The sequence below is a fragment of the Larimichthys crocea genome, chromosome VIII (assembly GCF_000972845.2).
Source record: "Larimichthys crocea isolate SSNF chromosome VIII, L_crocea_2.0, whole genome shotgun sequence".
In the NCBI taxonomy this organism is placed as follows: Eukaryota; Metazoa; Chordata; class Actinopteri; family Sciaenidae; genus Larimichthys; species Larimichthys crocea.
In genome coordinates, this window is record NC_040018.1 from 29529632 (window position 1) to 29601187 (window position 71556).

General features: G+C 41.2%; 5 protein-coding genes across 5 annotated transcripts in view; 3 read left to right on the top strand and 2 right to left on the bottom strand.

Annotated features, from left to right (window-relative positions):
* The first annotated feature begins 14600 nt into the window (after positions 1–14600).
* Positions 14601–21731, top strand: ctsd (cathepsin D). Its single transcript, XM_027281724.1, has 9 exons — positions 14601–14781; positions 16770–16926; positions 18935–19058; positions 19149–19267; positions 19339–19538; positions 20284–20406; positions 20500–20644; positions 20725–20823; positions 21100–21731. The coding sequence occupies exons 1-9, from the start codon at positions 14720–14722 to the stop codon at positions 21259–21261; spliced, it is 1191 nt and encodes a 396-aa protein (XP_027137525.1). The 5' UTR covers positions 14601–14719; the 3' UTR covers positions 21262–21731.
* A 317-nt stretch (positions 21732–22048) lies between these two features.
* On the bottom strand, positions 22049–32208 carry cdhr5a (cadherin-related family member 5a). The gene is made up of 14 exons (XM_019257082.2): positions 31974–32208; positions 30440–30612; positions 29705–29764; positions 29473–29562; positions 29297–29383; positions 29072–29176; positions 28799–28984; positions 28588–28678; positions 27970–28067; positions 27681–27887; positions 27168–27281; positions 27025–27091; positions 26764–26924; positions 22049–25815 (listed from the first exon to the last, which is right to left on the bottom strand). The coding sequence occupies exons 1-14, from the start codon at positions 32062–32064 to the stop codon at positions 25234–25236; spliced, it is 2112 nt and encodes a 703-aa protein (XP_019112627.2). The 5' UTR covers positions 32065–32208; the 3' UTR covers positions 22049–25233.
* A 13405-nt stretch (positions 32209–45613) lies between these two features.
* drd4b (dopamine receptor D4b) lies at positions 45614–62196 on the top strand. Its single transcript, XM_027281021.1, has 4 exons — positions 45614–46232; positions 48701–48813; positions 51300–51895; positions 58501–62196. The coding sequence occupies exons 1-4, from the start codon at positions 45984–45986 to the stop codon at positions 58701–58703; spliced, it is 1161 nt and encodes a 386-aa protein (XP_027136822.1). The 5' UTR covers positions 45614–45983; the 3' UTR covers positions 58704–62196.
* A 2897-nt stretch (positions 62197–65093) lies between these two features.
* Positions 65094–68791, bottom strand: sirt3 (sirtuin 3). The gene is made up of 8 exons (XM_019268040.2): positions 68469–68791; positions 68342–68393; positions 67227–67412; positions 66925–67157; positions 66739–66839; positions 66177–66338; positions 65875–66087; positions 65094–65768 (listed from the first exon to the last, which is right to left on the bottom strand). Exons 1-8 carry the CDS (start codon positions 68545–68547, stop codon positions 65745–65747), a joined length of 1050 nt encoding a protein of 349 aa, XP_019123585.1. The 5' UTR covers positions 68548–68791; the 3' UTR covers positions 65094–65744.
* Positions 68792–69690: 899 nt separating this feature from the next.
* The window catches only part of psmd13 (proteasome 26S subunit, non-ATPase 13), a 6318-nt gene continuing 4452 nt past the window's right edge, over positions 69691–71556 (top strand). Inside the window, exons 1-2 of the mRNA XM_027281812.1 lie at positions 69691–69897; positions 71429–71507. Coding sequence (XP_027137613.1) covers positions 69797–69897; positions 71429–71507 — 180 coding nt within the window. The 5' untranslated portion in view covers positions 69691–69796. The remainder of the gene's footprint in view (positions 69898–71428; positions 71508–71556) is intronic.

A 71556-nucleotide genomic window follows, 5' to 3' on the forward strand; every position in this document is an offset into this window, starting at 1 on the left:
CATCGTTATCACTAAGGAGACTGAAGAACCTGGCACAGGCTGAAAGGTTCAGCTGGTCTTTTATTCAGCAGGGGCTGTTTGGATGATGATGGCAGGTGGCGAGGTGATAATCAGGTGAGAGGCCACGTCCAGCAACACAACACAACAGAGAGAGACAGACAGACACACATGGAAGAGAGGGGGAACAGATGGAGGCAAGAAGCCTCCATCATAACACACCAGGTGATCGACCCGCCACTCCGCTATCGACACATGTACAAACAAACCCTGTATAATCACCATGCTCTCAAAAACTGGACATCCTGCACTAAAACCACAGCAACTCAAAAATGGATGCATTCATATAGTAACTAGAAGCAAGCCCCTGGGCTGCAATCCTACAGGGGCACCTAAAGATGGAGGCGCAGTGCAATTCATTGGCTGCGCATTTATTGTTTGAGAAGCTGCACCAGTAAAGTACAAAATCAACTAATGTGGATCCTTACCACCGCGGATGCACTGCGTCACGGTTCGGTTCAAGAGCATTCCTGAAGCGGGCCTCCACTCTCCTCTGCGTTGAATAGAGCACAGCAAAGAGAATCCGGTGGATTTTCAAAATAAAATACCCCGTGCGAACTGCCGGTCGTAAAAACAAAAGCGAAAAGCAAAAGTGTCCTGTGGGATTTCGGGGTAAGGTGATACTGAGGTTCTGTCTTTTATAGTTTTGATATAAAGGTCACATAAAACCAGAGCAGGTAGAGTCAGTATTTCATTTAGTTATTTTGTTATAGGAAGCAAAGTAAACATAAAAGTTGGCGTTTAATTTCAGGATTTGATGTTCGATGAAAACTCCAAACTTCACTTGACTTCACAGTAAAAGTCATATAAATTATTTCTTGTTCTTTTGCGACATTCTCCTGACTTTTTCTTTGTGGTTACCTGAGGTGACGTGAAGTCCAATAAAATGCTTCTTCATTCTCTGGTGAATTCGAGAAGCTTTAAACAGCTGCTGCAACTTTAACACCAGAGGATGTAAGTACAAGAAGGACACAGTCTGTCAGTCGATTTCAAAAGAACTGAATCTGAAAACCTAACAGACAAAACATGCTTTAAAAACAATATTTTGTTTTTGCTTAGATATTAGCAAATTAGAGACCTGTGACATCCCACCCAATGCATGCTGGGAGAGGCTGCAGCAACCCCAGGTTGCAGGTACTGACAATAGGTGGGTGGAGATTTAATTTGATTTTGAATCATCAGTAATATTATTCACACCACGGTCTGCAAACACACACTGCAGCCTCCGAATTAATATTACGAACACAGACCACAACAATCAGAAGGTCACAGGTAATAAATATCTGAATAAATATCATAATAAAAAATAAATATAGTCCGGCGTCATAACGCTGCAGTGTCACCGCTTCATATTTCAACATACACTGAGCCAGCTGGCCCAGATTTAATGGACTTTCCCATTTAAGGCTATTTTTCAGGGCAGTAATGGACGCCGTCAGAGAAATCACAACCTTGTCAGTAAGACGCATTACGCAGCTGAGAGCCAAAGTGAGCCGAAGAGGCTTACCTATGCATTACCCGCGAGCTCAGGGACTGAAGTGACGGATGACAAATTAAAGGAAAAGTCTGAATGAACGAGCGGAGAAACAAAGTCAGTGCAGACTCCGTCCACAGGGAACGAGAGGTCACTGGAGGGTTTGATGAGTATGAAAGTTTCGTGGACTCCACAGTCACCAGGCCTCAACCTATGGGAGGTTTTGGACCGACCATTAAAACACCAAATGAGGTTGTAGAGAGTGATGTTCATCCTTCTAGCAGAGTTCAGAGACCTAAAGAATCAATTCCAAGGTGCATTAAAGCCGTTCTCGCAGCTTGTGATGGTGCAACACTTTATAAAAACACCTTATGTTGGTTTTCTCTGTCAATTTGTCGCCTGTCTGTGCATCCACCTGAAACCTGCCAAAATGAGCCTCTGCTGTTAATACTTTATTCACACCTTACTGACTACGTTGCACCTTTGGTTAACTCTGTACATACGACAGTTGAAGCTTTTCAGCTGTGAAATCCTTCTGTGCAGATTAAATATGAGGAGGGATATTATGAGCAGCAGATGCCATCAGAAAGACAGAGTCCCAGTGTTTTATACAGATTTATACTTCAGGCAAACATTGTACTGACTGCAGATACAAGTGGCTGAAATGAATTTCCTAGAGGAGCTCAGACATCCGGAGGGAGTTTGGGGTAGAGCTGCTGCTCCTTCATGTCGAAACGAGCAAGCTGAGGTGGTTCGAGCATCTGGTTATAGGATGTCCTCTGGGCGCCTCACTTTGGAGGTGTTTGGGATACATCCAACTGGCAGGAGAACCCGGGGCAGACCCAGAACCCGCTGGAGGGACTACATAGCCCATCTAGCTGGGAAAGCCTCAGGATTCCCCAGGAGGAGCTGGAATGTGTTGCTGGGGAGAAGAACATGCTGCCACCACAACCCAACCCTGGATAACTGGAAGAAAATGGATGGATGATAACTTTGAAGATTCAGATTAATGATAAACAATATAAATAAATGATGACATAGTAGGCTAAGATAAGACTACCTAGTTGGCCTCTGCCATGCTTCGTTCTTGGCTAATAGAAAGCAGTCGTCAGTTCCACCTTTGCTTCTTACCGGTAGTTAGTTTTGTTCTGGTCTCCACCAAATCCTGAGAAAAAAAGTTAGGCATATAAGACTTTGTAAGACTTGATGAGAGCAGTGAGACCAAAACAAAGAGCTGAAAGATGCTAAAATGCACAACAGAGTTAGTCATTTAATTAATTAAATCAAAACAAGACTTAACACATATTTGTGTGTGTGCGTGCACCTCATTCAGCTACAAACTTATGTTGGGAACTGTGATAGAAAAGTACTCAGATTTACATATAAAGTGCCGAGTCACCGTTCAATCATCTGCTCAATAACTCGAAAGGGGAAACTTTGACGTCAGAGATGGTTCAGACTGTAAAGATTAGAAGACCTTGGGGTGGAAACGCTGCGATGAAAACTGGCTCTGACTGGATTTTGTTGTTTAGGGAAGAAGCAATAAGACAAGAGATCTACACCCTCCTTCATGACCTTGTTCTGTGGGTACATCTAGACGAGTGGAATAAATACATTCATTTAAGTTCAACAGAGACTGAGCGGAGTGAGGGAGGCTTTATTCATCAAGACCAGACAAAAAGAGATTCACTCACAATGACATATTCAACTAAATTAACCTTTTTTTTAGATATATAAAAGGCCTATATGTCAGCGTTTTAATCATTTCTGTGAAGAAAATTAAATGAAATTGTTAATTTTGAAAGGTTAGATTATTATTTCAGATATAAGCTTCAGAACATCTGACAGGATAACTTCATGGTGAAGATCTGAGAGCCTTCACTCTCTGCCAGAGAGCCTCATCCTGCATTAGAAATGTTAAAACACTCGATTCAGTGTCAGTTCAGTGAAGTCTTTGATTGTTTGACATTTTAATTAAATATTTCTGTATAAAAAGTTCCTAAAACATCAGGAAAACTCATCTCTGGTGCAAAATTAGAGAAATTATCTGCTCATAATTCGTCCACATCTCTCATTTTACACCTGAACTTATTGTGTTCAATGTTGTTTATTTATAGTTATATCAGTTGTTCTGTTCTGTTTTTGTTATTTATTGAATAATATATGAAATATTTATAAAAAGATGTGATTTACTCTAACGTCATCAGTCTACTTAATGAAATACAAAGGGATCCCTAAAGAAAAAAGGTGTGGAACCATTGTGATAGATAAATGGTGATGACTACATTTATTTAAATTCATCCATCCCTCATGCTTATCCAGGGTCCAGTCACAGTGGCAGCAGGTTGAGCATTGCAGACGTCCTTCTCTGCAGCAGAGCCTCAGGAAAGCCCAGGAGGAGCTGGAATAATGCATTATTCCAGCTCCTCCTGGGGGGATCCCGACCTGTTCCCAGGCCAGATGGACTGTGCAGTCCCTCCAGCAAGTCAACTAGAAATATAACTACAAAATATTTATGAGTGATAAATACATTTATGTAATATTACAATAAAACATTATGACGTTGTATTTCAGGAGAGTTTGCAGGTTTGACGTCAGCTTCGGTCTCATTGAGGTCGGCGAAGTGTTAAAGGTTCAGCGTTAAGGTCAAAGACAAACTCAGTCATCCCAGCGGCACCATGAATATTTATGTCAAATTTCATACCCGTCTCTCCAGTGACGCGGCGTCATCATCCTGACATCAACCCCACCTGAGTGAGAAACTCATAAATTAAAAAACTTTTTCAGGTCTAGTTTTGACAGTTTTCATCAAAGTGAATTTCAAAATTTCAAAGCTTTACACACACACACACACACACACACACACACACACACACACAGTAGTCCAGTCCATTTCAGAAGAGGCGACTGGTTTGGACTGGGGAGAAAAAAACTGATCTGAACAACTGATTCCTGTTCACTCGGTCACCATGGAAACAAGATGTGGATTTCTATCTATCTATGTTTCTGTCTGTCTGCGTGTATATATGGTGTGTGTGTGTGTGTGTGTGTGTGTGTGTGTGTGTGTGTGATACTCTCTTTCTCTGTATCTGTCAATCACTTTCTGCCGGCACTTCATCTTTAAATTTTTACATTTTGATGAATCTGCCCGTCTGTCTGTGACGTCACACACCTGCTGCTTGCTCGCCCTTTACACACTTTATCCAACACCTCTCGTGGAGGTGAGCTGGCTCGAGGAGAAGCAGGTGGAAATGTAAAAACTCCTAGTTTAGCTTTATTTATCTACTCGTTCTTCCCCCTGTTGACACTCGCTGAGCCCTGGAGTACAAGATGTAATGCGTGGAAAGTCTGATATGTTGTAATATGCAGAATCAGACATATGAAAACGAGTTATATTTACATAACAATAAGTAATTCTGTAACCTGCTCCGCATGTGTGTGAGTGTGCAATCTGCCAACATTATGAAGTCAATTATCGTGGCCAAAGACTCGGGGTGTTGGCATGGAGACCAATTAGCTCTAATTTTTCACACTCAGCTGTCATATCTGTGCAGGAAAATACCACTTACTCACGCTGTGCCTGTGGGTCCCGAGCTGTCGTGTTGAGTTAGTGGAGAAAAAATATCTTTATCTCAAAGACAAGTCAGAGAACGAAGCCTCATCCACGATGCCGTCGACGACAGGCTACAACATCTGACTTCTGGATGAAAGAGGAAACTGACTTTGTTGATTTAGCCCCTTTCTTCAAGATGACATCGAGAGGGGGAGGACAATGTGTTGGGTCACGCCGCGTGTCCTTCTGCCTGACTGTCACGTAGCATAATCTCAACAACACTGATTGGATTTTTAATGGAATTTCTTGAAATTCATGAATTTTGGATTCAGTGTCCGGGCAGCTGGAGCCTATTGCAGCATGTATCATATGAGGAGCATGACGCACATCAGTCCAGCTCAGAGTTATGACGCATAATACTAATGCACACAGGTTCATGTCTATAGAATATGTTATCAGCTGACCTGTACATGTTTGGACTGCAGGAGAAACGTGAAAAATCTCTCACGCTGCAGCAGAAATATCACGGAACCAATCGATGGTCAGCTGCCGAAGGCAGAACTGAAAATACATGACAGTCTAACTCAAATAAGACATTGATGCAGGAATCAAAATAACACAACCCCAGATCTATAAGAGTCAGCGGGGCACAGTGCCACTGGCTGCAACGAAATAGTCCAATATGTGGAAATGACCATACTTATGACCTCAGTAAACAGTTTGTTTATGATTTTATGCTCTCATACTCTTGTTTCAAGTCTTCTCCCACACCATGTGATGTTCATTTTGTAAATTATGGTCCCATTTAGAGGAAATGAAGAGACCTTGTGTCATTCTCAGTGAGTTTGTCTAGGCAGAGCTGATCAAATATGAATCCAGATTCTGTGCACGCATTGAATATTTCTCTCCACAAATGTTTTCGCAATGCTTTCAGTTACCGTTCAGCTGTAATACGAGAAAGTGTGTGAACAGACGTCCACTTTGTTTTGCACAAACACAGCCTGACTGGCAGTACATTAACAACCAGCTTCACAGTCGACACTTTTGGCTCCACAAAACCAAAAAGAGCCACGATCATAATCCCAAACCTGACGCTACCAAACGGATGTCCACAAACCAGTGGGTGACGTCACAGTTTATTCACACTTCGTACAGATACAATACTTAATATATATGCAGAAATCACAAAATTGACACCTCTCATGCAGTTTTAATCCTTTATTACCATTAATATACATTAATATTCAAAATACCACCAACAAATATATTTTCTGTTTTATGAGGATTGATGAATTTGATTGCACTGATTGTTCCGTTGTTTGGGGAATGATCATCTCACCACCACGCAGACTTATTCAGTGTGTTCTGCATTATATTCCTAAAGCCTCGTCTCCTGACGAGGTTACATATTATGTGACTGCACTGATTATCGTGACATTTGTTTCTAGGAATCTGATCTGAAACAGAGAAAACAGTCATAATATATCAATTCTGCCTGTGTACTTTCAGTCTCCACCACTTCAGACAGTCTTGAGATGAATACATGAATACATTGAGAGTGTCTCCTCCTCCTCCTTCTGTCTTTTCATAGGTTGTTTACTCACACTGAGAGTCTGCAGAGGTGTGCGGTTTTCTTCTCTCTCTCATACACAAACATTAACACATCGATGGCAGTGAGCTACTTTGCAAGGTGCTGGTCTTCAGATTAGAATATGCTGACAATAACACCTCCATGGGTAAAGACATTCTCTTTGAATGATTCTGGGCGTGTAGTATTTGTGGTGTTATCTTTGGGTTTAAAGTCGATCCACCAGGATGAGTTGGGCAGAATGTGAGACCGACTCAGGCACTTCTGATGAACTTTGAGAGTGTCTCTAATTCTCCTTGACCAAGAATCAATAAATACACTTTCTTCCCTCCTGCCCTCACCATTGACCATTGACTTCAGCTATTTCTCCACAACAAAGTGCACTTTAGCATGTCAGCAGTGGACGACCCACTACACCTCCTGAGCAACAAGCAAGCAATGAAGGCATTGTACTTCATGACTCGGAACACGGTTGTGTTTATTTCATGATTTGACCCTTTTTCTGTAAAAGCACTTTTTAAAACTCATTATTTCAGGATTATTCTAATGTGTTCCACAGTGTGTTGTTTTTTTTTTTAGTCATGAAGGAATGAAAATGTCACCACTTTAGTCTATACTGAATAACTTTAACCTTTGCATCTCTTCATCTCTTTGCTCTAATTTATGATTAAATACCTGCAAACTAATTCGTTTCCCATCAGCCTCAGCTGTACTTTGTGTTTAGTACTACTGCCAGGACTAGCCTAAAGAAAAAGCTAAATATTTAACAGTCCATGTATTATCTTCGGCTTATCTGGGATTTGGTTGCAGTGACAGCAGATTAAGCAAGATATTCCAGATGTCCCCCTCCTCAGCAATGTTTTCCAGCCTCCTCCTGGGGAATGCTGAGGCCAGGTGGGGTATGTAATCCCTCCCAGCGAGTACTGGGTCTCCTCTCTGTTGGACGTGCCCAGAAAACCTCTGAAGGAAGGTGCCCAGGAGACACCCTAATCAGATGCTCGAACCACCTCAGCTGGCTACTTTAGACTCAAAGGAGCAGTGGCTCTACTCCCTCTGAATGCCTAAGCTCCTCACTACACCCTACACAGGAACGCCATTCCACTTGTTTGTATCCACAGCTCTTGGCCATAGGTGAGGGTTGGGACACAGATTGACTGGTAAATCAAGAGCTTTGCCTTCTAACTCAGCTCCCTCTTCATCACAATGGTCCAGAACAATGTGTGCCGAGATACTTAAACTCCTTCATTTGGGGCGACAATTCACACCCAATCCAGAGGGAACACCTTGGAGGTACTGACTCTTATCCTGGCCGCTTCAGACTCGGCTGCAATCCTGACCAGGCTAACAGAACGACATCATCTGCAAAAAGCAGAGACACAACTCCCATGACCATCTCCCTGCGACAACCCTGCAAGGGCAAATATTTGGTCCACTGTTCCACAGCCAGGACAGAATCTGTGTGGCTCTTCCTGAATCTGCAATTTGGTTTGACACCCTGGGAATAAACTTTCTCAGGGAGGCTGAGTAGTAGAATACCCTGGTAAGTGAAGCACACCCTCCAGTCCTCCTTATTGAAAATAGGAGCCACTCCACCTCCACAAGGCTGAGGCTTTTAAAACTATGCTTTCTCCTTAGAGGACGTGTTGGTCGGGTTCAGGAGCTGCTCAAAGTGTTCCAATATCCAATATCCCCAATTTCGTGTCAGCAGTTCTCCCCCAAATGAACATAGCCTGCTTTCCCTTCCTGAGTTGTCGAATAGTTTGTCAGAATTACATTTTTTAGTTATATTTTTGACTTGTCTGATAACTTTTGATTACATAATGTCAGTTTTGGGCTCCACAGACATCTTCAAACGACTTATTTTGTCTGACCAACAGTGTTAAGTTAGTTAAGTGAGAGCCGCTAACATGCTGTAGTTTTGTTCTTACCAGAACTTGACTGTGTTTCCTGCTCTTTTCGTGATATATAACAACATAATGACACTTAGTTATGTTTGAAACACACACCGCTTTTAATGTTGAAGAGTAAATCAGGAAGTCAAGGAGCTCACTTTCAGAAGGAGGTCTAAATTACGGACTCAATTTGGGGCATTTTGCTAAAGTGTTTCTTTGCGTGCAGGTTTCTTGATTAAAAAAAAGACACAGCATGCTGCCGCAGATCGGTTTCATTACAAGAAACAAGGAAGTAAATTAACTTTTCAACTGTGAATAACATTTGAATAGAAGCTCCCGGGCAGGTCGCCTCAAAGACGCTGATTTTTGAAGGAGCCCTCTTACATGCATCGAGGTGGTGGTGGCAAATTTCGATGAAAGGAAATGAGCCACGCAGTGTCACCTCATGTTTGAGTCACCGCTGGGGCTACATTCAAACAGGAAGTGAAAGAAGTGAACAGATCGTATCTTTCCATCAGATATCAGACGGAAAAAGTTCAAGTTTACTTGCAGATTCGAGCGACGTGGCCTCGTGTCATCGGCTCATATTTCATCCGAGCTCAAGCTGTTTGTTGTGGGGTTTTGTGAGAGCAACCGAAGTGTACCAGGAGACACACAATAACAATATAAGTAGAGGCAAGAGAGAGGCGAGAAAATGAAGAGCTGCACCCCAAATGAGAGAAAATAGAAGAGCACTTTTCATATAACAGATCCAACCCCTTCACAAACCAATGAATTTAAAATGAACGAGGACACACTCAGGGGACTGAATGTTTCGCCTAAGTGTGGGTCAGAATCCAGAATGGGTGTCTCTCATTCTGCTGCTCAGTCGCCTCCGCAATGAAGCAAGAATGTAATTCACCCCACAGCAAGACAACAAGCTGTATTTGTCCCGTGCATTGGAACAGACAGGTACTATTCAACGAGCTATTCATAGAGAAAGAGCTAAGGCAAGTGCAGAGTGACGATTTCTGACCTTATATAATGGATTTTTAATTAGATGCTGTTAGGCAAGGTAATTATCCCCCCGGCCTCAGCTCTGTTTCCTTAAATAGCACTCACGGTGTTGGGTGGCGGCTTATATGTAAGACTCGTTTTTCCCTAACGGGCTCTTTCGCTAAAGAGCTGACAAGCAGTAGTGGAGAGGTTTTTTCGACATTTTCCCGAGCAAGAGAAGGAGGGGCACGGCGAGAAGCGGAGAAGCTGCAAATTACGACGATAATTATCATCAGCGCGTTGGGAGGAAAAATGTTGTGCTAATTAAAAGTTTCAGCGCTCAGGTTCAACCGGTGTAAATACACATGGCACACGAGAGCGTCTGTCACGTGATGTGGCCAGATCGTGTGCACGAAAAGGGGGGAAGTTGCGAGCGCTCGATTTATGATCCATCAGATTTGACAGGATAATACAATTTGACTACAAAGCATTTGGCAATTTTAGGCTTGAATGCACAAGTGAGAGCGTCTTACTTTGAACTATTTCTGCTGCAGGTGGTCTTTTTATAGCCGTCTAAACACACACGAATCACACACACACACAAAGTCTGTTTTGTTGTCTATAAAAAGATCAATACCCAGAAAGGCTACAATCCAATTTCACTACGTAAATGATCTTTCGCTCTCATGTTTGTGCTCGAAAACCTCGATCAATGGCTCCACGCGTCTGTCGTCTGTTATCGTTCCCCTTCATTCCGCACGCGATGCTTCAGCAGCAACTGCTTCCAGGCGGATCACAGCACCAGGGAGAGGGTTTGGCTGTAATGCTGATTGTATTGTGTGCATTCAGCAGTGAAGCTACAAAGCTCTGCAGGAGTTTTTAATTTTTTCTTTTTTTTTAAGTTTGCCTTCCAGTGTTGCAGCTCATCATGAATAATTTATGAGTTGAGTTCTTCTTCATCTGAGGAGTTAACGTCAACGTTCAGACAGATTGGTGCAATTATTCCCGTACGTGTTGTTAAAGGAGAGAGAAGAGCAAAGAAAGACACACAAAATATGAAATACAAAATACAGTTTTCCAGTATTTTCACACAAAATATGAAATACAAAATACAGTTTTCCAGTATTTTTGTTGAGAAGTGTTGGAAAAGATCCCATATACATATTATTGGAAAGTAGTGGGTGTTTATCTTATCAACTGTAACACCCTACACTCTTGCTGTTTCAGGTTTTCCAAGCATTAAGGAATCATTATGCTTCAAAGTGCAAAGTACAAAGTGCCTGCTGAGAGTTAGTTTAGTTTGAATTTACTAGGGGTCCAACAATTTCAATCATTGAAATCAAAAGCAGGATTGGCGATCCTCCTCATGTTCAAATTTAAGCAATAAACTTAAAAGATAAAACATATTGCCAGCAGTATTGTTGTTTGAGTTGTTGGTGTTCTCCTGACATTGACATCTCATCAGTCAGTTTAATGTCTGCCTCTTTTGCTACACATGCGCACAGGTGTCGTATCCGGGACGTCACCCGCAGGTCTTTTGAGGAGCTGTTGTGATGGTTCTGGATCCACTATCATGGCAGATCTCCCTCTGCTACTTTCTGGATAAAAATGGACAAAGACCTGGAGCACAGGTGGAGCTGAGGAGGCTGAATGAAGCCTGGTTGGTCAAACAAGCCACCTGTAACAAAAAGCGTCCACGCTCTTAACCCTGCATAACTTTAAGCCTTAATATAATGTGAACAGGTGAGTTGTATATAAATTCACCCTCAGTACAGTTGTCATGAACGGGGAAATTAGCTACAGAGACCAAAACTGTTTTTTGTACCAGGCTGTAAACATGTTTATTTCTGCTGTGAAGTTGGACATTTGGACATGGGGACTTATGGAGACTGACTCAAGTGGACGTTAGAGGAACTGCAGTTTTTGGTACTACTTTGCAATTAAGACCATGAAAACCTTGAAAAACAGCCTCCAGTTTAGGCCTCTCCTGGTTGACAACGTTTGACAATATTTTTTTTCCCAGTATCTGCTTGAATATTCTCCAAAACAGTCTGAAAGTCTAAATGTTTTGTTAATTAAGTTGTTGAATCTGTTTCTGTTTTGTTTCTATCATATATCATTAGGAGATATCATGATTAGACAAAATAATTCGCTGTTTCACTGTTTCATTGCTGTAAATATGAGTCACATTCCTGTCGGATCAGGTCTGAACTTGTGATCCATGTTCCTCTTTCTTTTTGCATTCTGTCCTCTGACCTTTCCCGTCAGCACAAAGATTTTTTTTTCCTGGCTGCTGCTCTTGCAGTTTGAGCTCATCATGCGATTGCAGCCGTCCTGTTATCTCATGCTGATTCCAACATCGACTTCAAAATGCTGATTTGTCCAAACTGATTATTTGCTGTTTCATTGTCAGTCAGCTTTATTGAAACTTTGTAATGATGAATTATACATAACTTTGTCTGCCTCCTGCAGACAAATCCAATACAGCTCAGAGGAAAATGTTACTAGTTACAGATCACACATTCTCAGTTTGTCCACAGAAATTCATTTTTTATTTGAATTTAAGCTCAAAATCAAACTAAAAGACAAAGTGTTCCTTCATGGGTTGTGGAAATTTTCCTACTTCTGAGCTTAGTAAGCTGCTTAAAACCCGTCTTGGATTAGCTGGAAAAGTCACCGTCACAAAGCAACAAGCTGTTTTTCTTATGAGTTTTCATTCTACAGTTGTACTTTATACAAATATACAATCCTGACTTGTCTGTCATCATCACTGGCTGATGCACACACAGCTGAATGGAAATGGAAACATTTTAGAAATGTCTGTTTATGGTGCCAAATTAACCAAAACACAGGATCTGATACGATTCGTCACTGCACGATGCCGCAGATGTGGCTGTGATCAGCTGTGTTTAGTGTCATCTGTTGCTCCTAAACATGACTCAGTCGTTTCTGAGCAGTATTAAGTCCTACAGCAGCAGATTAATGAAGCACGTGATGCTGCTGCCATGAAATCAGCACCATGTGACGCCCGCTGTGAATCATGCGCTACATTTCCTCATTCTGTGCATGCTGAGTTAAATGTATTTAGAAATGGAAGCTCTCTCTCTCTCTCATGCTCTACTTCTTAACAAGCTTTAATGTTTCTTCCAAAGTCTGACTTTTCAGGCAGTGTTTGCAACATTTTACTTAAATAAAAGTAATCAATGCCACATTATGGACGAGGGAGGACTGTGGGTTATGACAAGAGTCTGTTTGTGGACTGCTAATTGTTGTTATATGAGAACATTATTTAAAACAGCGTCTCTGATATGATTATTTCCAAAATTCACTTACTGCAGCTTTCATAAAGCAGGTCAACACGTGAAATCTTTATTGTCCTTGCACTTTGCATCATATTCAGGCTTTGTTGCATTTCTGCTTGTCCACTCAGTCCTGTCTCCATGCAGCCGTGCACTCAGACTTGCTGCTAACATGCTGTTAAATATCATTACATTATATGTACGTAGGTGAGACAGAACCTGTCTGTAATTGTGATCTTTGAATCACTCAGAGGTTGTTGTTTCTTTTTTTTTTCATAAGGTGAAGGTTGGATTGTTCACTGAGGGAGACTCCTGCATGTTGGTCTGTGATTTGTGGGACGAGGCAGCCACTAGCTGTTCAGTCCACGTCATTACAAGGCAGCAAAAATCCCAATCAAACAATAAAATACTATTTATTCAGAATCAGAAATACTTAATAATCCCAGGAGGAAATTATTTTTGTTATAATACTCCAGTTTAAGTTAAACAACTAATCATCAATTACTAAAAAATGTTATTCTTTGACAACAATAAAACACATGAATAGTTCCTACATCAACTCTCCACAGTGATATATACTAGAAATATAAAGATAAAAATATTCAGAATATATATATATATCTTTGACAACCGCTCCACCTGTCCACTAGGTGTCCCTGTTGCTCTCCTTGTGGTGGGCTTGCAGGTGTTGAATGGACACCTGGGCCGCCCTGCACCACGGGCCTCCCTAATCCTGCAGATGCTGATGCAGCTCTGCTGTACTCTCTTCTGGCTCTCTGGTTCTGGCTGTGACTTACTACCACCTCTTGTTGTCTCTCTCTTCTTGTTCTTTTAGCCGGGTGGTGACACATCGAGCTTCAAGTTTCAGGTTTATTTGTCATGTGTACGTGTGCAGGTGAACACATGATCTACAGTACAATGAAATGTGACAAGAGGAACCAGGTCAGCTCCACATTAAGAGCGTGTATATATATATATACAGATATATATATCAGTGTTATATATATATCTATATATTATATATTAATATATATACACCTTTCAAGTTCACAGATATTCATGTTGGATCATCATAATTGCATAGATTATCCAAAAACATCAGAGATATGTTACACATTTAAATATTCTGCATACTGTGTTGTGTGTTGTTACTTGTTTTTATTTTATCTTTTTTATTATTTATCTTTTATTTAGTTTTTGTGTTTATATTGTCTCATGTTTATGTGCTTAAATCTTAATTTTGTCCTGCTCTGGCTGGTTCTCTGTTGCTTATTTCTGTCTGAGTATCCTGCAAAGGTGCTTACATAAATAAAGTTATTATCATTTCTATCTTTTATTACTTGATTTTTATCTTCTTTATGTAGATAGGTGGACACATAGGTAAACAGGTAGATGAATAAACAGGTAGATAGATAAACAGGTAGATAGATAAACAGATAGATAGATAGATAGATAGATAGATAGATAGATAGATAGATAGATAGATAGATAGATAGATAGATAGATAGATAGATATACCTATATAACAGGTAGATAAACAGGTAGACAGATAGATATACCTATGTAACAGGTAGATAGAGAGATATACCTATGTAACAGGTAGATAAGATGCAGGTGATGATGATGCTCGCGCATCTCGGGGTTACCATGGTTACTGCTCGTCGTCTGGTCTCAGGACCGGAAGTGTGACGTTGTTTCCTGCACGCGGCTTCAGGCAGCCTCACGTGACGTGACGCCACCCCGCGGTCAGCTGATCATAAAAGAAGACAACAACAAGTCCGAGAGCGAAGTGCTCGGTCATTGTGTGTGTGCTCGGTCATTGTGTGTGTGCTCGGTCATTGTGTGTGTGCTCTCTCGGTTTTAAACTCTCGGTTTGTCACCATGAGGATTTCTCTGCTGCTCGCCTTCGCGGGGTTCGTCCTGACCACCGAGGCGCTGATCCGGTAAGAAAACGTTAATAACGTTAATAACGTTAATAACGTGTGAACGTTACTGAGAGTAAACACGACTAACGTGAACCAGTGCTAACCGAGCTAACGAACACCGAGCTACATAACACTAACGGCCGGTGCAACCGTCACCAACGGCCGGTGCAACCGTCACCAACGGCCGGTCCAACCGTCACTAACGGCCGTTTGAGCTCCGGGTCCGTGTAGACCGGCACCGGTCACAACAAACCGTCACACCGGCGGTTTGTTATGAATTAAAAGCTTAAAATAACTTTTATCAATCCTCTAATTTAACAACATGCGAGTTTATTCAGCTAAAGTTACATTTAAAATACTTAGTTACAATTTAAAAAATCATGAATATTCATTAAATACAAGTTTATTCAGCTAAAGTTACATTTTAAATACTTAGTTACAATTTAAAAAATCATGAATATTCATTAAATACAAATATTTAAAGTCTAAAAATCAAAAATACGCTTTAAGCATTCATTCTGCAGAGTTTTATTTTTATACTGGGTCATTGTTAATCATGTATAAATGTTTAATACACTATTTAATGTGTTTTAATCTATTATAATACGTCATGATTTATAAACTGGTCCATGTGTTTTTCCAGTTTATTGGCTGGTGCAGCATGGACAGGTAACTGGACAGGTGCCAGTTCACCTGCTGGGCTCTGCTGAGGCAAAGACCAAACAACCCGACATGTGGCTGTCCATCTATGTGTGTGTGTTTGTGTTTGTGTTTGTGTTTCAGGTTAAATGCATGTCAACATGTGTTAAAGAAGAATTTCCCCTCAAGGGATCAGTCAGTATCTATTCTATGACGGACAGAATTAAAAAAAAATCAAATTAATATGACTTAGATACAACATCTGGAGGTAAACATGTCTCTTAAATACATATTTATTTACCTGGTGTAAGTAGAAGTACTCGGATATCTCAGCTCTGTACTTGAGTTCATGTATTTTTCCAGCCGGCTGCTTCGAGGTGTTTGCTTTGTCACGGCTGTGATTAACTTTCGCTCACACTTTTTATCTGCAGAACTCCCTTCAGCTGTTTGTTTGTATGACCTGAGAAACATTTGAAAAGTTAGAAAATGATCTTTATGTTTTCATCATTCCTCAGCCGAGTTGTAACTCGTCCTCGGAGGACGGAGCGTTCAGAAACACGTTCCTCCGGTGTGACCGCCTCGTCTTGGCCTTCAGCAGGGTGCACTCATGTGATCAGTCGCAATAACTGGAACTGGTTTTGTCTTCTACAAATCCATGTAACAACATTTAAATCAGCTAATCGACGCTTTAAGAACAGATTGAAGTTAATGCACACTCTTCCTGTGTTGTTAGTAATCTGCCTGCCAGGTATTTGGTGCAAAATGCTTTTATTTTGAAGCAAGTTCTAACTTTTATTTTGAAAGAAAACAAACTTATGTAAGTATTAGGTGATTTCTAAGAGCTCGTTTGAGTCTCTGCCGACTTCTAATGTGCTTTTCTGAAAGATTTGATGGATTCGTTGACATTAAAACGACCTCGTTAGTAGCTGTGCACATATCGTGTCATCGTATAAAGATAAAGAGCCGAACATGTAGATAAAGCCTCCACATCCTGCCTTTAAATGATGCGATGTGGCTGCAGCGTGTTCTCGTATTCAGCTTTTTTTGGTCACATGTTTGATTCTTGGAAATCTTTCCTGCAGTCGAGTTTTAGCATCAGCAGTAAGGTGTGCTCTTAATCTGACACATGACACACGTCTGTTTGTGTTCGTCGGTCTGTGCTGTTGTGTGTTGTGTGTGCAGGTGTGTTTTGGTCGCAGGCATCATGCACGGCGTTGATAATATTTTGCAACACGCTGCACTGATAGGAGTATGTGGGTCGAGTCTTATCTGCAAGGCCACACGTTGTCTGTTTTTTAACAAATGACGTCTTCAAACTTGCATTTTTCTGACTTTATTATCGTTTTTTTGCGTCTTCTTCTCCTCAGTATCCCCTTAAAGAAGTTCCGTTCCATCAGACGCGAGCTGACGGACTCGGGGAAGCGAGCAGAGGAGCTCCTGGCCGACAGACACTCCCTTAAGTACAACCTTGGCTTCCCCTCCGGCAATGGACCCACTCCAGAACTCCTGAAGAACTACCTTGACGTAAGCATCGCTCTCTCTCCGAACCTCTGACCCGTGCAGACCTTTAAGTCTTCACTTTCCCGTAATGCGCTCTGAAGCTGACGTGCAGCCACAACAAAGGTGCTCTTGTGTCGCGGCCTTTTTTTCTGTAAATCCTCTCGGGCTGAAAGGAAAATTCGACTTGCCCGTCAGGAGGATCAGTAAATCTTCTTCAGACACTGGTGACTCACTCTGCAGCTTTCCACTGATGAGACGGTGACAGAAGAGCTTTACCACATGACCGCTGACTCGTTTAGCCTCTTGATCCTCGTCAGCTGACACCGAGTTTGTTTGTCTGCTCTCGGTTTTACTCGACATATTAAGCAATCGCTGTTTACCCGTCAGTCAGCATTTCAGGACTGGGAAGAATTTGAGTCGCTCAGACTTTAATACTGATTAAACACGTCTTATAATCGCCTTTCTGGCTGCCGTGCTTCCATAGGCTGACATTTCTTGGTGTTTTTATATCAAATAAATACCTCAGTGACTTGATACGTTGATCAGTATCGACTCTAACATCCGTCAGCCAGCGAGTGATGAGTCTGCAGCTCAGAAATGCCAAAGATGTTCGAGGTCATCCTCAAACAGTCACTCCATTATTTAGTTTGTCCAGCAGAGTACTGACAAGCGTACACTGTGAAATGTTGCACTTATTAGTCATAATATTAAAAAAACGTCTCCATGTCTTTCCAGAAAGAATCCACAGACCTCATTAGTTGTGTTTCTGTTTCTGTAGTAATTCAGCAAAAGAACGAGAGCAGCAGACAGAGCTGCGTGTTTTCATGACTGTAAGACGTTTGCTGCAAGATTCGGGAAGTAATTTAGTTGTTTCTAACGCCATATCACGTTCATGCAAACACAACCACCGCGACTGTAAATACTTTGCACAAACAAAATAATCTGTATGCAAATGATTCAGTGTGTTCTGTAGATCAGGGTTTCCAAATCGTTTAAACACACACACACAACGTTTTCAACTGAAAATCAAACTGTGGATATGTTACGGAAACTTTTATTTTGAAAAACTAGGAAAACTATTATCAGTTTTAAGTGAATTCATCTGTTTTCAATCATTCACCAAAACTATTTTGATGATTTTAGGATAAAAGTGATTTGTTAGATTCAATTTTATTTAGTTTTAAAAGCACCATTATCTTACTCTCTTTACGACGGTTTAATGTGTCACGTGAGTCAGCTGCTGTGTCTTTCTTGTCATGTATATCAGGGATAGCTGAAGCAGAACTGCTGCATAATTTAATATGATCTGTGTTGTTGCTTATTTCTTCTGTCTTACATGTCAGTATATCTGCAAAGAGGAGTCAGTGTTGTAGAATATCAGAGACACTACGACAAGAAATGTTTCCAATCTGAGATTTCTGCCTGCAGACTCAAAGAGATGGTTGTAAATTTCATGTGTGGGCTCAAAGAGATGGATTAACCACGCTGGATGAAGTGATTTAAAATGTTTTTATTTCTCTAATTCATGCAGATCAAACCAAACCAACCACCGGTCACAGACTAAATCACAAAAACACACACACAGCTTTTGAATCTTTGTGAGAAACAGGAAGTCCTTTTGAGGCTTGCATGACTTGACAAAAACTCCCAGTGAGAAAGTTTCAAGCCGACTGTTTGTCTGTCACGTGACGCGGAGGTTCGCCTCAGCTTCTGCATTTGCAGAGGAATCACTTGTCAGATCACGCCGGCTGTGATTTAGAAATTATTCACCGGCGTGACTCGGTAACTATTTGACCTGCGGCACAGTAACATTCTCTGACACCGGCAGCTGCACAGCTGATCTATTCTCATGGCAGCGTCCAGCTCTCGGTGTCTCTGCTGTTCTTCTTTTGAGGGATTATCTTAATCTGTGTTCCTGAAAACGTGAGGTCGGTTTCTAAAGATCCGAGTCCCGGAAAGAGCATTAAATCTCCAACATGTTTACAGTTGCTGTTATCGATAACCATGTTCTTTTCTTCGTTGCTTTGACCAGGCCCAGTATTACGGTGAGATCGGCCTGGGCACGCCTCCTCAGCTCTTCACCGTTGTGTTTGACACGGGCTCCTCCAACCTGTGGGTGCCCTCCGTTCACTGCCAGATCTTAGACATCGCCTGCTGTAAGTCAGACGTTAGATAACTTAACTACAGTGTGAGATACCGAAGCTTTAAATATAACCCGTTCCCACTCGTCTTCTCCTTTTTCACAGTGCTTCACCACAAATATAACTCTGCCAAGTCCAGCACATACGTGAAAAACGGGACCGCGTTTGCCATCCAGTATGGAAGTGGCAGCTTGTCGGGCTTCCTCAGCCAGGACACATGCACAGTGAGTTCATGTTGCACACAGTTAGCGTCACAGTGAACATTAGAGACTCTCTAACTTTTTTTCTGTTCCAGATCGGAGACTTATCCGTGCAAAATCAGCTTTTCGGAGAAGCCACCAAGCAGCCCGGCGTGGCCTTCATCGCAGCCAAGTTTGACGGGATCCTCGGCATGGCCTACCCACGCATCTCTGTGGACGGGGTGGCTCCGGTCTTTGACAACATCATGAGCCAGAAGAAGGTGGACAAGAACGTCTTCTCCTTCTACCTGAACAGGTGGGAACCAGAACAGCATGTTATCGCCTCTTTAGATCAGGAGCCAGAAGTCATCTGCACACGTATGATTCATGTACAGTCGTTTTCCACTGTGGGAACTGAAACCACAAACTTGATGAGTTCCTCCTTGTGTTTCCGCTTCACCTAACAAAGTGACTTTTCGGATACACGTCATCAAAAACGGGCTGCAACGGGACAGAATGTCATTCTGGAGCCAGGTCCCTGCTGCAGGGTTTGTATGAAGTCTTGGAAAAAACAGATTTTGTCCGACTGTTGAAAGCCACAGTCGTTTTGTTAGTCAAGCTTGTTGTGGTTAAACTGCCACAAAATGTTGCTGCCATCATATTGAGAAACAGTCGTCCTGTGAACATGAGCAGGTGTGTTCACACTGGTGGATAGTAACTGTGTCAGAGTCACTGATGTGCAGCTGGATCGTTCTCACGCACAGCAACACGTCTGCTTGTTTTCTGGATTTGAAGAGTTGTTACAGATTTATTAAACATCGATCTCGGGACGAGAAATACGACTTCACGTGTTATTTAATGATTTTTGTCATGATGTCTGCTGGATGTTTAAATATGCATCAGTGTAGTTTTGAAGTAGAAGCATGTGAACACGAGGCGGAATGAAAAATGTAACAGGGACGCTGTTCCAAGTTTTTTTTTTTTTAGATGTAATTTAATGTTTAAACTCCAAACAGACGTTGATCCTGAGTCGTCCGTGTCCTCTCTCTCTTCTTTGTCAGGAACCCGGACACTCAGCCGGGAGGCGAGCTGCTCCTCGGAGGAACCGACCCCAAATACTACACCGGTGACTTCCACTACGTCAACATCACCCGCCAGGCCTACTGGCAGATCCACATGGACGGGTGAGAGCTCGACTATAACACCATGACAGCACAGTGATGCCGTGACTGTACTTTGAATGCTGAAACATGTGCATGTATGTCTGTGTGTGACAGGTTGGCAGTGGGCAGCCAGCTGACTCTGTGCAAAAGCGGCTGCGAGGCCATCGTGGACACCGGGACGTCTCTGATCACCGGCCCCGCGGCGGAGGTCAGGAGTCTGCAGAAGGCCATCGGAGCCATCCCTCTCATCCAGGGAGAGGTGAGATGATCTGAGCCCAGCTTTACCGCTCTGACGAAGAAACAAAATAATGGATTTAACAAACGAGCTGTGTGTTTCAGTACATGGTGAGCTGTGACAAGGTCCCATCGCTCCCCGTCATCACCTTCAACGTGGGCGGGCAGTCGTACAGTCTGACCGGAGAGCAGTACATCCTGAAGGTGAGGCAGGAGATGTTGTTTGTCGCCCAGCAGGAGGCGACAGGGAGTCGGCTCCCGCTCTAACAATACAACACTGTGACTGCGTGTTGCGTCATGAAAAACGAAACAAGTGCAGCTTTGTTACTGTTGGCAAAGCGAGGAGGGGGCCGGTTTGTTGTCTGAGGAGTGATTACACAGAGATCCATGCAGTTGTTTCCTTCGTCGTGTGTTTATTTTCTAACATTTCTGCAGCTCGTGTTTCTCACTGTGTGTCTCTCTCTGCATCCAATCCTCCAGGAAACTCAGGCTGGAAAGACCATCTGTCTGAGCGGCTTCATGGGTCTGGACATCCCTCCCCCAGCCGGGCCCCTGTGGATTCTGGGAGATGTATTCATCGGGCAGTACTACACCGTCTTCGATCGAGAGAGCAACCGAGTGGGCTTCGCCAAGTCCAAATAATAATAATAATAATAATAATAATAAGCACATCCTGCGCTAGAGCGACGTGTTCCAAGTGTAAAACCTAAAGAAAAAAAAAACAAAAATCCAAGTTCTTGGAGAGAAAAAGTTGCTGCACACGTTTTCTGTTGCTTTGCAATCAACAAGTATTTAGCAATAGATTTTGTGTAGCGCCTAAATGCACTGATCTGAAGAGTTCGGACGGTTTCCGCGTGTGTGACGCAGACTTTGAAGATTCGACAGGCTGTGTGACGGGTGAACATGATCAGGGATCAGCTTGTTGTCGTTGTGTGGGGTACTGCCCTTTTTAAAACATCCGTGATCTTTTTATTCTTTTTTTTTTCTTTTTAAATCAGGGATTTCATTTTAAAACAAACTCTTAATTTGCATTTTAGGAGGAAGTCGTTCCTCTACTACTGACTGAGATGTATCTTAATATGATTGGCATGAATAAACCGTTTTTAAAAGAAGCCGTCTTTGTGGTTTTAATGATGTTTAATGATGTTTGTTGCTCTTCTTGGGTGGTCGTCTAATAAAAAGTTGTACTCCTGCAACATTTCAGGACTCATGATGGACGTCTTAAAACAAAAAGGAGCAAAATCAGCTGTTCCAGTGAAAATATGGTCATTATATTAGAGATTTAGGTTGAGCTCCCAGGCAGAGCGCCAGGGTTTGAATCCGAACCGTGGAATGAGCAGTGGCATCCGTCATGTGACGTACACGGACCCCAAAGATTTTCTACATCGTGGAAGAAGTGGCTATAAAACAGTGAAGATATTATATTTGTTCACAACCCCTGCAAGACGATCTTGTCCGATAACTTTCGGAAAGTCTAGAAGAGCTGCACGACTAACTTTTATCCCCATTCAAGTTAGCAGAGAGCCAGACTGGAAGTTGTTGCCTTGGCCAGCAAAGGTTTCTTGCACACCTGATCTACAGGCGTCACAATGCGGAAGATCGGGGTAATTTTCTACCTGGAGATTAAACTTTTTTTGGCTTCATGCACCACTGAGCAGACACTGTATCAAGTTGCCATGTGCTGCCTCCAGCTCCTATCCTGCAGCTTTGGAGGTCTGCACGCTCCACGCTAAAACACTGACTCAAGTGACATCACTTGAGACTTTGAGCTTTGTACAACTTTTGAATATTTTGGGGAATGTTTCATTTCTTTTCTTCTTTAGCAAGACTGGAAACGGGTCAAACCAGCTACTCTGGTTCTGTCCAAATGGACTAAATCCACCCACCAGCTCCTCTAAAACTCAACAACAGCCAGTTGCAGTGACTTCCTGTAATCTCAGTTGGGTTTATTGCAGCTTTATGGTGTCGACAGACAGGAAGTTGCTGCTACTGGCCAAGAAATAGAGCAACGCAAACCCTGGATGAAACCACAAGCTGTTGTTTTTGTCTGGCTGTAACTTCAAAACGGACAGATAGGAAAGATGAATTTAGCAGCGAGGCGAAACCCAAAGACTCGACAAATCCTTTCAAACTTTATTATTCCCTCGAACACTCGACATCACTTTAATGTACAAAAAGTCAACTATACATTAAACCATAGATTTATCCATAAAAGTCGTTATTTTTGCTTTAACATGCTCAATAAAATACAGTCCACGTAAAAACATCGTCTCAGCTGTTTTAGTATTCAGTAGATAAAGTTTGTCTTCACATATTCTTTTTTTTTTTTTCTCACTATAAAATCAGAGAAAACACTTCTGGTTCAGTTTAGTAAAGACGGGATGAGGCTGAAATCATCACAGCACTGCAGCGAGCTCGTTCACCGCAGACAGAAATCACTCATCATCATTCATTCTGTGTGTTTGTGTGTCTGTGTGTTTGTGTGTTTGTGTGTTTGTGTGTTTGGCCCTTTGCTCGACTCGTGTCGTCAGCTGACTCTCTCGTTAGGTGTGGCTAACGTGGATAAAATCTCCCGTCGTGGTTATTTCATGTGGTGAAATCGATGCGCTGTAAACTGTGAAGAACAATTCCTGAAAAAATTCAATGAAGAAACTACTTGTAAACAAAATAACCAGACGGGAATGTTTGTTCTTGACTTAACAAGTGAATGAAATACCTGACAAATCAAGATTGTTACCGCTTTATGATAAGGCACCCTTTATAACGTGTTTATTATTTGTTAATAAATCATCTACTAATGCTTTATAGATCGGTTGCACGTTGTTTTTACCTCTTTAGATGGTAAACGAGCTGCAGAGCATTACAACTTAACATTTATAACTCTTTATTAATAACTGATGGCTCTCTAACCTTTGCCCCTTAATTAATGATGTACCAGCTGGTCAATTATTATTTTTCATTAATAAATGATTTATTAACACCTAATAAAGCCATCAAGCAATAAAGTTAGTTAAGATTAAGAGATTAATTTAAAAACTACAAACTTTTTTGATGCAAATGTGACAATCAGCTCCTCTTCCTCATCTGCTATTGTAATTAATTTAACGTATCTTTGAGTTTTGGAATGTTAGTTGGGCTTTAGAAGATTGTGACACAGACAAAACAATGACTTGATTCATTAAGAAACATAATCTGCAGTGAAAAGTTAGTCGTGCCCCTCGTTGAAACTGTAAAACCCCTCGTAAAGGATGCCTTATTACAAACTGGTATCAAGCAACCCTGTTAACTGATTTGGAACGTTGCCCACAGGCGGCTTCGTTACAACTTGGATCTCGTTTGAGTAGTTTTGTCCAAGATTAACACAGATCTGAGGACATGGAGACGTCAGACAGTCAAGTTGTAAACAAACCAGCAGTTTATCTAGAACGGAGGCGTCGGTGCAGCATTTGTCCTCAACAATAACAACAGTATACTGATTTATTTTTAGCATTTTATCATCAACACGTCTCAACATTCAGCAGTACATGAAGTCAGGTAGTGCACCTGCTGTCTGACTTTATTTACGTCTAGCTTCTCGACAGATCAGCATTCATTACAGCAGTTTCTTTGAGAAGTGGAAACTTTAGTAATTAAGTTAAACATGGATTTGTTACTTTGTGAGTGCAGGAAAACTACAAATCCCATGAAAATCTTCAGGGCACGGCAGCGTGGGAACTTACGTCATCACTTAAGTCAGTTTATCTGTATTTATTTTGGTTGTGTGACATGTCTACAACTCTCCCTGCTCCCTGCTGCAGACATGTGGACACTCGACTCTCTCGTGGACTCATGGGAAATGCTGTTTTTTAAACAAACAATTTCACAAACTGCAGGTGTGCACACCTGAAATGTTGCTGTTGTTCAGGTAAACCGTGTGTTTGGAGTCGCATAAATAAATGTCTAGTCTGGCTCGGTCCAAAGTTTTAAAAAAAACGAACATACACAACATAAAAAATGTTTTTTAGGAGACATGCTGCACGAGTTACGACACTTAAACACAAAGAGTCATTTTCACATTTCTTGAGTACAAATTAGACAGATTAGATTAGATGTTAACTGTGGATTTGTTTCCCTCTTTGGACAGAGTCAGGCTGGCTGTTTCTCCTGATTTCATACTCATCGTTCAGCCTTTCCTCTCTTCATCGATCCTGCTGTTTGTTTGCAACTTGTTTCCTCTGTAACTGCTCGTGTCTTTTGTCCCGTTAGATCCTGTTGTAGCGATGTTGCTGTTATAAATTTATGTATTTTACCAAGACTACTAATCTAAGAGCCAAGTTGTCGTCACCAAGTTCTAGAAAAATCTCATCTCAGAGTGTGTACGAGGCCAACACTAGAGACAAGTGTATGCTTTTAAACGTTGTATAAAGTTACTCTCTACTCTAAGATACTCACAGCAGAACATAAATACTTTTTGGATCCTTGACTTTATTCTCGAGGTTTGGCAGGTATCCAGACATGTTGGAGGATCCTGGTCCTGCGTGGACCTCTGCTTCAAGCTGCCGTCTCCAAAAAGTGACGAGAAAACAAACAGCTCAGTTTCGTCTCCGACTCGAGTTTGACCTCTGACCTCCGCCGTCAGCCCTCCTGCTCCTGGCTTTCCTTCGTTTTTTCTGAGTCGGTATTTCCGTGGTCCTGCTCCTCGCCGGGCTCCTCCTGCCCGCCATCAGATCCTCTCAGTGGGGCAGCCGGGTCTCTGACAACCCCCTCCATCTCCACCTCCAGCTCCTCCTCAGTCTCCTCCTCCACCCGGCCCACAGTGTCTGGGATAATCTCCACCTCGATGTCAGAGGAGTCCTCGCTCTCCTTGAACCACACCGTCTTCTGGCCCTCCTTCCTCCTCTGCTTGGCCAGGATCGACCTCGTGGCATAGTCATCCCCGTCTTCTCTGCTCCTCCTGGACACTCTCCCCGAGGGGCTCCCTTTGGGGACGTGGTTGGTGTAGACGCCGCAGGTGGAGCAGTGGCGGTTCCGTCTTTCCATTGGGATGACACGGCCTCGTGCCTGAGGGAAGGTGCTCCGTCTGGGGAGAGCGTTGTTCCAGCGTCTGCCACCCCCGCGGTTATGGTCGGCCTCGTTCTGGAAGCCGTCGTTGGTGTACTGCAGGGAGTCCCTGTGGCCGGACCGGTGCTGGTCAGACTTCAGGCAGGGGCCCAGGCACTAGAAGCAGGAGAGAGGCCCCTCATTAATACAGCAGTTAATGAAGCATGGAAGATATTGAGGCATTGTTCAATGTTACAGATGCCACCGTGAACACAGAGCCCTTCTGTGGACTTTGAGCTGATAAATATTCATCACAGCCGCACAGGAGGAGCTCGGCACGTGCAGCATTAAACAGCCGAGTCTGTCTCTGACGTCTGAAGTGTTACAGTACGGAGGTGCCTTTGTAACGCAGCGAGAACGGAGGTTTCAGAACGTGTTTAACGTATTTTTCAAGCTGTTCACAATGTTTCTTAACAAAGTCAGTTAAAGATAAAGAGTGTGAAGAAAGTGGAAGTAAAGTTTCTTTTTCCTTTTGGCCTGATTTCAAAGTCTTTTTTTTTTACTTTTATAACTCCACAGAATTTAAAGTGACTCTTTATTGTAATAAAGTGTCATTACGTCTTATTTTATCCACTAATTTTCCTCTTGTCGAGAGTTAGTTAAGAAGATTGATAGTGAGGGTAAATGGCTGGTCTGTCTGTGTCCAAGGTTACCACCTGTAAATCAGTATATAACATGTTATATCTTATTTGTTCACCTTTATATGAAAGGAAATTATAAAGTATAAATTTGTAGTTTTAGGGAAAGACTTTTGTCTTTAAAGAAAAGGTTACAGCACTTAAACACAAACACAAATAGATATTTTTTGTATGTTTGTTTGTTTCAATTAAATAAATAAAATGTTTTAATTATCCTTTGTTTTAGTTTTTCTGCTAAGCTACACTAATACTTGTCGTACGCATTGATCTTCACATCCAGCTATTTGCAATAAAGGTTATAAGGGTCAAAGTATTTCTTTAATACGGGAACACACAAAGAAAAACAGTTTAAAACATTCCTCGAGACACATTTGTGGTGTTCGAATGTCTGATTTGATGGCAACATCTTCAGTGAATTCTGACTGACCTCACATATTTTGTCCATGCTGCCGTTTCCCTTCCACAAACGGGAAATCAAGAAGCCGATCACGATGAGGCAGAGGACCAGCAGAGCCGCCATGATCAGGCCGAGGAGCGCCATGTCGCCCGGACGGTAGCCGATGTTTGAGGGAGACGGGGTGGCCACCGCTGCAGGCGAAGATGGGCGAACAAGTCAAGATTATATTCCCCACAACTGTTTTTATTCACATGTGTGAATATAAAAGAGATCACGGCATGATGGACTCACCTGGTATGACCTGAACAGAGAGGGCGGCTGTTCCAAACTCTCCTGTTGTTGCGTCCACTGCTCTGAGCTGTATCAGGAAAAAGACACAACATGACAGTTTGACAAAGATAATCTCATTGTGCTTAATTACCTTCATTAATTACCTGAAGGGCAAAGGACTCCGTCTTCACGACTCTCTTCAGGATCACAAAACCGTCCGAGGTCACGTTGACGTAGCTGCTGTACTGAACCTCATACTTGATATCTGGATTCACACCCTGACAGACACAAACGAAGGATTGAAAGTAGAGCTGGATGTCATTTAAAGCTGCGTTTAGTGAATTCTGACCACTAGGGGGCAGACAGTATAAACCACAGTATAAACACAGAGAAGTATCTTTTATTTCAAGCCACGGTTGAGTCAATCTGGTGAATTAAGAGTCCTTTTAGCTCTAATTTATGTCCATAAAGACCTCAGGTGGAGTATACATGAGTTATTTTCTTGCAAAAACAACCTACAACTGTAGACTAAGAGCTGAATAAAGCATATATGCAGCATGACAAAACAATAATCAAGAAAAGGTGAAAGTCGGGTAGAGTCAGTGAGTTTTAGTATCAGCACTGTCACATAAAAGTCCAAATTCAGATTTAAACCTGCATTCATAAAGAGCACTCACAACGGCAAAGTCCTCGTCCCGGGCTCGGACCCTGAAGGGCCGGTTGGTGCTCCGGTCTCGGAGGATCATGCTCTCGGGGACGGAGTTGCTGTAGATGAATCCTTCGTATCGTTCTTTCTCAAAACGAGGAGGGTTCCTGCTCTTCTTCATCACCTCGATGATCACCTGCGTCACGGCAAACTGATCCCTGTTGGTCACCTGTGACGCCTGATGGCAACAAGGTGAGGGATTAATAAATAAAAAGCTATTTTTCCACAGAGTAAACAGGCAAAAATAGATTTTCTTTTACCAGAATGGTGAGAGTTATTGGGCCAACGATGTCAGCTGCTTTGGCCATGGTGATGTTCCCCGTGTCCTCGTCAATCTGGAAAATATTTCCCTCATTTCCTGATGATGAAAGAAAACACCAAGTCATGGCATCAACGCATCGTTTAGAAGGAGCTCATATCCAGACTAACAGAAAAATCCTGAGTTTATGGAGGTTATAATCACAGGACATAGCTGAGTTATCTTGAGCTGTAGGAATCATTTGTGTGGAGCGTTCATTTGAATCATATTTTGAATGTTTTTAATCCTTTGACAACAATTTGGAGGAGTATATTTTCATGTTTTTGAGCTACAAAACCTGAAAACCACAAATAAATAAGCAAAAATTATGGAAGGGCCGATGGATAACGTGATTTATTATCAAGACTGTGTAGTTTGATCAAACCTGTGAGACAACATACGGTAAAAATACAGAAAGATGTCGCGTGAAACAGAAAAAACTGGCAGAAAATGTTCTGAAATGTGTTTCTGGGGCCTTTGAACATTTCAAAACATTTCCAGTTGTTTCAAATCTTAAAGGATGCAGGTGCTGAAGGCGCTGGTACTTCTATGATAATGATACTTTAAATATTGGTCAAACCTCTGAGTATTCTGTAGCTGATCTGCTCACTCCTGTTCTTGTCTCCGTCCCTGGCGAACACCGGACCGGGCTCCAGCACTAAAGGCCCTTCCTGTGGATTAAAGCCATCACGCACTGAGTCTGCAGCCCACGTTTGTATTGATCAGTGAAGGAGGAAACAGTCAGATCATCCAGAATAATATCTGTAGTATGTGTTTGGACGGATGCTCACCTCCTTCTCGGTGAGATTGACTTTGCCTCTGTAGCCGGTGCTCACGCACAGTTTGGCGAGGCCCAGGTTGGTCCTCAGACACGGCTGGAACCACGGCGGGCGGTTATCGACGTCCTTCACGTTCACCGTGATCGAGGCCACGGACGTGAAGAAGGGCTCGTCGGAGGCCGAACCGTTGAACGTGTCCTGGAACACGAGACACGTTTCACAGGTCAAAGGTCAAAGAAACAAAGTGGATGTTGTTGGATGTTTTTTTATGAATGATTACTGTACCTGCACATGTAAAACCAGAGAGATCTTCTGCACGACGTCGTAGTCCAGGAGGCTTTTAACAAGGATCTTTGGACTGTTGATGTTTTCCAGGCGGAAATATTTATCCTGTTAGAAAGATCAGATATGTATTAGATAGTAATAATAATAGATATTAGGCTCCCAACCTGGGGAACCATCAAGAACAGTCCAGAATCATTAGATCTTTACATTGCATAATGTTCTTACTGTTGCAGACTCTAAGCGATAGTACAGCGGCTCTGAGTCGACGTCTGTTGCTTCTATCAGTCCAACGGTGGTGTTGACTGCAGTGAGCTGAGGGAGACACAACAGTACAAGTACCTCAAAATTCAAAACTCAAGTAGATGTACTTTCCACACCTGCTGTGAAACATCAGCACTCACCTCGTTCACTTCTAGCACAAAGTGGTTCTGCGCAAAGTTTGGCGGGTTGTCGTTCACGTTTTCCACCAGGACTTCGACGGACTCGTTCACCTTGAAGAGAGCAGAGTTTTAAAAATCAGAAACACGTTTCCAAACTGTCGTTTTGATCGTCACATCGCAGTGTCTCGACCTGTCTTTTTATTGGTTTGTCAAACCATGTGATGTTGATGTTGTGTCTGGATGTTTTACTCACAGATCTGGAGCCGACTTTTTTGCACTGCACCCACGCCACCAGAGTTGTACTGGACAGTGACTGAAACAGGAACACACAGCGGTTAACACACATCACCGTGTCAGATTTAGGGAGCTCTATTTACAGAATAATGGAATATAATATTCATAACTATGTTTTCATGTTGTGTGTTCCGTTCCCTAAAATGAGACTCTGATATCTACAGACACAGATGGTCGTCTTTCACAGAGTCTGTCGTGTTTCTCCATGACCAAACAAACCAAACAGCGGTTCTGGATCAGGCCTTTCATGCCTTGCTTGTATCTTTTGTGGCCATGACTGTAGTTTTCTCCTTCATGTTTGTAAGGAGAAGGTGTAATCTGCAACTACACCTTTAGATGTCACTAAATCCTCCAGACTGCTCCTTTAAATAAACTCAAAGGCTCAACAACCCTTCACCCTTCAATAAACGTCTAATTTGAGTTGGTCAAATGTTAAAGCATCTCGATTTCAGTTTTAGATGATCTTCAGAAAAAGATCACGACTGGACCGGGCCCTGATTGGCTCCCCTCACTGAAAGAATACGTCCAATCAAGTCAGTTAAAATGATTTGAAATTCAAAGCTTCCTCTGAGCAGGATGATCTCATTTCAGCTGCAAACACTTTTTGATAGAGGAATGATAATCTCCACTTGTCCTGCTTGGATATTATTTATATTAAATTGGATTTCCAGTGTCGGTATCCGGCTGTAGTCACCTCATAGTCGAGTCCTTTCTTCACCATCAGGGCGTTTCCTTTCAGGTAGAACAGGTCTTCGGGGTTCACCGTGACGGTCAGCGTTACATCGCTGATGGTCGTGATTTTCACCAGCTGGACGTCGGCCGTGTTGTTTTCTGGGACCGTGATGGGGCCCGGAGGAACCGTGCAAACTGAGAGAGGTGAGAGGAGGCAGCAGATTATTTCAGAGATCAACATCAAACCATGAAGTCTGAACCGAAGAGAGAAAGATCTAAAATAACAGCAGACATGATTACAACAAGTGACCTTTGTCATTTATTGGGAAACTTATCACCAGTGGTAACTGAGTACATTCACTCAAATACTGTACAGTACAGATTTGAGGTACTACTATACTCCTACTATACTTCAATTGTCTGACAGCTTTGGTTACTAGTTACTTTACAAAAACACACAATATACAGACACCCAGACTTATAATATTTGATTTATTGCAGATATTACTCTTATTTTATGTCTGCTGTGTCATGTGGATTCATAAAGGTACATCTTATCTTATCTTATCTGTTCATACAGTGTGGTTTTAGTACTTTTTCCTAAGTAAAGTATCTGAATACTTACACACACATACACATACAGTACAGGTGAGAGTGTTCATTGATTGTTAATTTCATAATCTCTCTGCTTCATGCTGTAACATTAAGACATTATACCTTCAAAGTAAAGTAAGTGCAGGACTTCAGTGGTTGAAAACTTGTCGATCCTTCACCTCCCACCCCGCTGACATATATGTGCACATATGCAGAAATATGCACATATGAATCCCATATAAATTCAAAAATAATGCAGGTTGAGGGCCAAAACATCACAGTTTATAATAACGCACGACCTCCTGATATAGTACTTAGTTCAACACTTCAGGAAACATTCCCTCTCTGAGAAGTCTGTCATGTCTGTACAGGAAATATGAAGCTACCACAACAACTAATCAGCTTAGCTTAGCATAAAGACTGGAAACAGGGGGAAACAGTTAGCCTGGTGCTGTCTGAAGTAAACAAAATCATCTTACGAGCACCTGTCTGAGTCAAATCTTAAGGGTTAATATCAAATCCATGAATCCTAATGTTGCTGTTATTATATCAGGTCGCACTGTATGTGTGTTTTCTTCATGCTGTACACAAAAGAAGTTACACCGACTCTAACTGTGAGCATTATTCTGTATTTTTAAAGGGATAGTTCCAGTTATGTTAATCTTTTGTAACTTTTATCTTATTTCCACCTTTTCTTTGGAAACACTGGATCCTTTGATTCTTCTCAAATCTCAAATCAGAAATCAGAAAAGAAAAAAATCACTCGTCACTTCTTCTCATGAGGTCATAACGCTTCATTTTTAGGGTCTGGAAGCTTTAAAAGTTGGGTAACTTTGCTTTAAAGGAAGAAAAAGGAAACATTAACTGCCTCTCTACTGCCCCATCAACATCCTCTTCCCTTCCTGCCGCCCTCACCGGTGACGGATGATGCCCCCCTCCACATAAATCACAGCTGTACTCACTTCTTTCAGCCGGGCAAACTGTACAAAAGCAGACGGCGAGGACACATCCGAGGAGAACGTTCACAGGTTTGCTCTTCGATTTCAGTTCCATGTCCTGATTTTCAGAGCCACCAACAAATGAAGTCCCGGAGGAGGATGAGGAGCCCGTGGTACCAGCTGGTACTCGTCCACATAATGCCCTGTCTGTGCTGCCCGGCGAGTGGGAGTCGACTACAGATGCAATGTTTGTGACTTCATCTTACGGGCACATATTGCATTAAGCGCCTGCCAGCAGAGGACTCGCAGCCTCCTACTAAAATACTTGCATCTGTTTTAGCTGGACGGGTCATTCTGTATTGGTGCTGGTGGCCCCTGATGCATTCTGGGAGGAATCCAGCAGAGGAATGTTGGCAACTGCAAACATTTCTCACATATATACTGTAACACTGAACACACCGCAGGTTAGATAGACCTGGGTCAAGTTGTTTGTACTTGTCATATACACAAAGAGATATCCATACATGAACATACATAAATACATGAATATCTATATGCACATCTTCTTACTGACGTACTGGTGAGTCAATGAAACGTGAATGTAACTACATCAAGGAATAAATGAAATAAATGTTCTGAGTTATTACCAATTATTCAAGTATGCAAGTATAACTCTGAGGTACGAATACTCGAGTAATCCTATCTACTATACTCCACTACATTTATCTGACACCTTTAGTCATTTTTCAGATCAATATTTTACATGTCAAACTTTTATTATTATTAATATTTCAAGCCTGGCTTATAATAACTTTTATATTTACTTTATTCAACTTTATTTCACCTTATTAACCTATTTGTATACTGGGTCATTAGCCTGTATGTGTTTATGTTATTAGTGGTTATTAAATGCCAAGAGCTGTTCGTCTTTGGACCACCGTGTCCACTGATTCATCCAATCAGAGCAAATGCCTCCACTGTGTTTGTAGTTTCTCGATTATCTGCACCCTCACCATTCAGATGATCTCTAGAGGGTGATATATCAATAATCAATATATAATTAATCACACGTTTAATTGATCCATCTGAATATTAATTAGTACTTTCACTATAAAAGATAATCCCCAAACTTGAGACCTCTGTTAAAATGAATGATTCATCTCCGGTGAGAACGGTTACTATGATGGTGACACTCTCTGTTCTTCTGGATTGTTTATTTAAGAAATGAAATAGTAGGTGTGTGTGTGTGTGTTTGTGTGTGTGTGTGTGTGTGGTAATTCTTATGGACACACACAGAATATGAAAAGGATTCATTGGTCCAGGCTGTCATGGGGTGAGTGGGTGACCTTCTGAACATCCACTTTGCTGATACGTTTACTTTAGTAATATTTTGAAGTACTTCTACTTGAATAAAAGGTCAGAGTAGATAGACAGACAGATGTTCATTTGTTATGGACATTATAATTGTGTAATCTGTACATCAGTATCATAACTATGTATGAAAACAAATCAAAGAGCCGCAGATGTTTTCCTCTGTTTTTTCTCACACTGTAATAATGACATAAAGTTACACAAACTGGGACACACAAGGCATCGCTGTGCACACGACACACACACAAACACACTGCTGTCCCACCCCCCTTATCTCCTCTGCGTGGGAACAACAAGCTCACAGTGTCATGATGAAGCTCATAGTACATTATGTGTCCACGCTGGGATGCTCCTCACTGACACACACTGTGGCTTCACATCTGACCACCGGGAGGAGCTGCCGCTCAGCTGAAGATCAGCGACTGTCCTGAACACAAACTTTATTTATTTATTTATGATGGCAGCAGCTCAACAAACGCACATATGACAGGTCGACTAACACAGGGAAGGGAAGAAAGCTGAAACTAAACTAAACTAAAGGACTTAACCTGGTCAGTCCAGCCTCTCTGACTTCAACACAGACACTGATGAACCTGTATAACTGAGCTCATTTCCCGTTCAAAAGAATGCAACACATCCAAAAGTAGTTTGGATGTTAGTTTGGATTTTGTTTGTGGATCGACAGCGACAGACCGATCGCTTCATGTACGAGCTTCGCTGAAACAGAAGAAGTAGTTTGACCTTTTTTATAGACAGAGTCACATCAGACATTTAAACACCATGAGTGCCTCTTAAAGAATGTTGCTGTTGTGGACAGGATGTTGGTTTTGGTTTGTTTTTCCCATATTTAGTCTCCAGTAATGTGATTGTTGACTCTATGTGTTCCCATATTAAAGATATAAACATTTGAGAGCATGAGAAGACTGACACCACTTTAGGACTGACGCCTTTAGGACCAAAACAGCAGGAAACAGCTAAAATCCAGGTATCAGCAGCTCTAAGCTCATTAATTAATTAACCCCAACCTCATGGAGACTCTGCTGGTCGCCTGGCAACTGATTCTGGCACCCATAGTATTAAACAAACTTATGTTGTGTTCATTTAACTTTGGACAGAGCCAGGCTAAGACTGGTTTTGTCTCTATCAAGCATCTTTGCTCATGCATTTACTTTTACATGACTGTTGTCTCATAATCTTGAAGCAATCTTCAGCAATCTTTTTTCCTTTCACACGTTAAAGTGCAGGATGTCTTATTATCTAAGTTGTTTTTGCAGAGCTGCTCGTGTGGATCTGAACCTTGTTCAGTCTGTTTGTAACACAAAACTTTGGACTCTTTAACTGACCCATTTTTATATAATAATTTGCCGGTGATGTAACAGTTGGTGGGCTTTAGCAGAGTCGCTAATCTCATTAGAGACCTGCTTAATAGAATTCTTGTTCTGCCTGTTTTTCTGTGTCTTACTTATTCTCACTTTTAACTTGTTTCCTGTCACTCCATCTTCAGTCTGTCTTCTGTCAAACTCAAGCTCAAAAGCCCCCCAAAAAAAATCATCTAAACAGAACTTACGGAAAAACTGAGGCAACATCGAGCACGTCTCAGCCGTCAAATCACAGCTAACAAGTGCCGTGGTGCAAATTTAACTAACCACGAGGTGAAGCTTGACAGTGTGTGTGATACACACACACACACACAGTTCATCACAGACTGTGTATTTGTAGATATCACAGCAAGAGTGTGAACAAATCAGTGTCTAGGAAATGTCAAATTGAAATCTTGGAAAGAGCCGAGCTTCATAACTGGATCTTTATCCATTCAACAAGCCGGAGTTCACATCTACGTGAATGTTTCATTTCAGCCATCCTGTCCTGATGAACCGTGGACAGGTGATGCATCGTTAGTGTCGAGCGTGAGGATAAGTGACCTCGTCTGACCTGCGGCTGACTCCGTGACATCACACACTCGGGATTATGGGACGCACGGCTCTGTCACATGACGCATCGGTGTGAATAACATACGTCGTGGCCGCTGCGAGAGTCTGATTAGCTTTAACGTACAGGTCACGTACTTTGACCCACAGAGCAGCAGACAGGTTTGAACTGGACTGAACAGGTGACAGATGTAGATAGATATATTTATGTTTGTAGACTGGATTTAATATTCAGTGATGAACAGTGATGTTGCTCCATAGAGGCTGAATGAATAAATAAATAACTGTTTCTAACAAGTCAACTTGACTTTAAAGGTGATAATTAACATGGAGTGTGTTTATTTTTTTAAATGTCACACAAAAAAGCTTTTTATGCTTCGCTGAGGCGGTGATGTGACACAGACTGTGTGAATAATTGATGTGACACCATCTTTGAAATCTTTACAAACATGAAGTTTGATTTCAGTGTGAAAGCAGCTGCTCTGTGCTCTAATGTAATGTGCAGTGTGCTGATACAGAAGGTGTACAGGCTGTCGTCATGTTTCTGCTGCAGTTCATAGCTCTGCTTCTGTGCAGAGATGTATAAAGTACTGGAGTAAAGGAGTGTGGAGTAGAAGTGCAAGTGCTATATCAAAAAACTGACTTGAGTAGAAGTTGAAGTGTTTGTTAAACACCATACTTAAGTGAAAGTACTAAAATATTCAAAATGTTTTGTACTTAAGTATTGCAAGTAGAAGTATGTAAAAAATTGCTACTCAAGTACTGAAAGTAAAAGTACAAGTACTGTTGTTTATATTATTTCAAATATTTATTAAGGCACAACTTCTAATGTTACAGTGTTACAATGTTCATGGTAGAGTTCTATGATTTCCCATGGTCTGTGAATGCGTCTGGGGGAGCAGGTGAGAGAGCGCACCTGGGTGCGTCAGGTGTATGACGTACGGCGCACGAGCGAGGTTGATGTGAGAGACCGGGACTGTTCTGTTGGTTTTTTGGCGTGGTTACCGACAGTAACCGAGTCCTGGAACCAAACCGTTCAGCAATAAATGCAGGTTTGTTCAATAACGCCTCGTCATTCATCACGCGTCAGCACATGAAAAATGTATCGGGGTAAAAGTATTAAATTCATCAAAAATATGTAGTGCAGTAAAAGTGGAAGTTGGGGAAAAAATAATACTCCAAAAAAGTACAGATACTGCATTTTAGTACTTAAGTGGTTTCACTTCGTTACTATACATCTCTGCTTCTGTGCCAGGATGTTTGCTTCACCAAACTGGAGGAGGTGTCTGAACTATCCCTTTAAACATCCACTGAAGAGACAAAACCATCAGATCTGTGTGGACAGATGAGGAGTTTATAACCACCCTGACATTAAACGAACAGAAACGCCGTATTTCCACCTGAGGCTGGCTCCAGAAGTGAGTCAGTCTCCATAAGTCCCCATGTCCAAATGTCCAACTTCACAGCAGAAATAAACATGTTTACAGCCTGGTACAAAAAACAGTTTTGGTCTCTGTAGCTAATTTCCCTGTTCATGACAACTGTACTGAGGGTGAATTTATATACAACTCACCTGTTCACATTATATTAAGGCTTAAAGTTATGCAGGATTAAGAGCGTGGATGCTTTGATTGACAGGTGGGTGTGGGTACAGATGGCTTGTTTGATCACTCCGCCCATGCTCCACCTCTCTGCCCAAGGCCGCCAGCCTTCAAAAAGCTCTTCAGAAACAAGTGGGTGTCGTCACGGATACGACACCCATGTTTTATACAGTTTGTGGTTGGACCTAATTGATGCCACAGTGTACAAAGGCGTCATTTGGCCCGCCCTAGCTCCACCGATGATCCATGTCTTTGCGATTTTCCGATAATCCCGGAGGCGGAATGGTGACACAGATACGGCAACCAATCTGTATGCTGTCAGTGATTGCACCCTCTTCTTCTAGAGTACCTTTAATGTCACTATTAACTGCTTATCTTGATGAGCCAACTTGTAATATTCCCGTCATGCTATAGTGGAAACAGATAACTGGTATTTTCTTTTGCCAGTTTTCTGGAAATTAAGTTTAAAAAATCAGTTTTTACATGTTTACAGAGGAATCTTCAGCCTAAATGTGCAAGACAAAGATTTCTGTGATGGCAATCTGATACAGTTTTTATTAGAAAACAAAAGTACGTATGAGCAGACCTGCTGTACTTAGCTCAGCATTAACAGAAGCAGACCGAGCCTTAAAGACGTTAATAAATGATGGTTTCTTTTTTAAAACCATATTAATAAAATCATATGAGAGAGGGGGGACGTCAGTGGATTTCGTCAGCAGTGAGCCTCCAACCAGGACTGCACTGCAAAACATCTGTATCTGTCACGGCGTTAAAGAGGCGTCACGGGAAGAAAAATAAGCAGCTAGAATTTAAAAATGTGAGACGGGTTTAGTGTCGGAAGACAGAGATGAACGTTTCCTCACGCGGTTATCCGTCTTTAACTGTCTCTGCTCACCTTTTACCTTTTACCTGCCTCTGTCTTCCACTGCTTGACTCTTTCTGCTTTTTTATTTTTGTGTCTTTATTTACCTTCCTTCTTTCTTGTGCCTTTGCAGCCGCAGTGGGTCATTAATCTTCATTAGGCGGTCAGTGTTCGTCACTCCTCTTCTTTCAGAGCTGGGACACACACACACACACACTGTCCCTCAGTAATTAGTCTCATCCCATCAATCTGCTCTGTCTCTGCAGCTTCTTATGAATTTTTCAAACCGACACGGGGAAAAAAGTCTCGAAACGAGGAGCTCCCACCTTTCTTTAAATATCCAAGTGAAATCCAGTCGTTCACGTCAACGGCTGCTCAATAAGGGGCTTATTTTATCTTTAATTTATTTGACTCTGTGTGCGTGTTTCCTGCAGGGTTACGAAGCCACCTCAGAGCTCATTCATGGGGGGCAGACTGACCTGTAAAAGCCTTGGTCAAGTGGCAGGAACACACTTAGAGAGGATCCAGTGGAGCTTAAGGTGAAGGAAAGTGCTCAGTGGGTGGCGGTAACATTTTAAATCGGGTTTAGTCACAGTTTCATAACCGCGTTAATTCACTATACGTGTGTAAAATGTCACTATTTTTAAAAGGCGTTGAGACTTTGTGACCTCTTCTATGGTTTTTGTTAACAGAGTTGACATTTCGGTGGAGGAAGACGTTAATTAGAGGTTGTTTTAACGTTCCTTTTCATTAGTATTCACCTTATTTTGGCTTTAATCCCTCTCCCTGACGCGTATGTATGTTTGTGGTTGACATTAATCCTGCTGAGGTGCAGGGTCGTGCACAGACATTTTGATGGAACGTGGCTCACATACGAAAAGGGCATCACCCCCTCCCCCACAACACTAAAAAACCCTGTTAAAATGGTAAAGACGCATACATTGTGGAGATCCGAGCCAACTCCGGGAGCATAAATTACCTTTTATTTTGAAACACGCCGCATGAGACGTTCATCCCAGCCTCCCCCCTGATGCCGCTTTAAGTCTAACATCATCTGAAATCATGTATGTATAAATCATCCGTCCAACCTAAACGAATTATTTTCTCCAATTTAGAGACCCACACATGAAGAGACATTTCGCCACGCCTCTATCGGTCCCTGTAGGCGACGTCTTCTTTTAAATTATGTAGAGCAGGAAGAGTAAACAGAATTAAAACGCGTGTAAAGAATATATCACTAACTTACGCCCTCGCTTTGACCCACAGTGTGTCCCTTCATTTATCTAACTTCACACCTCACAACAACTGGCCAGGTGTTACAATCTGAACTGAAGCTGTCACAGCTTCATGTTTCACACGTGTGAAACATCAGGAGTACCTTTGAACCTGTGTGCTGTTATCCACCTTTGAGAACACGAATACTTGTGCTACATGTACGGACTGGTGGTGCATCGGCATCCTGTAGTGATGCATGGAGGAATCTGTGAAAAAACACAACAATACAAAACCCTGAGATTTAAAATAAGCTTAGCATTTCATGCATCAGCCCACTACGTGATCAGACATCATTGGTTAGACACGAGATCAGATTTGATAGTAAGCGGAGGTAAAATGAACACGCTGTCCATTTTCTGTCACTGGAAATATTAGAAAGCGACGACCGGGAGTACCGATTTTCCAACAAATCTCCAGTTCTTGAACCGGTTCAGGATTCAACAACAGTCAACGATAAATAATCTTCTCGTTACGGTTAATCTTTCTCCAGTCTGACCTCTTGTGTTTATGCTACACCTACATCTACACTACGCCTATGCCCTACTGCAGTGTTTCTCAATCCTGGTCCTCTGGAACCACTGCCCTGCATGTTTCAGATGTTTCCTGCTCCATCACACCTGATTCCAATGAGTGGCTTGTTATCAGGCCACTGTAGAGCTTGATGGCTGTTATGGAATTTTCTATCCTTAGTAGGTGAGGCCACGTGTAAGCCTTGTGGTCCTTGGCAGTATTAATTGTTTGGCTTTGACTAGGTGCCACCATATCTCAACACTGTGGTGACCAGGGTCGAAGAGACCTGTTGCTGCCTTCTTAGTCATAATAGATAGCTTGTTGTTGACGGTCCAATCTGCGTAAGCGGACATCTGTGTCTCCAGACTAGAATATGCTGACAATAACACCTCCATGGGTAAAGACATTCTCTTTGACTAATTCTGGGGCGTAAAGTATTTGTGGCGTCATCTATGAGGGTTTAAAGTATGACCACCAGCATGAGTTCATCAGAATGCGAGACCGACTCAGGCACTTCTGATGAACTTTGAGAGTGTCTCTAATTCTCCTTGGCCAAGCGTCAATAAATAATACAGCATAAGACATCAGAGGCTCCTGAACACTTTCTTCCCTCCTGACCTCAACATTGACCTTTGACTTCAGCAATTTTTCCACAACAATGACGAGCTGATCATTTCAATCAGGTGTGATGGTGGAGGAGGAAACATCTAAAACATGCAGGGCAGTGATCTCCATGGACCAGGATTGAGAAACACTGCCCTTCTGTATTTGACGTGGTTCCTTCGGCGGTATAGCACCAGCACTGGTAAAGGGTACTTGGATGGCGTCTTTCTAGTCTTCCGACCACGTGACAAGGACATCTAGACTCAGGGATCGAACCGCCGATCATCTTGATTGATGGATGACCTGCTCTACCTCCCCAAAGGAGAACATCACTGACAATTAATATTTACGTAATATGAAGTACGAAAACAGAAGAAGGCTATAAGTAGTAATAGCAAAACATGCAGTTGTATTGAAATAGTAGTAGTACTGGTAGTAGAGTAATAGCAGCAGTCGTAGAATATCGGGTAGTAGTATACACAGAAAGTATTTGAAGAAGTAGTAGCAGCATAATTGGTAGTACTAGAAGTTGAAGAGTACTATAGCATGAAATTTGGGTAATACCTCAGATATATCAATACTGATCCATTTTTATTATTAAAGTAGCTAATGTTAATTATGTTAATGAGTTTAAATATTAATTACCACTAGCACCATCTAGTATTAATACTTTATTTATTGGTCTGTCCAGCGCTCCAGGTGTACCTTTAGTCTCTGTGCGTGCTGAGGTCTTCTTATCACTGCGTGATGGTGACGAGGCGGAAATCTCATTATTTTTTATCTTTAAATGAATTTTTCAGTGAAAGTGTTATCGGGCTCATCGTTATCATATTATAACACTTTTCTGCTCTGACTGTTTCCGCGGCGCTCAAACTCTTATCTCACCTCTGACTCACGGTTGCAATCACATGCTCGCACACACACACACACACACACACAAAACCCCCCCAAAAAACACAGATTACTCCGATAACAGGCTGCAAATATCACATTTATTAATGGAGCCTGTAGCTTTGTCTCAGTATGATTCATATGTGCTTCAGAGATAGAACAACTCCATTCAGCGTACTATTCCAAAACACTGAATTCAAATGGAGGGAAAGACTAGCTCACATGGCTTCCTTCGTTTCCATTAATGAGATGATATTTCACAGTGATCTCTCTGTCTCTTTATATATATATTCCTACCAAAGGATTCAGGGGGAGTTAAACATCTGCGTTTTTCCAGGCATGTGCGCTCTGTTCTCCATCTCCTCCCAAGGCCTCGTGACGAAGTGTGAAAAGCTAATTGCTGCTGACTTCATTCTAATGATATTCATGCCACAGGAGCAGCCGAGGCACAAACACCTTTACGCCGAGATCGAAAGTAACGCTCGCAAAAAGAGAAAACTTGTCAGCTGTTTGCAGCATGTGACATCTAATGATAATGTCGTGGACCGAGACCTCCTGAAAGCCCTTCTGCCCTCAGCAAATTCCAGAGCTAAGATTAGTCTGTAGGAAGTCTAAATATATTTGCTCTTTAATGGTTTGTTGGAAGAATAAACAACGAAGAAATGCAGTGATGGGAAATGTTTTAACCCTCGCATTACACACATGTAATATCATCAAGTATATATTAGTATACAGTATAGTACACATTACTTTCTTTCTTACTTCGTGTATCTACCAGAACAGCAGTAGTACTAGCAGATGAATAGTAATAATTATCTTAAAATAGTACTGCAGCAGTAGGCTAGTTAGTAGTATTAGCAGATGATTGATAGTATTGCTTGTAGTATAAGAATACTAGCATGTAGTAATAGTAGTGTTAGTGCTCACAGTAGTGGTACATTAACAGCAGTCTTGTAGTAACAGTAGATGCATCAGTCATCCTTGTAGCGGCAGTAGAATGACACTAGTAGTAGAAGTAGTCATAGTGTTAGGGATAAATATTTCACCAGAAATACAAGTGCTGCATTATATCAGAAAACAATGAGTGTTGTTATATTACTGAACATAAGTGTTATGATGCGCTCACGCACATAATAATTGTTGGCACATTAAGGGCGTGGTTGGTTACACATCCACAGATCTGCACACCCAGGGTGTAATATAATAGCACGCTCTTAATGTGAAAGGTTAACAGTCACCCGTAGACCAATAAGATAGTAGCACATTTGCATATAAATACTTTGTTTACCTGTAAGTTAGGTGCTTCTTTTTGGGACGTTGGCTGCAGCAACTTAGAGTCAGTGAACTGTGGTTTCCAGAACAAAGAAAATCCATTTACATGTGCTTTTAATTCTTCAATGCTCAAATACATTTGTTAAAACGTACCTGCAAAACAACTAGAACAGCAGTAGCAGGAGAATAGTACTCATTGTAGGAGTATTACAATGATAGCAGTAATTGTAGTGTAGTGGTAGTAGAATATCAGCAAAGGTACTAGTATGAGTGGTCATAAAAGTAGTAGTATTCTAAAATAAAAGTAGTACTAACAGTAGTAGAAGTACCACACAGTAGTGATAGAGGTTGTGGCAGCAGTACCAGGTCAGTAATGGTATCAATAAAAGTCGTACTGGTAGTAAAATAGAGAAATGTGTAAGAGGACAGTGGTCTTTAGTGGAAACACTCTTCAACTCTTCAGCTGTGAAGATAATTTCACATTCTCACCTCAGTTCCTCTTCTGCTTCCATCAAAGCCAGCCGCTTCAGGAGGGTCCGACTTAACGAGGAGTTGTGGGAAACTTTTAATTAGGGTACGTTTAATCACAGCATGTGGATGTGGACCTCAATCAAAGTGAAGCAGAGGCTCATATCTCACACAGAGAGAGACACATTCACTCGTTACAGCGGTTTTCCTTCAGGAAAGTTATGAAGAGTGGAGTACTACTAGGAGTTATTGAAGTAGCTTCTGTTGGGAAGAACTACTTACATTTACTTTAACAGCTATGCCTGTTATTAAATACACGAGTGAATAATGTAGAGAGAAGGTCCCTAAATGTCAAGCTGACAAAAATAAAAGATATGAGTCTACGGAAGCCCAAAGTGGTCATACATTCGTACATATTATTTCCTCTGTTTTGTTTTTCTCGAGATCTCAAATTATTATTTATGTTATTATATCAAAATGTTCTCATCCTGAGATAAAGGGATCATTTTCTTGATATCTTGATATCTCTTTGTTTTCCCAATTGGAATCATTTAATATCCTAGATTACCTTTGTTTTCTCGAGATCTCAAATTACACTGGGGAACAATTTGAAAATAAAAATTTGTTCAGATTTTTATGCTGATTCCAAAATTGCAGTCAGTTTGTTTCTAGCACGTAAAGTGTTTTCTCCACAGCTTAACCAAAGTTCCACTGATCAGCTGTAGTAAGACTTTCCAGCTGATTATGATTGGACTCGTCTGCAGCTACATGGCAACTTGTTTGTGCAGTCACATTGAGACAGTGCGGTGAGAGGTGTGTGCAGCTCCCAATAGGTCAGTACTATCAATATCTGCACACAGAAAGCTGGCATAGTAGAATGAAGAGGATCTGTGCTGCTGTTCTCTTCACCTTGTCACCATGGGCATACCGCTGTAAGTTCTGTTTGGTCTGATGCTGTTTTTGTAGTTTTCAAAGCTTGTAACTTTTCCATCTTAGTGTTTGATTTCCATAGGTATATATTTCCTTTGTTCCAGATCATGTCTGCTCCTGCTACTTCTCGTCGTAAACGCCTAAACAACCCTGACTCCTTTTGCTGTATTTGTGCTAGTTTCACCATTCCAAGTCAGAGGAAAGCAAACATCAGTGCATTTGTCAAACAAGCATATTTTACATATTTTAAAGTAAAACTCTGTGATCAAGACAACAAGCCATGGGCCCCTCACAAAGTGTGCAAGCAGTGTGTGGAGAGTTTACGGATGTGGACCAAAGGAACACGTGAAAAGTTGCATTTGGTGTCCCCAAAAAGATCATTGCACAGACTGTAACTTTAGTTTAAGTGAAAACAAGCACATATCTGTTAAGTACAGTATTTTTCATAGTTTTTAAGAAAACAGGATCCTATAGTTCAAAAACTTGACGTGATCGAGAAAAACTGAGATCAGTTTTGGTTTCCGCACCCAAAAATGAGTTAAAAACAGCTGTCAGACTCAACAAAGTGTTAATTATGGCATTATCTCTGGAAAATTATCCCGTTATCTCGGGACCACAACTTTAATGTAACTCGAGATCTCGAGAAAACAAATTAACTCGTTATCACGGGAAAACAAAGGAGATGAAGTGTAGCCGTAGAAATCCCACTTCAGTCATCAATCTGTTTTGTTGCAACTATTTGTTTTTTTAGTTTGTACTGATGTCATTTTGGTTTTATGATCGTTTGTTGTTCAGTTTCATGTTACATGTTCTATGTTGGTCTTTTAACATTTTGAAATCAAGTTGGAAACAAAGACTAACAAAACATTGACTGATTGGTGTTTAATTATTTCAGTACTTTTACACTGTGGCATCAATTAGCCACAAACTGTATAAAACACTTGTTTCTGAAGAGCTTTTTGAAGAACTTTGAACTTTGAAGTCCTGCTTCCACGGCCTGAGAGGCCGAGAGGTGGAGCATGGGCGGAGTGCTCAAACAAGCCACCTGTAACCACACCCACCTGTCAATCAAAGTGTCCACGCTCTTAACCCTGCATAACTTTAAGCCTTAATATAATGTGAACAGGTGAGTTGTATATAAATTCACCCTCAGTACAGTTGTCATGAATGGGGAAATTAGCTACAGAGACCAAAACTGTTTTTTGTACCAGGCTGTCAACATGTTTATTTCTGCTGTGAAGTTGGACATTTGGACATGGGGACTTATGGAGACTGACTCACTTCTGGAGCCAGACTCAAGTGGACGTTAGAGGAACTGCAGTTTTTTGGTACTTGGTTATCTCATGAAACTTTCCATGAAGAGCAGAGAACACTTGGTGATCAAGAAAGAAATGACTAAAAACATCTGAGTACTTATTTTGATAATCAACGCAGCCTTGTGCAAGAGAGAGGTAACTAATCTATAAACCAAGCTACTACCAAGTACTACTAAGCACTACTACGAAGTCTTTAGATTAGGACAGATGTAAATTTAATTAACCTGCTTCAACCTGCATGAAGTTTCTCATGAACCCAGAGGACATTTCTCAAGTTTAAGACACATTTAGTGACTGATTACTTTAGATTATTCTTATTATTAGATTAAAGCAAAAATCTACTAATAAATGTAAAACCCAGGTTTATCTACACTCTGGTGTTACTGTTTTTACTCAAGTGTAAGATTTCATCCATGTTCAGTCTGTTTCTGCGCATCAACACCTTCCTGCTGACTGGATGAGATTGATTTTATTATTTATTATAAAACATTGAAATGATTTTGTTCAGTTTTGTTTGTTTTCCTGGTCAAACAGCTGATTCCGCATCCTGCTGCCAGCAGCAGAGCTTCAGTGAGCTGATTTGTGCGGATGGATTTAAGCTGTCGCCTTCTTGATTAGTCAACTCTGCGAACTTACTCCTGCAGGAGCGAGCTGAGGAGACGGCGAGGAGCCCGACCCGCACCATGCGAGGAGTCTGTCAGTGTCAGTGCAGTGAATGTGAAAAGATCAGTGCAGCAAAGGTTGGATATATATAAGGTGGATCAAACCCGAATCTGGGGATCTGCGCGGATTTGCGTTTGGAGAGCGCGGTGCGCGCACGGGGCTCAGTGCGGACACTGAGCGTCCTCACGGGGGGAAACTCACACAGACTTCACCTGTGACGCTCCTACGGATCCCAGGGGGGGCTGCTGGACACGGCTCATAGATGAAAACTGCCCCGGAGAGAGTCGTTCTCTGTCGGACAAGGAGCGCGTCAGTCTGCGGCGCACGGCGGAACACCGGCGACCATGTCGGACATCTCCACTGACTTTAACAACGACACGCTGCCGGCGGCCGCGGTCACTGACTTCAACTTCCCCGCGCTCATATTCGGGATTTTGCTGATCGTGACCGTCACCGGTGGGAACGTGCTCGTGTGCCTCAGCGTGTACCTGGAGAAGGCTTTAAAAACCACCACCAACTACTTCATAGTCAGTTTGGCGTTTGCAGACCTGCTGCTGGCGGTGCTGGTGCTGCCGCTCTTCGTTTACGCAGAGGTAAGGTACAGAAGATGGATTACTGCATGAGCCTGAACATACAAACGTGACGAGCAACACGACTACAAACAAACACAGAACAACTACAAACACACACAGAACAACTACAAACACACACAGAACAACAACAAACACAAACAGAACAACTACAAAGACGCACAGAACAACTACAAAGACGCACAAAATGATGAGAGAGATGCAAAGTAGACATGTGACATGACCACAAGGACACAACATCACTGTAAAGACAAACAAAACGACCACAGACACACATAATATGACCACAAAGACAGAATATGTCCACAAACACACAGAATATGACCACAAACACACAGAATATGACCACAAACACACAGAATATGACCACAAAGACACACACAACAATGAAAAGGAAACACTGAAGGACTACAACTCCATGTAAATATAAAAGAAAGGCATGCAATATGACCAGAAAGAGACACAAAATGAGAGAGAGAGATGCAAAGTAGACATGCAATATGACCACAAGGACACAACATCACTGTAAAGACAAACAAAACGACCACAAACACACAGAATATGACCACAAACACACAGAATATGACCACAAAGACACACACAACAATGAAAAAGAAACACTGAAGGACTACAACTACATGTAAAATTAAAATTAAAACAAAGGCATGCACAATGACCAGAAAGAGACACACAAAGCAACTAATGAGATACAGAAAATGACCAGAGAGAGATGCCAAGCTAATGTAAAACATGCAATACGACCACAAGGACACATTATTGTAGAGACAAACAAAAGGACATCAAAGACGCACAAAACAACCACAGAGACACATAAAATGACCAGAAAGACACGCAAAATGGCTACAAAGACAAACAAAGAGACTACAAAGACACACATTAACAACCACAAAATGACAACAAAAATACACATGCAACTACAGAAACGCACAAAACAACCACAAAGGCACATAAACTAACTACAGAGACAGAGAAGGGCATGCAACACAACTACAAACACATACGAAATGACGACAAAAACACACAAAACAACCACGAAGACACATAAAACGACCAGGAAATGACTACAAAGGCATGCAACACAACTACAAACAACCACAAAGACACAAAACGACCGGGAAAGGCATGCAAAGAGACACAAAGTGAGTACAGAGATCTACAAAAACACACAAAACAACCGCAAAGACACATAAAATGACCAGAAAGACACGCAAAATGGCTACAAAGACAAACAAAGGACTACAAAGACACACATTAACAACCACAAAGACACAAAACAGGACTACAAAGACACACATTAACAACCACAAAGACACAAAACAACCATGAAATGACAACAAAAATACACATACAACTACAGAAACGCACAAAACAACCACAAAGGCACATAAACTAACTACAGAGACAGAGAAAGGCATGCAACACAACTACAAACACATACGAAATGACGACAAAAACACACAAAACAACCAGGGAGACACATAAAACGACCAGGAAATGACTACAAAGGCATGCAACACAACTACAAACAACCACAAAGACACAAAACGACCGGGAAAGGCATGCAAAGAGACACAAAGTGACTACAGAGATCTACAAAAACACACAAAACAACTGCAAAGACACAAAAGAGACACACAAAACTACAACAGAGACAAAAGACACACAAACACACTGCAAACAAAATGACGTAATCACTTCAAAATGATGCCACGTGCAGCCGGTTTGTGTGTCTGTCTGTCATGTGGTTTGTGCTCGGGTGTAGGAGGGGTGGTGTTCCTGTTCACACGCCTGGGATCAGGGCGCCACCGTCTCATCAGATGACCTGTGCTACATCTGACACTCGTTAGATATCCTAAATTAAAAATGATGAATCTGATCAGGGAAGGTTATCTATCAAACCCACCAGAGCCAGCTCATCATGGCACGTCTCTCACTTCTTTGAATCAGGATTAATTCATGACGGAGGTTCAGACTGGTTATTAAGGGGAGGTATGATCCATGAATCATGATATTTATAATATTTAAACGATGTCATCGAGCCTTTATTAAAGTACCAAAAGCCACCTGCCTGCTCGCCTGTCTGTCTAAACGTCTCTGTGGCTGAGAGACGCCCCGCTGAGGCTTCCCCCTAAATCCTCCTTAATTAGCCTCATTTGTGATCTCGTTACCTGCGCCAGTGGCTGCGGCCAGTTAACCTACTGAGTGTCACACGTTTGTGGTTTTGTCTGTGTGCACTTACTGGATTAGAGAAGTCTTTTGAAAAGTTAAAACCCTTCCAGGAGAAGTCAGCGGAGGAGAACGTGGACAGACGGACAGAGTCGTGTTTCACTGGAGGAATGTTTGTCTCGGCGCTGAGCTGCTGCGTTGGTGAAAGCACAAGAGGATTAGATTTATTTATACTCAGCTAATAAGTTTGTGTTTGTGTGTTTCTTCCTGTGTGTTTGTGTTAGTTTCAGGGTGGAGTTTGGACCTTGAACATGGTGATGTGCGATGGCCTGATGACCATGGATGTGATGCTGTGCACAGCATCCATATTCAACCTCTGTGCCATCAGCGTGGACAGGTACGTGTGCGTCTGCGTGGTCAAGGTTTATATATAAAGATGTAAATCATCCCTCTGCTGTTACATGACGAGAGGAGGAGGTTTGTGTAAGCTGATGGACGGGGAGGGAATAAGAAAGGCAGAGTTTATTTACACTTTGAAAATCTAAAATCCTGCTCAGCTCAGAAACATCTGTGACGTCTTCATCAGAGCGTCGATGAACATCCATTAGTCCAGAAGTTGAAAGTAAAATTCACCAGAATGATCGATGATTCTGTCACATTTTGTTTCCTGAATTAGTTTTGTTCGGTTCGCAAACTAATGAGCAACTAAGTTGATGGAGTTAACAAGCAACGGCAATTTACTGTAGCAAAACAAAGAGGGTGGCACAGCAGCAAACATCTGTTTTATTCTCATTTCTTTTTGATTTCTTTTGTTGAACACAGATTAAATATTGCAAATGTTGATTGTTAGTGACAATATCAGATACCAAAATACAGTTTGCACAAAAACTGATTTTGATGAACCAAAGAAGCCGAAGTTATCAAATGTTAAAGCAACATAAGAACCTGCAGGTTCTCTCAGCTCTGTGAAGCGTTTTAGCGTCTTTCAGGTCTTTGTTTCAGTTCAGACTCATCAGCTTTGTTTCCTGCTCTAATGAAGTCAGCGTGCACTACTGTTGTGACATAAACAGCAGACACGTTCTGTTTTTTAAATAGAGATTTTTATGATTTGAGATTTTAATGTGGCTTATTTCCCTATTGTTCGCACCGTTGTCATGACGACTGTCCAGCAGTCGTCATGACAACAGACAACCTGTCTCGTTAAGAATACGTCTTTTGTTTGTCTGCCCTCGGTTTCATGCCGAGTGAATCATTGATGAGCGATGTGACTTATATTAAAAGTTCTAAGTGAGTTAATTAAATGTTACTTTTCTCATCACCGATTGTTCTGCCCTTATAAATTAGATGCTTTGAGAAATGTTTGGAAGAAGAAAGTTCAGTTACGATATATAACCTCACTGCTTGATACCGTTACATCACACACACTGGACCTTTAAGAAGTCAGAAATATGACTCCAGATAAAGACATGTACAGTATATGAGCCATATCAACTTCATGAGGCGGTAATGTGTCGATATATTGTGTTTAGAACTTGTTACGTTGCCTCAGAGCGGCCAACAAAATCAGTTAACGTAAGTTTAAATGTTAAATTTATGAACACAAGACATGTGTCTGAATAAAACGTATTTAATTAGGAAATTATTAACAAAGAAGAAGATTACAAATCTGATCAGACATTTGATTCGAGTTTATTTTATATATCAGAACAAGAAGTAGTAGAAAATTGTATTATCCTGCAGCGTGAATACTTTATACTACCTGGCAGTTAACATGAATATTATATATTTACTGCTGCAGACAGGTGAACTCCAGATACCTCTGACACTGTTTCACCTGAATATACTGAATATATAATATTGAATATTGTATAACTATATTGAATGGAAACAGCTGCAGGATACTCAGCTAACTTTCTTTTACATAAACATGGAGTTTGTGTCTGACTACACTAATATAATTAGTACCAACAGCACAAACAAGCTGACACTGGTTAGTCGATTATAGAAATAAATTAGAAAAACTCTTTTGGTTGAAGCTTCAGCTCAAAATCTGAAAATGTGATGCTGGAGGAAGAATAAAAAACTGTCAGCAGATGGCTGTGCAGAACGTCTCTGCATAACAAATGGATGATTTACATTTCAGACAGACAGAAAGTGTAGAAAGTAGAAATGAACAGCAACCACCACTCTCTGACGCCCTGATGTACTTTTTACTGCTCAACAATACAGACAAAAACTTTATTTACTTTATTCATAATGAGATTTTTTTTTGTGTGTTTTTATGTTGTTATTTCTGCCTTCTGTTTCAAAGTAGCCCATTAAATTTCAGGATACACTGGAGTAATAATCATGTAACATACATTTAATGAAAAACTACAGCTTTAGAATGACTTAGACTTACTGATTAACGGCTGATGCATATTAAAGTCATTGAAAGAATGAGCAAGAAGAGTTTATTAGGGCTTCAGTTGTAGGTAACTGGCTTTAAAACAAGTTTTCTTTCTTCTTTTTTCTTAATTTGTTTTGGGAAAAGCATCAAAAAATAAAGAAATAAATAAAGGTGTAGCATACTCTCCAAAAGATGGTGAGAGGCTCAACTGATGGCTTTATTATTTATTGCTGTTCCAGCAAAATAATTTTCCGACACAAATCATGAATTAATTAAATGTCACAATAAGCGCACAACACACACCAACCTAGTGCCTCCACACTCTTTGTTTTATTTCCTTATTTTCCTTTTTTAACATTTTGGTTTATTGTTTTTTGTATCTGGTACTTTTGGGATTCGCTACAGACTCGTACACAGTCTGGAGTGATTGTTATGCAGTAAGACAGATGAGGAGATTAAATTTGTCAATCAATCCTTTGTCCTTTGTCTTGCAGGTTCATTGCAGTGTCCATCCCTTTAAATTACAACCGTAAACATGTGGACCATCGTCAGCTCATCCTGCTGTCGGCCACCTGGCTGCTGGCTCTGGCAGTGGCCTCACCTGTCATCTTTGGCATCAACAACGTGCCTAACCGCGACCCCAGCGAGTGCAAACTGGAGGACAACAACTACGTGGTTTACTCCTCGGTCTGCTCCTTCTTCATCCCCTGTCCCATCATGGTCCTGCTCTACTTTGGAGTTTTCCGCGGGCTGCAGCGCTGGGAGGAGGCGCGTAAGGTCAAACTGCGCAGCAGCATCGAGGCCTGCAGGAAGCTGCAGCACGCGGCCGTCGCCACCGCCCTCCCTCCGCTGACTGGCACAATCCCCGGGCCTCTGCCGATGCCTCTACCGAGGATCATCGAGAGGGACTTGGCTCAGTCTCGACTGGACGACACGGAGGACTACATGCAGCATGAGATTCCTTATCCTCGACAGTACAGAGAGAACTCAGTGCCCACGGTGACGTTCAGCCATCAGCTGCACAGGAAGAAGCGAGCCAAGATTAACAACAGGGAGAGGAAAGCTATGAGGGTGCTACCTGTCGTAGTAGGTGAGTCAAAGAACTACAAATCACTACTTCAACAGCACTGTCACACACTTTACAAACTATGTTTCCAATAATAATACCTCCCATACAAGTATTCACTTGATGTCAGTGGCCAGGTAGAAAACAGACCTGCAGCAGGTGTAGTTAAAGCTTGTTGTATATGAAATCAGGCTTCTCTGGGCTGCACGTAACCAAACCTACATGAACACAATATGAGAAATCACTGCAGTGATGGTATAAACAAACCTACACCTGTGAATCAAAATGAAAAACCAAAAATAAACTAAATCTAATAGAATGTTGGATGAACCAGTGAGACACACACCACATATTGTTCAGATTTGGATGGTGTGTGCATTCAGTGGCCTCAACAGCTTTCTGGATAGTAAATTAATAAAGTGTTTATACAGACGGGTGACAAATTAGGGGGTGGTGCAGTGGTTAGCACTGTCTCCTCACAGCAGGAGGTTCCTTGTTTGGACCCTGGTTGCATGTTGTCCTTGTGTCTATGTGGGTTCGCTCCAGTTTCCTGCCCAATGTCAGCTGGGATTGGCTCCTGTAAAAGGGATGGATGGGTGACAAATTAAACCAGGATGAACACCAATCTTCCAAAAGATGTTCCCTCATTCTTGGTGATAATGGTGGCAGAGAGCACTGTCTAACACGCTAGTGCAAAATCTCCCATGGGGTTGAGATAATTGGGTTTTCATACCTCATCAAACCATTCGGTGACCCCTCGTAGCCCCATGGATGGAGTTATCCTCATCTCCTCCGAGATCACTTCATAGGATAACGATGATCATTTACTCATCAATCACAACTTTGCATTGATCTGAAGTAACCCAAACCACCACCGCATAACATCGACCACATCATAACACAGCCACCGGATCCCCGCACTGCAGGGGTGCAGCACTCAGGCCTTTTCCTGTTCATTTGATATACGTCACACATGCACTCAACCCACTTGTGGAGCATACAGTGACTCATTTGACCAGATAATTTTTTTCTGTAGAGCAGAGCCGATAGTTTTCACACCGCTGAACTCTCAAATGTGCATTCATCTCTGTAACGAGGGGTTTAAGCACAGCAGCCCTGCTGTAATATCGCCTAATTGTCGATTGACGGTTCTCGCAGACTCTGATTACATCCTGCATTGACAGCCACCTGAGGAAGAGTTGCTCTTCTGTTTATCCTTACGTATCACACTAATGCACGGGCACCACGGTGAACAAATGTGTGCTGTCGACCACAGTTCCTGACCCTGTTTACTGATGTCTGTGCCACGGATCTAAATGTGGATGTCACAACACGAGCTGGATGAGCTTCTACCATCTGTGCCACAACAATGAATCCTCTTTTAAAACTCGCTTACATCTCTTCCCCTTGATACAGAATCAGAATCATAATCAGCTGGGCCTGCTTATGAAGAATGATTGGATGTTAATTGCTTAATTGTACCGTGAAGTGCACCTGTGTGGAAGCATCTGCCTTCATTAATTAGTTGATTCATGAGTTTCTTCACTCGTTTATTCAGATTTCCTTTTAATTTGTCACCTGCCTGTAACAATTCAACACATCACCGATACACCAACACATTTTATTCATGCTTATATGATTCATTTGACTTCTTTACTTACTTTTCTTCTTTTAATATGGAGCCTTATGGAGATTGACTGACTGGTTTTGTAGCCATCCTCAAGTGGCAGTTTGAGGAACTGCAGCTTTTGGCACTTCTACAATGGCTTCGATTCACAGCCATGGAGGTTGCTGCCTGGTTCTAACAGACAGTTCTGGATTAAACTCTCATTTATTTGAATGGGGCCGTTTCAGAGGAAAACACAACAGTCGTCAGCAAAGAAGTTGAATCTGGCCTGAAAAGTTTTTGCAAAGCGAATACATGTTAGTGCGTATTCATGAGAGAAGCAAACACTGTATTTAACACTTCTAATTGAACTCGAGCTCGGCACAAAGATAACATAGTTGATGTGATGTAGTGAAAATTTAAGTCACATGACTAATGAGCTGATTAATCATGGTCACACCCATGATTGCTCCACACAGCTCCAATCACATACGTCAGATTTACATCCTGTTTTCTGTACTGGTTATCAGCAGTAGTATTCAACAGGTGCTCGTTTATTTACTTGTTGTTGCCTCTTCTTCTGGTATTCTGGAAAATTGGCGCCACCTACTGCTTATCTTTTGAAATTTGGTTGAAATACATGCCATACTTTTGGACGAAAATGCAACTAGTGACACGGAGGTTTAAGCATCTTTATCTTCAGGATTGTGACATATTTCAGAATGAAACAGAAAATGTTCAATTGTGAGATGGATTTATATCAAATCTTAGCGAATATAGAGCATAACAGAGCTGCAGGACAGAACTTGTGCTGTTGTTATATCAGAAGGAAGACGTTGAGAATGAATTGGTTTGGATTGATTGGATAAAATGTTCAAGATGAGTCATTAATGATACAAGAGAGGGATTTCACTTGTATCTCTCTGGTACCTGAAAGACTTTCCCACCAACGCAGCCCCTTGTGATGCTTCGAGCATCCTCATCGAAATAACGCAGGTCTGAAGTCGGTCTGAACGTGTCTGGATGGTTATTTAAGTGAGTACAGCTGGTTCTGTTTAATTTCTGACAGTAGTTTTTGGTTGGACATCAGGGAGCTTGAGTGCCTCTTGTTCTTCACGTCTTTATTATTTACAAAAAATAATTTCAAAAAGCCAAACAAACTAGTGATTTGTTCTTTTGGTTTCTCTGTAATCTTTGTGAGAAAAGTTGCCATTCAGAAGGCAACAATCTGACTCATTTAAGGTCTGTTTACTCTTTAAAGATCCATTTACCTCCATGAAAGGTTTTCAGGTCATGAAGTTTGTTTTGCTGTCAAGGGGCATTGTGCAAGAAGAATCTGGGTTTAACTACCTTTCATTATGTTGTATTACAGTTATCTGTTTATTCAGTGAAGCAGGAAATGGAAGTAAAATTGCTGCTGACATTAGGGAGGCGCTTTAGTGCTGAACACTTTAATATGGTAATTACAAGCCTGTTTAAATTTGGCTCTGCAGCAGTTGTAAGTAATTGTGCCGGTGTTGCTTGTGTGCGCCTATTAATCAAACAGAATCAGAAGATAAATTGTAAACAAACCTCCCTCACACACTCAATTTCAATTACAATCTCTGTTCAGCGAATCTTAATTTAATTTCTCTGAATTGACTGATTGTTTACCTGTTGCACGCGCTGGAAGATAAAATGGACTTTGCTTCTTGGTGTTAATCAAAAAAAGTTAATTAAGACTTTGCCTTCACGGATGAATTAATGTTTGTGTTGCAGCTCGGGTAGGTGTGAGCTCATGCTGACGTTCGTGCAGGTCACTAGGGCAGGATAAAAGCGTCACCTGTGACTGGCCGCCTCTCAACAAGCAGCGCCATTATAGCTTAAAGCCCTCAATCCAATTATTATGCAACACATGATCTTACAGTCAGCGTCTCCTGTGCACAGAACGAAGCACACGCTCCGTTATGATTTGTTTACTGTACATTTGCTACTCGACCGTTTGTGTGAAAACTGGCAGCATGTCGCGGTTTAAGCCACACTAAGTTATGGCGACAGTTAAGAGGCTTTGCATTGCAAAGTCTCGACTGCAGAACACAAGCTGATTCTATACTAACACTTTATGAACAAGAAGAAAACGGGCTGTAATCTGCAGAGGTAAACACAACACAAGGACATAAATAGCCACCAATATCTGACACATTATATTTGTTTTTTTACCCCCATTATAGGTGTTGCAACATCACGATATTGACGTTAAACAACAAAATGAAATATTAATATTCTGTTAATAATACACATAACACAAGTCAATGCAATATAACTGTATAATCTGTTATATTTATGTTTATACAACAGTTAGTTCTAACCAAGTAATCTGATTGGACAAGAGTCGATCCATGAGTGCTGATATCAAGTATAACAGCACTGGGACTTTAAACTACGTGTGTTTTACAGGCGTTCTAATAACCGTCAGTAATCAATACACAACCATTAATCAAACCAAAAAACAGACAATCATAACCTTAAGAGTTACCTTGTGTTTCTGTAGCGTTGACAGAACATTCAAAAATAAACACATTAGCAGTTTGAAGTAAACTGAAGCGCCCTGCGCTGTCCCTTTAAGAAATATGACACTTGAACAATTCATTACGTGTCCGTAAAAACACATCACTCTAGAAACACCAGATAAAGGACGTTTCATATGTCCATAGTCTGACTGTCAATTCAGCATCAATATAATCCAGAAAGATAAACAAACTGTACATTTTTTATTTTGTCGCCTTGACAACTCGAGAACTCACTACCAGCGATATTTTAGCGTAGGAATGACGTGAACGGTAAACATGTTAAACACGTTGAAAGATTTGTGTAAATAATAATAAATGGCACGTGTAGAACTGTTGTATAAAAAGCAATATCACACTCAAGGTTGTGATGTTATACTGAATATCAGCACGGTTGTAGGCTGAAGGCCGAGTGCCGAAGATAATCACAGCCGTGCTGATATTGAGTATAACAGCACTCCCCTCTTGTGGGATGGTGCTTTGTGACACGATACGGGTCCGTAATATGAGTAGAAACTCGCGCTCTGAAAACTAATTGTCAGGTGAAAATAAAGTGCGCTGTTAATTTGTCTTTCTGTCAAAATACTGGGATGTATCTGGAACAGATTGTTGACACGGATTCCTACATTTAGCAGAGCGTTATCAGAGCTGGCCTGAATGCATCTTATGAATAAGAAGTGTTTTCTGACAGTAGAGCTGTGGCATATTATGCAAAGTCCTCCAGTCTCCTGGACAGAAAGACATAAATCCCATCCATCCACCTCTCAACAAAAAGCTAATAAATCACTCTGACTGGTTTTTATCACCAACCTGAGACGACACCCGAGACAAATGGCCTCAGTTTGATCCAGTGGCAGTTATTGGTAGTCCTTGCCGATCAAGGAAACTAAGCTTATTAAGGTGAGTCGCTCCTTCAACAGCTTGAACGGAGAGAGCTCACCAGCGTTTGTTCAACCAGGCAAGGACCTCTTGTTTTAGGAGGGACTATAAATCACATTTTCATACCGATGTCTCAAAATCCGCTAACAAAATGTAACCTTCCAATCTCTGTCCCTCTGTGGACATCTGATATCTAAAAGTTTATAAAAGAAATTGTTGTCTGCTTCTTTATCTTCGTCCTTTCCGTGAACTCTGCCACCGAAATACATGAATTTGAATCCAAAATGTATTGAACACCCCGGAGCAGTAATGTCGAGGTTAAAATTATGAGACAGCAGAGTCGTATATTTCTACTTTGTCTCTAATGAACTCGGTCTGGTCGTGAATCATTTAGAGTCACAATGAAACACGTCGTCTTTCGCTTTGACACGTTTCCTGTTGAAGCTGGAACAAACACTGAAAAGTGGAAATGAATGGGAGAGCAGACTTATTTTGGAAATGAGAGGAGAGGTGAAGATGTTAAATTAGAGTGTGTGATAGTTTTATAGATTGAAGTTTTTATTTTCGGCCTAGCGTAGTATGGAATATTAAATCATGGAAAATCGGAAACTTGCAGTTTGTACCTGCAGAATTTTAGATTCAAGTCTGTGCTTGCAGGCTTGACTTTCTTAAGTTTCAAACCTTTGCACTCGGCTTCATAATTGCAGACGTCCGCCCACCTTTACTACTCATCTGTTGTTATAAATTACATGTTGAACTCATTTCCTCTGAATCTCCGAGCTAACAGCTGGCAACTGTCTCACTGTAGCGGCTCTACAGTCTATTTGTCAGACGTTATGTCCTGTAAAAAAAAGTCTTTATGCATGTGAGTTTTTTGGCTCCTGACTTGTAAAATTAATCTTACAGGGATAAAACTTATAGACTGATTACAGCAGCACATATGTTCACAGTTGGCTATTATGGAAGAACTAAAGCATCAACACATTCATGTAGGAGAGCGAAGTTATCAGTATTTCGACCTTTTATTGTGTTTATTGACTTTATTGTCCTATAATGACCGGCTACTCCCACCAATTATAGTGCCATTAATACCAACAGGAACAAGGTTGCATAAAAGAATCATATTTACCTCCTAACAGGTGTTTAGCTCGCATATTCTTGCTGGAAGATATTGGAAACAGACACTTCAGTCTTTTTTTTCCTTTTCTGTCTTCCACCTTCGGACATTTCAGTTTTTTCGGTTGTTAGATTATTTGGCTTTTTATTTCAGGGGCTATGCTTCTCGCTTACAACTTCACTGCTTTCTTCATGATACACCTCTGTGTAAATGTATCGGCCTTAATAATCGGCATGCACCTGATAAATTAGAATGATTCTCATTGACTGGCCAGTTTGTATGTTGAAGGAATCTGACTGTAATTTTGTGTGCACAAAGTTAAGAACATTTCTATTCACATATTAGTAAATGATCCTTTGAACAAAACCAAGTATAACATAGTATAATTTTTGTGACATTAAGAAAGTTATCATTTAAAGAGATGCACAGGTGGAACTCGATGTTCAACACTGAATCTTTCTCTCTTCATATTTTCATGCAGGTTGCTTCTTGTTCTGCTGGACTCCGTTCTTCGTGGTCCACACGACGCGAGCATTGTGCATGACGTGCGACATCCCTCCCAGTCTGATGAGCACCGTCACCTGGCTGGGCTACGTCAACAGCGCTCTCAATCCCATCATCTACACCATCTTCAACACGGAGTTCAAGAAATTCTTTAAGAAATGTTTCCGCAGCTGCTGCTGACACCAGATTTCCTTCAACAGACACAAAAACAAAAAAAAGGAACCGGGAGATGATGATGCTCAGCTCGGTGAAAACATTTTGGTTTGGGTGGATTAACGCCACACAAGTCTTGATTGGGGAAGTCTAAGACTTCCAGTTTTAACTCATCTCTTGGCTGCCGGCTGCATGTCAATAGTATCTTGTTGACAGGAGAAATATGTGTTTAAGCAGTTGTTGGCGGTGTATATTGCATTCCTGGTTCTGTTCTGACATTTGGTGATGTACTTTCTTGATCCTCTGGGATTACTGCTCAAACAAAATGATGATGTTGAGGTGGAAAGCTGCAGAAAGCAGCCAAACAGTGACATAAACTCCCCAGACTGAGAGGAGCTTTTCACCACTTTCAGTTCGTCTGTACAGCACTTTGTTCTTTTCTTTTTGGAGTATACTTTACATCAGCCTCAGCTGAAGTTACGCTCTGCCAGTTACAGTGAGCAACGTGGGATTTGTCCAGAGCCTGCTCTGCCTGAAAGGATCAACTCAGGACAAAAAGAAATGTCCCCGAGGTGCAGAAAGACTGAATACATTTCACCAGAGCAGAATGTCAAACAGCTGAACAAAACTGATCTGCACTTCTTCTTTTAGAAGCAGTTTGACATTTTGAGCTTCTAAGATATTTGGAGACATCTGAGCTAAATTAAGTCCACCGGCTGTACGAGCAATGTTTGCTTAAGGGTCCAGTGTGTAGGATTTAGTAGCATGTGTAGTTTCTGACTGGAACCCCCTCGCCTCACCCACCTTCCTACGAGAAGGAGAAACTATGGTAGTGTTGAATCACGTTAAAAACTTTAGGTCCCTTTCTAGAGACAGTGTTTAGTTTGTCCGGAAGAGGACCCGCCGGGTCTATATATACAAAAAAAGTTAAATCCAAGGTGACAAAATCATTTCAACAAATTCCGAATTTCAGGTGATTACACACTAATGAAAACAGAGTTACGAATATTAGAAATCTGTAAATAGAGCTCTCTAAATTCGACACACTGGACCTTTTAAATGTTCAACTCAACTTTAATGCAACACATAAAAGTTCACATCAGTCCTCAGGACACTGTCGGAAATCTTGAAAACATGAAAGTTCTTGTGAGAAACATCCTCCGAACCACCAACTGATCAGTGAGAGGAGAGAAGACGAGGGACGCCGTTTGAAGGAAGCCAGGAAAATATCAAAACACTTCATTAAATAAATATTTCACAGGAATGTGGTGGTGGAGAGAGGGTGGAGTGGATTTCTCCCCTTTTTTGAGGAGCAGCGGTCGGAAAGTGACTCGAGGAGCAGAACATGAAAAGATCACGCAGTCAACTGAAACGCTCCCCTGACACGGATCGCTGACTTCTCCCGTGAACTGAGTGTGAATCAGGAAAAAAGGTTCACAATACTATGAACATGGCACAGTTGGAACCAGCTCACCGTGGCTGTTTAAATTCATTTTAACGCGTGTACTGATATAAAAGAAACATACAATATTGAGTAGCAATATGCCTTAACTTCAAAGGATGTACTGTCTGTCTGTGATAGAATCAAAATGCCGAGCACATTTACAAAAAGCAAGAGTCATTTTTTAAGTTATCAAAAACATATCTGCTTTCCTGTTTTATACCTAAAACTTTTTTTTTAGTATGTCATGTTCATAATCACACAATCAAACAACATCCTTCAACCACAAGGTCCTGACAGAAATGATAAATTTGTTCCTTTCGTGCTGTTTATCTGAATAATCTGATTAATTTGAGTGCTGAGGGGAAAATACATCTACATCTAAGTTATATTAATTAATATAATAAATAGCTCAAGGAAGAAGGAGAGAGTTTGCATCTTTTGCCTGGCAAATTAACTTCTGCAGCGCTTCTCTGGAAAGTTTATCTCCCGATAATTAATTACTACAGCAGAATATTCCTGCCACCGTGACAAATATTGCCTCGGTCTCTTGTTACAACAACGTTCTTTTCAGGTTAAAGTGAGATTTTTCATGTTACTGTGACATTTTCTTGTCATTGCCACATGACAAATGAATCCATATTTTTATATGACAAACAAATCACTTTGTTTTGTTAAATTAGGCGTTTATTTTCATTATACACAAAATGTCCTTATAACATGGCATGTATCCCGTTGTAATCATTGATAGTGTATAATTAGTGGACAGAGCTTCTGTGTCTGAACAGTGATGCCAACACTGAAGTGTCAGTGCCAGCTCCACTGGCTCCACTGGCTGCAAAAAGAAGTACATTTGTATTGACTGTAATGGCAAAATGAGCCAACTTCTCACTTAATTTATGACCTCTGTAAACAGTTTCCTCATGAGTTTATAGTCTCAATCTCTAATTTCAAGTTTCTTCCAAACAGCGTGATGTCAACTTAGTAAATTACGGTCCCGTTGAGAGTAAAATAGAACAAAACAAAGCAGTCTGTGCTTTAAGGCGATACTTTGTGATCGACAAACTCAGATCAAACCAGGTAATGCTGATCAAATATGAATCAAGATTTATTGGCACCCACCTGTCAATCAAAGTGTCCACGCTCTTAATTCTGCATAACTTTAATATAATTTGAACAGGTGAGCCTCAGGTGTCTCTATGGTTGTCCATGAATCAATAGCAGACGTCACAGTAGGTTGACATTTGGTTGTGACTTGACCAGGATTTCTTTAAAATAAGAAATTTTACTTTGTTATAATAAGAAAGTGATCAAATATTTTTGTCATGGTGGCAGAAATACATCCATATGTGTCATTTCCTTCCAAAACTATTATTTCTGCTACTTGAAACAGTCAACGTGATACACAGACTCATCACATAATACAGTACATTCCCCAAAAAGCAGCAACAACAACAACAACAGTAGAGGATCATTTTATTATTAACTGTTTGAAAAAATGTGTGAAGATGTTGAATAATAGGTAACTCAATTCAAGTGAAGCATTTCCAGATTGTGTCTTGATAACGTCGCACATTAGTTAATATCCGCTTGTCAAGTTTTGTGAAAAGTTGTTTTTTATGTTCTGAAACTGAAAGTATTCGACTGCAGGATGGCTTAAATTTGAGCGATATTGTCCTTTAAGCCATTACTGCCTGTCACCACAGTATGTATGTTTGGCTACTGACTGTGCCTACTGTATGCCATATCCACGTTTTATGTGGAAACATTTCTAATAAAGTGTGTCATCTATCTAAATGTCGCGGTGGTCAGCTCTGTTTGAGGTGGAATGATCTCATCTTTATGACCGAAATAACTTCATGTCCTCACCTGAGCAAACAAACTAGATACCACAGGTGATCTGAAGAAAACAACGACTGAGCCGCAGTTTGATGCAGATTTTAAAATCCTATTTATGCACGGCTGGATTATGAGATAATGGCCTCCTGAGCACAAGCATGTACCTCCCATACAGACAGACATAAGAAGTCTTTTGTAGTTGTTTCTTGTCTCTTTGTAGTTGTTTCTTGTCTCTTTGTAGTCATTTTAAGTGTCTTTGTACTTTTTGTGTCTCTCGCCATTTTGAGTCTCTTTGTAGTTGTTTTGTGTCTCTTTGTATTTTTTTTGTCTCCTTGTTGTTTCTTGTCTCTTTGTAGTCATTTTAGGTGTCTTTGTACTTTTTGTGTCTCTAGTCGTCTGTGTCTCTTTGTAGTTGTTTTGTGTCTCTTTCTAGATGTTTTGAGTCTCTTTGTAGTTGATTTGAGTCTCTTTGTAGTTGATTTGAGTCTCTTTGTAGTTGATTTGAGTCTCTTTGTTGTCATTTTGTATCTCCCCGTTGACTTGGCTTCTCGTAGTCTTTCTGTAGTTGTTCTGTGTTTCTTTCTGGACATTTTGTGTGCTGTAATTGCTTGTCTTCAGTCGGGTCATTTTGCATCTCTTTGTGATTACTTTGCGGCTCTTTTTAATCTCTTTGTAGTCTGTAGTCTCTTTGTAGCGTTTTCTGTCCATTTAGTGTCTATTATTGCTTGCCATCTCTTTACAGTCATATTGCACATGTTCATTTTGCGTCTCTTTGTGGTCACTCTGCAGCACTTTTTTAAATTGCTTGCCGTCTCTTTGCAGTCTTTAGTTGTTTTGTGTCTCTTCCTGGTCGTTTTGTGTCTTTACCTTCTCTTTATAATTATCTTGCGTCTGCTCATATTGCAGCTCTTTCTGGCGCATTGTAATCGCCTGCCGTGTCTTTTTATAGTTGTTTTTTGTCTCTTTCAGTTACATTCTGCAGATGAAGCTGTGAAGGTGCTGCTGTTGGTGGAAAAAAAACTTTATTTTATTTATTATTAATAAAACTTTATTCCACAGCAGATCCACTCTCCGCTGTAAAAATGTCAAACTAAATACTACTGCAAAATAATGGTGCCACCAGGGGCCCCCTGACCTTTGGGCCTGTGCCTGTTAGGCCTGCTCCGTAATCCATCCATGCATTTAAGAAGCCAAGTATTTCAGGATTTCCATCTCCCTGAGGGGAAACTTTGAGATACAGAAAAGCACAAAGGAGCAGAATTAATGCTGCTGAATTAAACCGGGATTAAAGAAGCTGGTAAATCTTCTACCACCATGCGAGAAAATGACATCCTGAATAGGCACCCAACTGAGAAGTGCAAATTGGACTTAACGGTCCGCACAGACTGCTTCCTACTCAACGTGTGGTTAATTCATGATGAAAACAAAATTATAATTATGAATTTATAATGTGACTGAACAATGTCAAAAGATCAACAACAAGAAAACTATCCAGAGGACACAGAACTCAATCAGCACCTTCTGATCTGCCACGACTAACAATCTCACAGTGTCCATTAAGTAGCTTTTGATCACTCGATGTTCCCCGTCAGACGGAGTTCGCGTTTTCACAAAATGTTCAAAGTTAAAAACAGACGTGCTCCCTTAAAAGAGCATAAAAAAATCTCCCCCAGAGGATCAAAGTTATTAAAATTCACCCCAAGGGGAACATGAATATGTGCACCATTAAAAAAAACTGAATAATGAACTCCTCAAACAACACAAAAACAGACAGTAAAGCAGTGGAAGCACTCAAGTCCCTTTAACAAGCACACAGATAACTTGATGATGATATCATACAGTAGGTGATAAAACTATTTCTCGTTCGAGAGATGAGCAGCGCCCTAAACACAGAAGCAGAGGTGAAAATTGGAGTGAGGTGTGAGAGCCTGCCTGCCTGCCTGCTGCAGCGGCGCTAAATTTAATCAAACCTGTAAAGAGCTGCAAAACTACAAAGCCCAAACAACACAAGGTCACGCTGAGCTCAGAGTGAGGACAGACTCACCCATGAAGTCAGTTCATTTAGTAAAAGAGGCATCATGGGAGTGGTAGACTCAGATCAGACGACGGGTTTATGATCACATCTTTTTGTTTCACCTGCAGACGATGATGTTGAGGCGGCATCTGTGCACACGGACAGTGATCAGAAATCTGGTTTCTACTTCTCCTTGACTACATCTAAGAAGAAATATTGCTCTTTTTACTTCACTGCATTCATCTGACAGCTTTAGCTCTTTACAAGGAGAGATTTTTGCATATAAACCATACAAAGAGTTGATAAAATATGATGTTCTCTTATGAATTAAACTCCCCAACAGCTCCAACTCAACCAACTACAGCAGCTCAGTTCATGTGCATACTTTTATATATTCAGTGTTGCATATATTGATGCTGTGCAGTGTGATATTAGTACTTTTACTTCATTAAAAGATCTGAATATCCTCCACTGACGTGTAAATCAGTTGCTAGGAAACATTTGCCACAAACAAATACGTAAAAAGGAGGTCACAGCTGCAGAACATCTTAACAGATCATTTATAAATGTAGGTGTGACTGTTTTATTTATATATGTAAAGAGTTTCTGAGGTTGTAGTATTAATGCAGTTCAAAGTGAGAGTGAAGTATCTGATTATGCTTTAAAATGATCCTCTGGTTCACTATTAAAGAAGCATAATAAAACACATTAGAGATTCTGAGTAACACCGTCCTGTGCCGGTTTGTTTTCCCATAACATCCCGAGCTGTTGGAGCTGCACGCATCACTGTCACACCGACCATCACTCAAACAAACAGGGAGCTTCATCACAGCACAGCTTGTGCTCCGGCTCCCTCTGCTGGTTCAAACAGACTGTGACGATACAAGATCATGTGGGTATCACAGCCTGATCCATAAAGATCTGTTACAAACAGTGGTGAGCCACACTGCTGCTCCTCCGTCACCATGAACACACAGTTTATTTACACACACACACATCGTCATGCTGCCAGAAATACAAGAACAAACGTGAATTAATCCACCGCGGAAACTAGTGCCCAGTAAATGCACCATTCACTCCTGTTTGAGTAACATCTTTTTAAAAACTACAGTGACCAGCTGTCTTAGTGAGTTTCTGTTTTATTACCGAGACATTTCTTTATGTAACTTTATATTTGTGACCTGTTTTACAACAGTTTTATTACATCACACTGACATTCAGGGTGAAACTTGAGCATAAAACTAAATCGGATAAAGACAGTGACTTTTATTTTTCCTTAAAAAACCTAAAATAACATGTATAACTCACCTGTATAACTTAAATATTTCTTAAAATATTTTATTTAATTCCCTAGACCAGTGACTTTCAGTGAAATCAAATGATTCTCAAACAAACAAAGGCCATCACCGAGGTTGTCGCTGCATTTTTATCCATTATTTTGACACATTTCAAAAGATTAGATGGTAATAAGTAAAACATAATATTGTACATGTTCCTTATCAGCTGCACAGCGTGATCTATTGCACATATCACTTCACATATAAAACATTTTTCTTGTGACTAAAAAGCACCTGATTGGATTTTTCCAGCGTTTCATTCCTGCGTGTCACTTACCTGCATTTTAGTGACATTCAACTGAGAATCATGTCTGTGTTTATTTGCCAGTCTGTCTCGTTTCCATTGATATAACCAATAATTCAAGTATGAGCACATTAATCCATGAAGCTGGATTTAGTCTTGCATTGTTGGTGTGCAAACCTCCAGCTTGATGCTGTCACTCTTCTGTCTTTGTGGCAGCCTACAGATGAAACACACGAGAACATGAGTGAACCATGGTCCACAGAGAGTTATCGCCTATAATCTAAGTGTCTTTCAGCTCGTTGTTTTGTGGGACACACACTCACTTTACACTCAGCACCAGCTGCCATCAGAGCGTCCAGCTCCTGAGTCCAGCCGAGGGCGTCGACGAGGGCTTGCACGCCGCTGACCACGTCACCCAACTGCACGACGTCCTGAGGCCGACGGCGCCAAGCGAACGGCCCCACCAGGTCCCTGTTGATGAGCAGGCGTGGGACAGAGCTGCGCACGGCTCCTGCCAGGCTGGCGAAGGGCTCCACCTGCAGAGCGGAGAGTCAACAACAGCTGCTTTTTAAAGCTCGTTGATTTTCCTTCTTGTTCTCTTCTCGAGATGTGACGTGGTGCTCACCTCCAGCGAGGTTCCCATGACGATCAGCAGGTCTGCCGCTGGGAAATCAATCAGGTACTTGAAGAAGTGACGTGGAAGCTCCTCCCCAAAAAACACGATGTCAGGCTTGACCACGCCTTTACAGGTGGGACACTTCGGGACCGTCCCGCTCATCACGTCTGGCTGAGGAGACATGAAGAGATAGCATTAATATTTACATCATGTACCGTCACTATCTCTGCTGAGGCAGCCCAGCACGAGTTTCTTGTCACAGAGCGGATGCATGCTTCTTTCTGAACCGTGATATATGGTTGGTGGGTGTGAAGCTGAATGCCTAGTTTAATTATATTCACAGGAAGAGAGACAAAACTCTGCAACTCACATCAAAACGAAGACAGATTTTAGGGTGAACTGTCCCTTTAAGTCTTATTGACATGAATATCTTTTAAATACAAGCTCTAAAAAAAGTTAAATCTCAAAGTTTAGAGCAAGTTGTCCCTTGTGTCTATTTACTATGACTAAAATCAGGCATATTTTAAATATTCTGCTCATCGTGAAGGGTGAAGTTCGGGTTATAACTCACTCGTAGCTCCTCGCCCTCGTACTTCCTCTGGCAGACAGTACAGGTGGCGGTGGCGAATGTACCGTGGGCCTCCACCAACATCTCAGGAGGAATCCCCGCCACTGAACACAGATAAACACACACACATGTAAACAAGTATTATGACATACAACCTGACGTGTAGTGAGCAAAGATCTAAATACATACGTCTTTCCAGCCCGTCGATGTTCTGCGTGTACATCCGGAGGAGTTGACCCTTCTTGTGAAGCAGCCGTACGAAGTAATGAGTCACATTGGGCTGATAGTTCCCTGGATACAACTCTTTGGCCAGGGCGAAGAAGGGGTTAGGGTTGTGATGGAAAAAGTTGATCTCGAATATGGCTTCGGCATAAGGCAGGTTATACTGCTGCAGGTTGTCATAGAGACCGCTGCCTGGAGACCTGTGAGGGAATAACGTGATGACAGACCCTCAAAACACACCTGAATGTTCCAGGTGTGACCTTCTTTACCTGAAATCTGGGATGCCGCTCGGCGTGCTGATCCCAGCTCCAGCCATCACCACCACCCTCTTGTACTGCTGCTCTCTGATGCTCTTGGCGATGTCCTCCAGGGTCTGCTGCTCCACGGCTCCACCACCACCACCACCAGGGAGGAAAAACCCACGAGTCCCATCCCACCGAGGAGAGTGTGTTTGTCTGTGAAGACGCAAAAGACTCCACTTGAACTTTTAAATAAATTTTCATTCATCTAACCTGGAAGCAACATCATGTCCCATGAATTCTATGTAATGTCTTATGCTATATTTAGTAATTTTGCCAAAATGATCTGGTTCCAGCATTTATGCTATATTTAGTAATTTTGCCAAAATGATCTGGTTCCAGCATCTGAAATTTGAGTGTTTTAGTGGTTTTTTTTGTCCTTTACAATCAAATATGTTTGGTTTTTGAATTATATTATAATAATATTTCCTAAAAAACATTTTTAAGTAAATCTTTCCAACAAAAAAAAAGCCAAATATTTTATAGTTCTGCCTCGAAATGTGACAGTTTGATGATTTTCTTTGTCATACTTTATAATGAATTAAATATCAGTGTGTTTTGGACTGTTGGTCAGTCAAAACGATTAAATATCAGTGTGTTTTGGACTGTTGGTCAGTCAAAACGAGACGTCTGAAGATGTCACCTTGGACATTTTTCAACATTTATGAGTAAATTCTCAAGTAAAATAAGCCAAATATTTGATAGCGCAGCTTCTCAAATGTAACATTTTGATGATTTTCTTTGTCATACTTTATAATAAACTGAATATCTTTAGGGTCTGTCATCTCATGACGTCACCTTGGACTCAAGAAAATGACGATGGACAATTATTCTGGAAAATAATCAGATTAATAACAGATTAGTTGTGAATAAATATATAATAAAGCTTCTTTATGTCACATTCTCAGCTAACATTAAGTTTCTCACACTCACATTACTTCTCATGTGTTAATCTATGGTTCACTGTGTTAAATAAGCCCCCAGTATATTACAATTAATGCATGATGAGTATGAATACATTGCACAGTCCTACCTGAGGATAAAGCATTCCTCAGGTATGCACAGTGTGCACGTGATGAATGTACCTGCACAGAGCTGCTGCACCTGGAGCTGGACACAAACTCCTCTGAGCCAAACCTATAAAAACACAAGACGTCTGTGTGTTATAAAACACTTCTTCTTCTTCATGTCAGCTCTCTGGTGTGTACTCACCGTTTGCAGGGAGCCTGCTGCTTGTTCTCCAACACAGGCTGCGATATAAACAACAGAGTCTGACAGCTGAAGGAGCCATAACAGCTGCTGGACTAACACTAACACTGTGTTTACTGCATGACTCCAACTCAGCCCGTTCAATAAACGCAGATTAGTCAACACGAAGACGAGCTGTCAACACACTCCGACCACCTCAAGTCAGAAAACTACTGACTGCAGGAGCGTGTTGTCGTCCTTTGACCTCCTTATGACGCGGACCGGTGTTTCGCTTTAACGAGCGACCGTGTTAACACGTATCCTCGTGAATGCCTGTTCGTTTATTATTTTATTATTGATATTATTATTTTTGCAGTCATTAAATGTAAAATGATTAATCTTTGGTGTCATATTTGACAGCTACGCACTCTCTTAAAGCTGTAGTTGCTACGACAACCACCACGGCTAACTGTCAACAGTGAACACGGTCACCCGTTAAGCCGAAACACCTAATATACCATAGACTAGTGTTTCGCTTTAACGAGCGACCGTGTTAACACGTATCCTCGTGAATGCCTCTTCGTTTATTATTTTACAATTTGTTATTATTATTACTTTATTAGTCATTAAATGTAAAAATAAATTAATACAAATATTTTTAAAAATATTTGACAGCTACGCACTCTCTTAAAGCTGTAGTAGCTACCACAACCACCACGGCTAACTGTCAACAGTGAACACGGTCACCTGTTAAGCCGAAACACCTAATATACCATAGACTTTAACCACACATCCTTTGACCTTATGACGCGAACCGGTGTTTCGCTTTAACGAGCGACCGTGTTAACACGTATCCTCGTGAATGCCTCTTCGTTTATTATTTTACAATTTGTTATTATTATTACTTTATTAGTCATTAAATGTAAAAATAAATTAATACAAATATATTTGACAGCTACGCACTTAAAACTGTAGTTGCTACGACAACCACCAGGACTAACTGTCAGCAGTGAACACGGTCACCCGTTAAGCCGAAACACCGTAGCACCATAATACACGATATAGCCACATAAAACAGCAAGTTTGTCAACTATCAAGCATTGTGTCATATTTTATTTAATTGTCTGTCTTTTATTAATTAAAAAAACAATCAACTAAAAGCTCATAACAGCCAATAAATCAACGTAACTGACATATAGCTGAGCTAACGTTAGCCGTTGGAACGCCTCCGTTGTTTCCCATGATTCATTGCGCGGCGCCAGCAGCGGCTCAAACACGGCTCGGCTGCCTGACGTTAGCTGGTCCGGTCCCGGTGCTGCTGCTGCGATTAAACGGTAACTTCGACCGCCACGATGAAAGATGTCACCGGGTACCTCAAACAACAGCAGAGCAACAGCTCCACGCCGGAGATGGCGGCGGAGTGGCACACGCTGGAGGAGTTTTACAACAAACGGTAAAATATAAACATATACTACTGCTGCTAACGGCTAGGCTAGGCTAGGCTAGGCTAACGTTAGCTCGCCCATTCATTTGAAATGCACGCTGAGTCATGCTAACGGCTAATGTTAGCCGCTCGAAACTTTAGCTTTAAATAATATTTTTAAACATGTTAGGACAATACAAGTCATTAGGTTGAAACTATAAATGTATTAGTTAATTAACCAGTTCAGTCTCAAGTCTTTGTTGCTGTTTGTTAGCCTCGATGCTCCTGATGAGTCAGTGAGAATAGTTTTATTTTGGTAATTTAAGTATTTTATTGTGGAAATTATGACGTTTGAAGTAGTTGTCGGTGCTCTGTAAGGTAAATAAGATAAACACCATTATTTGTCAGCTGTCAGACTAAAAATACTCGCTTGTTTTGACACATTTTTAGATTAAAAAGTGCAAAATAAAAAAGATTTTCACCCCCTTTGGACCTGTCCGTGGTTTGTTTTATAACATTAAGACACAGAAGGTGTCATTAAGGTTTTATTAGCTGTTTATTTACACCTGAATCATCATCATCACTCACCATTTAAATCCCATCCCACCAAGTTTGTCAGTATTCAGATTACTCCACTTGAACTTTTAGTTAAAACATCATTCAATGCCCCATGAATTCAGTGTAATGTCTTATTATTTAGTAAAAATTATCTGGTTCCAGCATCTCAAATTTGAGTGTTTTAGTGGTTTTCTTTGTCCTTTACAATCAAATATGTTTGGTTTTTGAATTGTTGTTCGCATAAAACAAGAAACGTGAACATGTCACCTTCAAATATTTCCTAAAAAACATTTTTAAGTAAATCTTTCCAACAAAAAAAAGCCAAATATTCTATAGTTCTGCCTCGAAATGTGACAGTTTGGTGATTTTCTTTGTCATACTTTATAATAAATTAAATATCAGTGTGTTTTGGACTGTTGGTCAGTCAAAACGAGACGTTTGAAGATGTCACCTTGGACATTTTTCAACATTTATAAGTAAATTCTCAAGTAAAAAAAAAAGCCAAATATTTGATAGCGCAGCTTCTTAAATGTCACATTTTGATGATTTTCTTTGTCATACTTTATAATAAACTGAATATCTTTGGGGCTGTCATCTCATGACGTCACCTTGGACTTATTCTGGAAAATAATCAGATCAATAACAGCTTATTAAGCTGCGATGAAATTAGTTCAGTTGTGAATAAATATATAATAAAGCTTCTTTATGGTCACATTCTCAGCTGACATTAAATTTCTCAGAAGATGATTTTACCTCCTTTGGACTCTCTGTTGTTTGTTTTATAACATTAAGACATAGAAGGTGTCATTAAGGTTTTGTTAGCTGTTTATTTACAGCTGACTCATCATCATCATCGCTCAGTTACACCTGTATCTGAAAGGTCCAATGTTTGTGGTATTCAAAACTACAATATTCATGTGGCATATTTGTCCTCATGATGTATTTTATGTCAGTAATTCAGATCTGCAGACTGTAAACTGTGTGTTTGTGTTTTAATTGACAGGTTGTGGCATCAGTTGACTCTGAAGCTGACAGACTTTGTTAAAGATCCGTGCTTCAAAACAGGAGATGGCCTCATACAGGTAACAGGATTTAACGAGCTTTAATGAGCATGCATGTGTGTTTTCAGAG

What these genes read in the sequence shown, in the direction of transcription:
- ctsd (XM_027281724.1), top strand. Translation starts at nt 14,720, where the DNA reads ATGAGGATTTCTCTGCTGCTCGCCTTCGCGGGGTTCGTCCTGACCACC. An exon ending in TCCTGAAGAACTACCTTGAC is followed by an intron (nt 16,927 to 18,934) that starts GTAAGCATCGCT and finishes TGCTTTGACCAG; the next exon opens with GCCCAGTATTACGGTGAGAT. An exon ending in TGGCAGATCCACATGGACGG is followed by an intron (nt 20,407 to 20,499) that starts GTGAGAGCTCGA and finishes TGTGTGTGACAG; the next exon opens with GTTGGCAGTGGGCAGCCAGC.
- cdhr5a (XM_019257082.2), bottom strand. Translation starts at nt 32,064, where the DNA reads ATGGAACTGAAATCGAAGAGCAAACCTGTGAACGTTCTCCTCGGATGT. An exon ending in CTCTGGTTTTACATGTGCAG is followed by an intron (nt 28,985 to 29,071) that starts GTACAGTAATCA and finishes CTCGTGTTCCAG; the next exon opens with GACACGTTCAACGGTTCGGC. An exon ending in GGGACGAGGACTTTGCCGTT is followed by an intron (nt 27,282 to 27,680) that starts GTGAGTGCTCTT and finishes TGTGTCTGTCAG; the next exon opens with GGTGTGAATCCAGATATCAA.
- drd4b (XM_027281021.1), top strand. Translation starts at nt 45,984, where the DNA reads ATGTCGGACATCTCCACTGACTTTAACAACGACACGCTGCCGGCGGCC. An exon ending in CGCTCTTCGTTTACGCAGAG is followed by an intron (nt 46,233 to 48,700) that starts GTAAGGTACAGA and finishes TGTTTGTGTTAG; the next exon opens with TTTCAGGGTGGAGTTTGGAC. An exon ending in TGTGCCATCAGCGTGGACAG is followed by an intron (nt 48,814 to 51,299) that starts GTACGTGTGCGT and finishes TTTGTCTTGCAG; the next exon opens with GTTCATTGCAGTGTCCATCC.
- sirt3 (XM_019268040.2), bottom strand. Translation starts at nt 68,547, where the DNA reads ATGGCTCCTTCAGCTGTCAGACTCTGTTGTTTATATCGCAGCCTGTGT. An exon ending in ACGAGGGCGAGGAGCTACGA is followed by an intron (nt 66,339 to 66,738) that starts GTGAGTTATAAC and finishes ATGTCTCCTCAG; the next exon opens with CCAGACGTGATGAGCGGGAC. An exon ending in TCATGGGAACCTCGCTGGAG is followed by an intron (nt 66,088 to 66,176) that starts GTGAGCACCACG and finishes TCCGCTCTGCAG; the next exon opens with GTGGAGCCCTTCGCCAGCCT.